Source organism: Anguilla rostrata, chromosome 9, assembly GCF_018555375.3.
Source record: "Anguilla rostrata isolate EN2019 chromosome 9, ASM1855537v3, whole genome shotgun sequence".
Classification (NCBI taxonomy): Eukaryota; Metazoa; Chordata; class Actinopteri; order Anguilliformes; family Anguillidae; genus Anguilla; species Anguilla rostrata.
In genome coordinates, this window is record NC_057941.1 from 9,992,274 (window position 1) to 10,045,998 (window position 53,725).

General features: G+C 47.2%; 1 protein-coding gene and 1 long non-coding RNA gene across 4 annotated transcripts; one reads left to right on the top strand and one right to left on the bottom strand.

Annotated features, from left to right (window-relative positions):
• Positions 1-22,957: 22,957 nt before the first annotated feature.
• brwd3 (bromodomain and WD repeat domain containing 3) lies at positions 22,958-49,637 on the bottom strand. Of its 3 annotated transcripts, none has more exons than XM_064350284.1 (40): positions 49,416-49,637; positions 49,222-49,280; positions 49,080-49,109; positions 48,838-48,897; positions 45,888-46,038; positions 44,353-44,451; positions 43,226-43,386; positions 42,894-43,115; positions 42,404-42,504; positions 41,002-41,072; positions 40,661-40,761; positions 40,061-40,101; positions 39,106-39,210; positions 38,721-38,871; positions 37,696-37,830; positions 37,021-37,149; positions 36,587-36,812; positions 35,938-36,075; positions 35,316-35,496; positions 35,046-35,139; positions 34,646-34,807; positions 34,099-34,178; positions 32,894-33,083; positions 32,126-32,242; positions 31,219-31,326; positions 30,444-30,568; positions 29,939-30,021; positions 29,724-29,835; positions 29,157-29,218; positions 28,667-28,822; positions 28,423-28,543; positions 27,512-27,637; positions 27,325-27,400; positions 27,091-27,150; positions 26,511-26,654; positions 25,935-26,087; positions 24,849-25,018; positions 24,289-24,386; positions 24,033-24,182; positions 22,958-23,756 (listed from the first exon to the last, which is right to left on the bottom strand). In XM_064350284.1, the coding sequence occupies exons 1-40, from the start codon at positions 49,447-49,449 to the stop codon at positions 22,996-22,998; spliced, it is 5,343 nt and encodes a 1,780-aa protein (XP_064206354.1). In that variant the 5' UTR covers positions 49,450-49,637; the 3' UTR covers positions 22,958-22,995. The 3 variants fall into 3 exon arrangements, with proteins under 3 accessions (XP_064206354.1, XP_064206353.1, XP_064206352.1); XM_064350283.1 differs by having other exon boundaries at positions 26,511-26,657; positions 34,099-34,175; positions 49,416-49,636; XM_064350282.1 differs by having other exon boundaries at positions 26,511-26,657; positions 49,416-49,636.
• Positions 48,971-53,048, top strand: LOC135262902 (uncharacterized). The gene is made up of 3 exons (XR_010332340.1): positions 48,971-49,269; positions 51,503-51,676; positions 52,728-53,048. It is a non-coding gene; the product is annotated as an uncharacterized LOC135262902 (long non-coding RNA).
• Positions 53,049-53,725: the final 677 nt, after the last annotated feature.

A 53,725-nucleotide genomic window follows, 5' to 3' on the forward strand; every position in this document is an offset into this window, starting at 1 on the left:
ACAAGAGCATCATGGTGCTGCAAAGCTGTGTTTTCCTGATAGAGCTTAGAGTCACGGGTTCCTACAGATCTGCCAAAAGCCAGCATCACGCTCTCATTAAACTGCGGATGTGGAAACAATTCACATCCAAGTTGCATATTAGAGTTCTGCAACACGGCAACATGAATGACGCAGGTCTTCTTTAAACTTAATTGGGAGAAATTGGCTGTGCTTGGCACAGCTCTTCCAAGGCCAAACACTCCCCTCAAATTACCTGAATACAGTCACTCAAGGCAGGAAAACTCAGGCATGTGATTGCTTAATCAAGAGGCAATTAACCAGCTTGAGGGTGGGGGATTGACACCTCTCTGGTGCAGGTTTCTCTTTTTCTGTAACATAAGGGCTTCTTAAGATGAACCCTTAATTGAAAAAAACCAGGTTAATCACTGCACAAATGTACATGTGTGAGTCTGATAGATGGTGGCATTTCACAGGCAAAAGAAGAGACGTAAATTCATCCTTGGACTCTGAGCTGGAGGGACTTTGCTGTGGTTCTCACTGCCAGAGCTAAGCCCTTGTTTATTGTGCACAGATCTTAACTGTCCGTCACAACCACCTACAGTCAGCTTCTGTAGATTTGTCACAGATTAAATGACTACATAAGACTACATTTCCATTTGTGAGTAATCTAAGCAATCCATACATTTTTTTTTAAATGTCCAGAGTTACATCGGTTAACTTGGAAAACACCCTGCTGCTGCCTCCTGATATCAAGACCCTGATGTCAACAGCCAATAAAAACAACCCTCATGCCGCTCTTAAAACTCTATAAACCTTTCACATCGCTTTTGCAAAAAGCACATAGAGTACGTGAAAAGCATATTTTCTATGTTTGAGTGTTTGTGTCTGAGAGAGAAGAATAAGGGAAAGAGAAGGAAAAGGCAGAAGATCTGCACGGTGAGGAAGAGGCAACAGGGCCTTAAATACCCAGGGAACCTTGACAAAGCCTGCTCATTTCCTGTTTCCATGGAGATGTTTTGGAGATGGACCGCTGAAAGAGGAGAAATGGACAGAGGGAGATAAAGAGACTGAGATGAGAGGTGGAAAAACTGAAAAAGTGTGAGATGAGGAAAATGGAAAGACGGAGAGTTGCAGACACTACAGACGGAATGGCGTGAAGCTGGCCTACTCCGCTGTTCTGCCGCAGGACCCTGAGTGACATTAGCTCTGACATCCGTTACAAAGGAAAACACGAGCCTGGGCTGTTATCATCAATTTCCTTAATGACCTCCCTGCCCTCCCACACATGCACACGTCCACACACAATGTACACACCAGTGCACACACACAAACACATGCACGAGGACACACACCATGTACACACATGTGCACGCACACACACGCATGCACGTGCACACACAAAATGCAGACACAGATGTACACACACGCAAACGCATGCACGTGGACACACAAAATGCAGACACACATGTGCAAACACACACACATGCACGTGGACACACATGCTGTGCTCATCACAATGAGCAGGAGGCTCCTTCATAGAGGAAAGACTGGTGGAGGCAGCGCATACACCACGCTGTTTGATACCTCCCTGTAAAAGTGGTTCTGGCCCCTGGAGTCCTGTGGGGCCCTGTGCTGCTGTGGATAGTGAAATCTGGGTTTTGAGTTGCTACAATTTCCAGTTCACTGTGACCTTTAGGCTCCAGATAGCATGCATACACCACTGGGGTCAAAATGAAACCATGATTTATGGATGGGAGAGGTGGAGCGCAAGAGTACTGGAAACTGAAACATGGAAATGATCAGAAAAGCCAAGCTAAGAAGCATGTTCGGCATGCTACTTCTGCACTGGACTTTCTGCTGGGGGCTAACAAAGTAACTGGCACATATATCACATGTCATGTGCAAAATACAACTAATAAACACACAATACTCTCATACCATGTGTTGTGCCTGTGTGAGAGGGGGGCTTGCAGGTGATTATAGTTAAATTAATGAGCTCATGTGAATATAGGTTATTTTAGGTCAGAGTAAAAGCAAGAAACTTAAATGTGACCAGGAGATTTTAATAAAAAACCCTCCATTAACCCAACCCTGTTCCCCAGCTGCTGAAAAGGCATTCAACCCTGGACATTTTTCTTGTATTTTGCTTTTTGTTTTTCTGTAATCAGAATAAATAAACGCTTAAGAAGAGATATTTATTAGACACTGAATGGGTGGCAGACCAATTTATCTTTTAATGGAGGCTAAATGCATTCATTGTGTCTGGCCTATTCCGTTTTATAATGAAGATGTTAGACTACAAAAGGATACTTATGTTTGTGCTTCTGTGCGGTGATGTTTTAATAAGGGAATTTGCATGCAAGTGGAAAGATGCTAATTTATTTATCATCCCCCAAGGGTAAGAGGCCACTCAAAGGAAATCATTCTTCAACAAGCTGACCTGCTGGTTCTGTGTCCTTTTCACACGGTTTAACCCTCCTGTTCTGTTCATTTTTTAGGTACAGCAAAAATGTTCCCGGGTCAATCCCCATACAGGGGTTTGCAAATACATGAATGACCATTTCATTAAATGTGATTCACTAATTAAGGCCAGTAGAAGAAGTTTCATACTGAAAAAATAATTAAGTATTTTTTCTAGATTTTCAAACTTTAAAAAGGGTCAATTTGACCCGCAACATAACAGGAGGGTTAAAACATATTACGTCAGGTCCAATATGATAAGAGGAATGTGGACTACATTTCCCAGTCAGAAGTGAAAAAAGAGACTGGCTCACGAGGCTAGAATGGTACAGACTGATTATAATTTGTTATGCTGGAGAAATCATTCATGATTCTCTTACCATCCCCTTAACATGTTTAAACAATGTGAATCTGGTAAAACATTTTCATGTTTTGGCTGCATGCTGTTTCACTTGAAATAATCGGCCTTGATTCACCATCTGTAGAGTCTTAAGGGGCAGCTTGTATAGGCTGGATTGGAAACAATAATGGCAGTGTAGTCTGGAGAGCATTTAAAATATAATCTTCAACGTATTACCTATAAAACTACATCAATATGGAAAAACTCCCTTAAAATGAATCCCTGCTAGGTTTAAACTTCACCTTTGAAACTAAGAAATGTTTTGGTTAAAAAGTTATATATAAACATTTTCTGGGCTGCTGGATGGCTCATTCTGTTAATACATTGCTCTGCTGAATGTGGATAGCACGCAATTGACTCTAGCATTACCCAGAGATGGGAGTACTCACATGTTGTTAAGCTCTTCCAAATTGAAAAAGAGGTTGCCATGAGTGTTGCAGCATGAGCATGATTGAGAAAAAGGGGGAAAAGCTTTTTTAAAAAAAAAAAAAAAATACAATTTCTGTGAATGTATAACCTTGCCTTTTTGGGTGAAGTATCAACTCTGTCACAGACTAGCTCTGGGGGCTGTGATTCGCCAGCCTTAGGGGCTGCAGGCAGTGTGCAGTTGTGATTCGCCAGCCTCAGGGGCAGCAGGCAGTGTGCAGCTGTGATTCGCCAGCCTCAGGGGCTGCAGGCAGTGTGCAGTTGTGATTCGCCAGCCTCAGGGGCTGCAGGCAGTGTGCAGCTGTGATTCGCCAGCCTCAGGGGTTGCAGGCAGTGTGCAGCTGTGACTCGCCAGCCTCAGTGGCTGCAGGCAGTGTGCAGCTGTGACTCGCCAACCTCAGTGGCTGCAGGCAGTGTGCAGCTCTGATTCGCCAGCTTCAGGGGCTGCAGGCAGTGTGCAGCTCTGATTCGCCAGCTTCAGGGGCTGCAGGCAGTGTGCAGTTGTGATTCGCCAGCTTCAGGGGCTACAGGCAGTGTAAACCTCATTGGCTGCAGGCAATGTGCAGCCGTGATTCACCAGTCTCAGTGGCTGCAGGCAGTGCACAGCTGTAATTCGCCCAGCCACAGAGGCTTCAGGCAGTGTACAGCATTGCCATCAGAGCGCTTTTGAAAGATTGGTGGAGCATTGGTGTTGAAGGAGGCTTCGATGAACAAGAGGCTTTTGATGGCACTGCCTGTGCTGGAGAGCGTGTTTCTGACTCACCGGGACTATCTGATTGATCAGCTGACAAAGTCGGCAGGCTCAGTTACCCGCCACGCTAGACGCATGAAATAGCTTCGAAAGGCCAGGTCAGGAGAGGAAGGGACCGGCCCACGCGAGTCGCCCTGTTGTCCGGGCGCGTAGCTGTAGCCCTGCAAGTGCTCCAGTACTTCCCAGCCTCGGCAGCCCACCATTAGCACACCACTGCTATTTCCCCGGGTCTCTTGTCAAGAGGAAAGCTTCTGGGGGGGACATAATACGATAATCTGAAAAGCAATTAGGCTAGCTGCAAATGGCAGCTGTTAAGCTACACCCCCTACACATCTCACTGTGCTGACTTGCACCCCATCACACGCTCCCAGCTGATACTTTTTATTTTTCTCATTTACTAGGAGCTTGTTAACACCGTTTCGAATAAGGGTTCTCATTTTTACTCCAGCTTATTGGCACGTAGCAAGTTCAGGAAAGGGTGTTACAAATTCACGTTGTAACACTGCAGAGTCAACTACTTAACTCGCAGCAGGAAAAGAAAATAGGGCCTCGTTAGCAGAGCTGCTCAATATGGCATGTAATTTGTGGCTAAGTGGAAGTCTTGCTGAGGATAATTTGATACAATGGTTTGCATCACTGCTGGTCTTAGCTAAGTTTCTCCCTGTGTTGTCACGGGGGCACCGACTGCACTGAAAAAAAATACTGTGCTGCATGTATCAGTCCTTGTTCATTTAAATATGCCTCACCTGATCCTGGATACTCATAATCAGAATCAGAATCATAATGCTGCTTTTTGCAGCATGTAACACATTATAATAATGTCCAGTGGGTTTTAATGTCAGTACTACAACGAAAAAGAAAAGTCAGATCATTGCTATGCTGACTGATTGACCCAAAAATTGCACAAAACGTTTCTTCACTTTCAGCTGCTGGGCACAGAAAATTGACAAATACAAGCCATTTATGACCACTGATTCTCAGTCTTAGTCCCGAGGCCTCATTTATAAAATGGAATAACAATAAGATTGTATCTTAAATAGTGGTTTACACAGAAAACCCACTTTGAAGTGAACGTGATCATATCTTTATGTAAAGTTCATGCTAGATGCAAGTTAATTACTTGTTGGTTATGTGGAGTTACTGCACGTGTAAGGGCTGCTCACAAATCCCAAAAGGGTGCTGTGTTTGCCTTTTAAGAATCAATTTAATTAAGAATCAATAGGCAAAAAAATGGAAGTTAATTTGAGATTTATATAAGGTACATAAAATGCAGATACGACATTAAGCCAATGTAAGAAACTGTTGTCAGGCTCAGTTATTGTTCTAAATGTATAAGCACAACTTGCCAAATGAACTTAAGATTACATTTAAGTTTAAATCCAAGAACATTTTTACAAATGAGGCCCCAGGAAATAACCTCTGACTTGGTCTTAAGTCAACCAGGCCCCAGAATGGATTAGGTTTGATTGATGTGATTGATTATAATCCTTCATATCTCCTTGCTGTGAAAAATCTGTTAGTCTAAAAACAAAAATAAAAGTGTTTCACCTGTATATATATAGACCCTGTTAAACAAAGTACAGTAGGGTGTCTAGACTGATTAAGATCAAATGAATGATTCAGTTGTTAACTGAACAAATAATGAAATGTAATTTAATTTGATTGTGTAGCAGGAGTACCATCTTAATTTAGTGGCACAAATGACCTAAATAATTTATTTGAAAAAAATCTTTTTCCCTGGGACAAGCTAACCTCTAATAACATGTTTTCTTCAAAAAAGAAAAACAAGTGATCTTTTAAATTCATATCAATATCCAGTGATGACTCAATAAAATCCAATTAAATGAGATGCGTTTTGCAAAATAGGACAACATTCTCTGCATCACTCACAAGGAAATCCGATTCAGTAATTTCCTTTAATAACAAAATACTGTGACTTATTCTTTCAGTAGGATATCAAATTAATTCACCATCCACAACAATTTTACTTCATAATGCCTCAGTGTGAGATCAATTTCAAGTTTGATTCATGATAATTTAACCTAAAGTCCATACCTTTGCTTGCTGGGTCATTTTTTCTTTGTTGCTGTGATGTTGGGATATCGATTTTAGCACCTCATTGTTGTGTGGAACCTTATGTTTATGCAACCACAGGCCACTGCCTACTCTGGTCACAACTCTTCCATACACCAAACACCCAGCCAGAGTCTCCGCTCCTGTGCTAATCATAGTGACAGTCCCACATTCATGATTAATTAGCATTGCTAAAAATAAAGACATTTCAGCAAGGGGCTGGTTTTTACTTAATAAATGTCTCTGAATGCGTAAATACATCCACCTGTGGGGATGCACCTACATATTAGATTCACAGACAGTTGCTGTGGTCAAATTCAGAGAAGAGAATCAAATGGGTACATGGCTCCTGTGGTGGTCATGACCCCTGGAGTTTAGAGAGAGACCAACAACCCTGTGATGAACAAGTGGTTTCAAAGAAAAGGCTATTCAGACAACATAAAAGTAGACCGATTCAGCCAGCAAACTGGTGTCATAAAATGAATCACACAGCTCAGGTGGCTACACTCCAAATGCCCTATAATTTTTACTCTTCCATGAACCGATTAAAGGCTTTCTGACTGGGTCTTGTGTAAAAAAAATACGATGCAGCCAGGGAAGCTGCGAGAAATGTCTTATGTTATAAAGCAAAGGACTAAAGCAAAAAAAAAAAAAAAAAAACAAATGGCTAAAGCAAGAAAAAATATATTTTTTTAAGATCATAAAAATGAATGTGAAAGTGTCCTCAGTATCAGCCAAAACAACAAACACAAAATCAAAATGAAGAGCTAAAGAGTAGAAGAGTAAAAAGTTTATATCTTCTCGGGTTTTATATAACTATGGAGCTTGAGGTCAAAATGACCCCAAACAACACCGATGTGTACAAAATGTGTACAGGACAAGCTGAACAAATTCTGTTAACCATGTTTTTAGAGTCACTAAACCTTGAATGGGGTCAAATTGACCCCAAACATAATAGGACGGTTAAGAGGACAGACAGCACAGGCAGTTAAAAGTCTGTAATAAGTTTGGTTACATCACTAACTGCAGCAACCACTGGAGCTAGACAACATATTAGGCAAGAGAGAGTCAAGGCATTTATCATGTAAAACAGAAACACGAACGGCTGTGCCATACCTGGCCCAAGGACGTGATTTCACTTTCATTAAAATGTAAAAGCCCAGCCTTTGAAACACAGAAGCACTCAAATCATACGGCCAAACTCCGCAGCTGTCAGTGTGTCTGCAGAAGATTCGAAAGTGGCAGTCTGCCAGGTTTCATTTTTCATAGAGAGTGACATCACTTACACTCGCCGTACAAGCAGTAGCAGGGAATGAGGAGCAGACCAATCATCTAGGTTGACACTATTCAGTCTCACCATTCCCTATGTAAGGTTCATGTGACACATTTAAGGACATCTATCACTATAAGAACTCACAGATTAAAGTAGACATGGATGATCAGATCATCTCTATTCAAGGCTATTGCAATTGGAGGTGAAGATAGATCAGAAGAATGATTCTGCCCTTAAGCACTGATGCTGGATCAGTTTCAGTTTTGTCATATAATGGTGGGGGAAGGGTCGTGTGAGATCAGGGACAGACTATGAACTCCTCAGACTAGTGTTGAGAAGTATGATTCTTTAAAATGAATCAGTATGTTTGAGTCACTACATTAAAATGAAGTCGTTCAAGTTACTTTCTTAAACTTAACTGTAAAAAACAAACACTCGTTTTGCTAAATATACCGTTTACTTTTTATTTCTGCCGGACAGTCGCAGTTCTTAGCAAAACCTAGGTACGACATACACTTTATTGTACCAGAGAGGCTGGATTTCTATTTTCCTGCTTAAGTACTGCATCTTTAAAAAGCATCTCTTTTAGCAGCGAAATACAGTAAGTGTCTTTATTCAGCACAATGCAACAGCGTCTTTCTCACTCACAGCTAACTTTCACATGGTGTGAATTCACCCTTAGTTTAATAACTATCAACACAGAAGCAACTGTTAAGCATATTTTACTACAATAACACTATAATGTTTAGCAGCTGCAACATTTATTCTGCAATATCAGTCTTAATTATGCTGTACCTCCTAGGACTCTGGGAATGTGGGCGGTGCCAATTTAATAACAGCAGTGCTCACTACATTATGAAACTTGAAAGGTTATTGGTGGTGATACGGTCTCGGCTGTGCATAGTTGCATAAAAAATGTATTTTAAAAAAAAGGAATATATATATATATTTTGTACTTATTTATATAAATATTTTATAATATTTATTTTAATCTACAGTCTATGTAACGGATACCACAGCAGACTTCCATAGGTTTTTTTTCCGGAACTTTAGACTGAAAGTAATAATTTGTCTAAAGCTGTCTTTATTAGGCTGGAAACATACAGGACATACCTCATTCACGAAAGATTTCTGTCATGCATATCCTGTGGTCATTCAGAATGTTCTTTGTGCACATCCTCAATTAATGCTATGGGTCAGCAAGGTGCAATACCCAAGTAAACCTTGAGGGCAGTATGCGTGTTATGCTTAGTGACATGACAAAATCCTACAAAGAAATACAGATTATGTGTCTTGAATTATGAGACAATTTAGTGATACCACCTTTTATGAAAAACTCTACTCTGATCCCACATGCGGGTTTACTACCCTGGCCTGATTCATGACTGACTCACACACTTGTAACAAATCTGAATTCATTAAAAATGGATTGAGTTCTTCAAGGTTGAGAATCCAGTGATCATAGTCATATACACCCTACCTAAGGTGCATAAGGGCCATACAAGACCCCTCACTTGCAGGTCTGTTTTAAGTGGTATAGGTAGCCTCACAGAGAATATCTTGTTGTATGTCGACCACTTTCTGAAGCCATATGTAATTACCTTGCCTTTATACACTAGGCACTCTATGGATTTTATTAACACTGAAAATTCCTTACTTGTCACTGTTGATGTCCAAAGCCTTTGCACTAATGTTCACCACAAGGGTGGATTGAGAGCATAGATTGAGGACTATTTGGCATTTTCTGAACCAACGCCCAGCTTCATCCAAAACTAGTACAGAGTGCATAGTGGATTTACGTCAGCAGGCACTCGTTTGTAACTACTTTTGTTTTCGAAATGATTTTTGGCTGGACCGCAACAGCGGTGTCTGTGACTGAGTGACTGAGTGACTGAATGAGTGATGAAGTTACACCATTGGTTGGCCGAATTATGAAGTTACAGCCATTGGTCGGCCGGATCACGTGTGTTAGGTCCAGCTATATACTAGGTTTTGACCTGGTCTTGCTTTTCTCCAGTCTAAAGGCACAACCATCAGCTGCAAGAGGGCCTCTAACTATGGGGCAATTTGAATATAAATGTGTTGAATCCAGAAGTAAATCTCTACTTTCTCATAATATTACTGTACAAAAGCTACATCAATGCTACTTTTGAATGTGGATTCCATTGTAGAAGAACTTGAAGACTTCCATCACCATCTTAATTCCTTGGATGAACACTTGCACTTTGCCATGGAACATGACAAAAAGCATATCAGTTTTCTGGATCTCCAAGTTTCAAAATTTGGAAATATGTTGCACACAGACCTGTTCCATGAACCAAAGGACTGCAACACTTGGCTTCAGGCCGACAGCTTCCACCTGCAGGCACTTATTAAAAGCCTACCAATTAGCCGGTTCTGCCGTGCTTTGAGAACCTGCAGCTTTGATAAAATGCACCAAACACAGGCTATTGACCTAAATTGGTTTTTGAAGGTTAACCCTTCCTAAACCCCCTGAGCTCTTTAACCCCTAACCCTAATCTAAGTGACTGCCTCGTTGCCTCTGATATGTGCTCTCCCCTGCTTGCTTCACTGTTGCCACCCATCTCTGATGGTAACTACAAAATATGGAAATTGCACTCAGTGTGTCTTTACCCACAGATGTAAATTATACCACCATCCTCAAACTGGTCAGGACATCACCATACAGGATGTAATTGCACGCAGCACTACGCATATTGTTTGTCTTGTCAGGTGTCCTTCTGGACTAGCCGATGTGGGTAAGACTTGCGGTGCCTTACGTCTGAGGACAAGCAAACATAGGAGCCATATCAGACGAGGTCACGAGAGAAACCCAAATTTTATGCCCACACTCTTAAATCATTCCTACATAGCATGCTAATACGCCATTTTCTCTGTTGTTAAAATTTATTTTTTCTTTGTAGGAAGACTTTTATTAGGACCTGAATGCTGTTGAGTTCACTGCACCTATGGTGTTAATGTATGCATGTGTGCCTCTCTATACTGGGTGGCACAGTGGTACAATGGGTTCGAATTCTGACCTGGGACTTTCTGTGTGGAGGTACATGTTCTCCCTGTGTCCGTGTAGATTTCCTCCGGGTACTCCGGTTTCCTCCTACAGTCCTAAAACATAAAACCAGCAAACAGTAAAGCAAATACATTTTTTGGTTAATTTATCCAATTCCTGATAGGCATCCTCAAGGCATTTTCCTATGGAATTTCCAATGAGCATTGGGAAGACTCTTGCTTTAGCTAGGGCAGTGGCTTAGACTGGAAGCCATGACACAAGGCTATATAGTTTCACAAATAAATTTGTAGATCTTTTCATTGAGAATGTCAGGGTTGTCACTTTCTTCAGCTGTCTGGCACTGTGAGTCATGCGTCCTCAAGTCAATCCTTTTTCTAAAAAGGTCTATTTTTTTCAGTCTAAATGAGCAGGTTTCTGACATCACACGGCATGTGCGTCATAGCATATGGGTGCAAGAGCGAAGGTTTTAGTCGTTGCGTCGTAAGTGAAGGCACATTTGCCCATCTTCTCAATCAATTTGGAATGAAAGCAGATATCTAGGCAACTCAACTGAGTGGCTGTAGCAGATTCAACCAGGGAGTAACCTTATTATCAATGATATATTTAATGTGCAGCAATGGCCACTATTTCTGATATATTTCTATCCTTTATGGTTACAAGCTGAGACCGTGCGGAGGTCACTGGGAAACAGCACTAGGAAAAGATCAAGGACCAGCATCGGGTGTTCTGCTGTGGTGCTCGTTCCTCAGACAGGAAGTAGAAAACCTGGGTCGCTCCTTTTCTGTCCTTGCCCTCTCCTTCTGAGCAGGCAGGTTACTTTTGTCATGTAACATTAATGCAAACATTGCAGCAACACTGCAACACTGAAAATGTTGTGCCTGAGAGTTCTGTCAAAACACAATGCTTTTTTTTTTTTTCTTTTTACCCCTGTGCTGTCCTGTCTTACTCCCTCCCCTCTAGTGGAGACTGTTGTAAATTCTTTAATCCCCAAAATTATAATTTTTCAGTCTGGGAATTTTTTTGAGCTGAAAAGAGCAGACGCAGTAGCATTACTCAGTTTATTGTTCTGACGGTGGATTGTGCAACTCTCGAGTGGTTTCCCATCAAGACCAATGAACAGGCGAACTCATCCAAGGCTGTAGATTCTGAGACACCCAAAGTAGAAAAGGGCACTCTCTGCACCCACAGAGGGGTACTACTTAAACTGCACTAAGCTGTAGTAGCGCACGAATCCTTCTATGAATCTAAATGAAATCTTCATTACACATAATTAGAACAGAAGATAATTTCACTAAAATAAGGTGTAAATAAGGAATAAATTATGTTAACAATGTCAAATACGACTTTTGCGTGTGTAATTTCATATGATAAAGCACATTTTCTACAAATACGTAACATTTAAATAATATATTTTAAGTACAGTACCAATCACCTGAACATGACTTTTCGTAGTATCTGTAGCATCAGGGCAGTTATAGAAAGCAAAACAAAGGACTCTGGGAATTGCCATACAAAAGTCAACTCTTGCTGGAAAGGCACACCACCCTGCAGGTGAGAAGGGGGAGATGCTTCCCCCTACTGGCACAAGAGAGCATTGTCTCTAAATACAACCGATTTAATACAGAATGAGCCACACAATGATAATCATAATGTGAAGAGCCATTCATGTACAGCAATAGTTTTGACAGTGGAATGCTCGCCATTTTTTAAAGTACTGTGTTCTGTGCTTAAAAACACACATACATACCCTGGAGCAGCTGTGTCAGATTGCATTCCTGGTCCGCTAGTTTTTGGTGCGTGTGTACATACACACACGCACGCATGCACACGCATGCACGAATGAACACACGCGTACACACACAACCTGTTTTCAAAAGCCAAAATTGGCTCCTGGTGGAAATGAAACCACAACAACCTGCAGACACTCACCCTTGGTTTCGATAGGAGCTGTTTTGCCCTGGGCTGCCTCGCCTGCAGTATTTAATGCAGGTGTTTCACAATGAAAGACCCCAGTTATTAGCATGTCAAAGGCAATATAAATATGCTGTGTGTGCTTATTGCTCACATGGAGTACTGTTTGTAAGAATGTGATGAATAATTTTTGTGGGGAAGAGGTTGTGAAAACACACAGCCAACCACCACCTTAGTCAAACAGACAAGGCGAAGTGCTGTGCATACAGGGGAAATAAAATTAACTACTTAGGTCCTGGACCTGGGTCTGTCCGGCTATACATAGCACATTTAAAATAAGCAGACTGCAGCCTTGGCTCAAAATGGTCAGACTTGGATATAGTTGACGAATGACAAATATAACAGTAATATGCTTTTGCAGGTGGGTCGTATTGAAAACACAATAGATGAAAGCCCATCAGTATATATCGCCACTTAAATTCCAGCATTAGAAAGTCTGAATAAAAGCTCAATGCCAATGATAAATACAAGCCTTGTACTCTGCAATGCATGCTGTTATCCACAATGACAGCAGCAATAAATAACCAGAGGGAGATGATCTATTGAACTGAGGGGGAAAAGTGCAACCTCGTCATTATTTGCCCATTGTTTTCTGCCCATAATTTACATGAGAGGCTTCAGGCATGAAGAGTCTGAATATAAAGTCTGTTTTGATACCTCAGGAACAGGGCCGTGAATGTTTCTTTGGACTGTCCAGTCGTTTGATTTGGAAGTAATTTTTTGCATATAATCAACCAAAAAGTGATCATAACAACAATAAATTTGAAAAAAGATGAGCGCATCCTTGTTTTGAGCCATGTTTATCACAGAGTGCTTTATTTTAAGGGGGTACAGTGTCCTGCTTTAAAAATACTAAAACTACAAAATATGACCAAAAACATAACAAGTGGCTCATTAATAGCACAATGCAACAGACAACACAATAAATCACATGACTCATCTCCCACAAGAGATCAGCCAAGCCATTAACCAGCGAACCAGAAAAACAAGCCAGCACAAAAAAAAAGAAGAAACATTTCAGTTCTACTAGTGGTGCAGGAACGGACAGAAAACTCCCAAGGAGAGACACACACACACAACACACAACTTTCATCTTATGGAGAGACTCGCACAAAACACAAATTTCATTTTATGGAGTGACTCACACACACGACTTTCATCTTATGGAGAGACTCACACACGACTGATCTTATGGAGAGACTCACACACACAACTTTCATCTTTTGGAGAGACACACACATGACTTTCATCTTATGGAGAGACTCACACACACGACTTTCATCTTATGGAGAGACTCACGCACACAACTTTCATCTTTTGGAGAGACACACACATGACTTTCATCTTATGGAGACTCACACAAAACACAACGTTCATCTTATGGAGAGACACACACACAAAACACAGCTTTCATCTTATGGAGAGACCTGCACAAAACACAACTTTCATCTTACAGAGAGACTCACACAACACACTGCTTTCAGCTTACTGAGAGTTGCGTTTACACATTGTGATATCGCACACTCACACCTGAGCACTTTTTCATGGGTCCTTTCAGAACATCTCACATTTCAGCACGAGGGCGAAGGCTGGTGACCAAACCATACCACACGGGTCCCGAGCCACAGGTGAGGTCACTTTCCAGCTGCCCAAGGAACAGCTGTAATGAAGCCTCCCTGATCTCTCTTTAGCCGTGTTTATCCATGATAATAAATTACAGGTAATAAAAGGTGCCATGCCACTCGATACCAATATACATTTCCTTTTCTCCTCCACTCTGCTGATCAGCTATTGACCCTTCTGGCTTGCACACCGAGTCCTGGTTTCTGACAATAACAATGTGTCACAGTGTCTCACTGTCTTGCGCTCAGGCCGTGAACAAACACAGGCAGGAGAAGGAATCCTTAAGATGGCTCCATCTTCTTTGTTGATGGAGAGAGCGGCTCGTAAAAGGAGCGCCTGATGCAGAGGTCGCAGCCCGGGTATGCTCGCTATTCTGCTGTTTGAGTGGAAGCGGCCTGTGGTCGGGTTCCTGGGACGGTTTGGTCACGGCAAAGCTCGGGACGCGCAGCAGAGGCACCCGCAGCCGGCACACAGCCCCAGGACGGCCCCGGCGGCGACGGCCAGCCGGGACCTCCGCTTGTACTGCAGAGCCTTCTTCACCTCCTGAGAAGACGCGTCCACGAAGTCCACGGTGCGCAGGACGTGGTACTCGATGCGGTCCACCTGCGCTTGCTGCTCGGACACCAGGACCCCCAGGGACAGGAAAAGGCCGTGGAGCTCCCCCACCTGCTCCTCCAGAGCCAGCAGCTGCCGGTGCCTCTCCTGGGCGAGGGCCAGGTGCCGGCGGGCCTCCAGGGCCTGAATGTCGGACCCCACGATCTGCGGCGCGCGGGGGCTCTCCGCCAGCCTCTGGATCTCCTCCTCGCCCAGCTGCAGCCCGGCCAGCTGCATCTGCCGCGCGATCTGCTCCCGCAGGCGCCCCGCGTACTCCGTCTCCCAGGAGTAGTGCCGCCCCACCACCTGCGTGTGGCGCCGCAGCAGGGCGTTGAACTGGCAGTGCCGCATGCGGCTCTCCAGGCCACATCCCACCGGGCCTCCCGCCGCCGCCGCCGCCTCCTGCTGCTGCTCCTTCATGTTGGCCAGGCTCTCCTGGACACCCTTCGCCAGCAGGGAGAACTCCTCCTTCAGCCGAGCCAGGATCTGCTTCTCACTAAAAACCTCTTCGCTGGAGGTGCTGCACAGGACCTTATCCTGCTTGCTGTGGATGTCCTCCGAGAGGTCCTGGAGCTTGTCCAGTTTTTTCGAGAGCCGGGACACCTCATCGAAGAACTCCTCCAGCCCGGCAGGGAGGTCCTCCCGATAGGCTGCGTTGGCATAGCCGGGGATCTGGAGCTCCAGGTCCAGGAAGGTCTCATCCCTGTCCTCATTGTAACCGCTGAGCTCATCCAGTCTATCCCTCATCTCCAGCTCCCAAATTCTGCGCCGCTCGCCGGCTCCCGCACTCCCGTCTTTCCAGACTCCTGCTTCCCGGATGCCAGAACGCAGGACTGCTGCGTGCGTCACAGGCACTCTCCAACCTGCAGTCTGTCCGCTTCCTGCTCCACTGCAAGTTTCAAGCAAATATTGACAGGCGTACACAACCTTTGCGTTCTGCGTCATAAAGTACAAATCAACGGTGTCGTTTTCTTCTCTCATGCCTTGTGCACACCACACGGCTTTCGAAAGCCTGTCAGAGAGCATCTCACATTTCATGCCCGTCCAGGGTTTTTCCTGCATTGAAATGTGCTAGGAGGGCCACCTAAACTGCCTATTAAGAGAGAGAGAGAAAAAAAATGGTCATGAATGACGCAGCATTTCAAATTTTTTAAGTTTTGACTGCGTTCAAGGTTACGTATAACCTTGCGTGCAAAAACACGCTAAATGAATTACAATAGAAACTGCTTAATTACGTAAAAGAATGAAACACGGGCGAATGACCTCTTAGGCTTCCGCTATCGACACGATTTTCAGCAGAAACTGCTTACCTTCGTACATTTTTTGCAGTTTTATGACCGCATCTGCCCATTATGATATGCAATTGGTCATAAATCCAAAAAAATATTCAAGATATGCGCTAATGGTTTATGCGAATATGCAATCTCTTTACAATGGGCTGAATGGGAAATGGTTTGAGATCAGGAATTCAATAAAATTACCCGAATCATGTGATAACCCGTTCTGCAATTAAGTGGATTCTACTGTATTAAGCTAGACCGTTTTCGCCTGTGCAGATTTAAAAAAAAAAAAAAAATTCTCACTTCAAAGCCTTTAATGTTGTGTAGGGTACAGGTAACACAAGTTACAAAAAGTGTCTCTGAGCGCCTGACATTAAACGACCATTGGGAAAAAAAATCTTGACTAAAAATCGTGTAGTCTACGCTAGGAATTTGGCGAAGTGCGGCAGAAGTCTGGAGGTCACGCATGTACCTGCTGCAGCTCAAGATCGATGTAAACCCTGAATCCACAAGTACTGATCCAGTTATACTGACCACGTTCCAATTTGACTGCTGAAAGGGTCATAGTTACTGTTCTAGGCAGCACAGTATGCAAAAACTATGACACCATGCAGTGGAGAACATTAACGAATTGCGCCTGGCGACGACTGTACTTCATGCAGTCAGTGTGACACAAGTCTCCTCAAAAGTTACATCTGCTCCCTGTTAATGAAATAACATTCAGTACAAAGAACAAATGAAGGAATAATGGGAATAATAACAGTAATTAACAGTAATTAACTTCGTGGAAATCATCTCAATGCCATCTTTTTCTTAGGTCTATAGAAAATTCTCTGTGCTAGCAGACCAGAAGGTTCAAATATTACGGTAAATATCTCCAGAAAAAAGATCATATAAAGTATTTCATTTCTATAAAACATAGATGCGTCATTTTCTACTGCAAGCAAGTCATAAATTCCAACAGCTGCCTAGAGAAGTCGTCTTAATTTCGATAAATAAAATCCCTGTATTTACAACATGCTCATATAAGTAAATAAAGACTCACGGTTGTTTCAGGCACCCTCTACAATATAAAAGGTAATACTGTGAAAAAAATGGCTTACTCTACGAAAATAGTGCAATTGAACCATTCATATTATAAATATGTATAAATATAAATATGAATAAAATGAAGCATAGAATACTGGAATAGGTAATGTTATGTCTTAGAAGTTGGGACTGATCCTTGTTTCTGGGGAGGGTATGCAGAGAGATAATACGAGATGAGTCATGTGGACTTCACTCAGAGATCTGTGAATCTCAAGGGTGACAGGTACACTGATGACGTACTTCGGTTCCAGAATACTGGGTTTAACCGAGTTTACTTTCAGAAACAACAAACAACAAATGTAAGGAACTACACACTAAAATTCCATTTCTCACAGGTCTCTGAATAGTGGCCATTGTAGTTCTTCTGAAATGATGCAAGCTTTATAAATGCAAAGCTAAATAAATTTGCCTTATAGGATCAAACTTTGCAATTTAAATAAATAAAAAAAAAATATTAAAAGTTTTAATATACAATACATTCTACACCTAAAGTAACTTTTCAAAAAGCTTGATAATAGTAGCACTGTATTACTGCAACGTTTTAAATGTGAGATCACAAAGCTTTTCAAAACCTCAAACCCCACCCTCGCGAATGAACAAATGCGCAGTTGTTACCATTAGAATTTGTCTTAACCCAAATCTGCCAGCGTTTATTAATAAAAAAACAACAAAAAAGGCAGGGGGACACCGTTCTTTGACAGAATCTACCAGTTTTATTAAGTCTACCAGTGAACATGGAAACCAGCTACAAAGTACATTATATACTCATTTAGAATCAGAACCTCTATCAAAATGAAAACTTTACAAAAATGTACAGGTTTTTTTGTCATTTGTCCTTTTTTGTTGCTTACATTAAGAAATAAAAAAAACAGAAAAAAAAAAACAACAAAAAAGCCACAACCCTCATTGCATATAAACTAACATTTGGTCTGCCACAGCGGCAATTCAACTAGATTCCCTGAACATTAGATTTCTCATAAAGGGTCCTGAGAGATGGGCAAAAGTTGAGATTTTGGCAGAGATTATGTCCCCTGGAACGCACCTCTCCTCATATGATGCTAAGGGGGAGACCCCCCCCCCCCCAGCGACCATAAAGCAGGACCAGGCGGGATTCCGGTTGATAAACGGAGACAGCAGCACCTGTACTTTCAGACAGGGAAAGGACTTATTGCTTCCGGTACTCACAGCCTGGACAGAGATTCCTTTGTAATGGTCGGAGGACAAATTCGAGAAGGCTGAGACGGTTGGTAGATGGAGTGGAATCTACTTGTTTGTGTGTGAGGGGGGAAAGCTGTACAGCCAGACCCACAGAGTCGAGATCAGGCTGAGGAAGTCAGGGGCGAAGGAAAAAAAAAAAAAAACTGGAGAGAAATGGAACTCAGGTTGACTGTAAATCAAGTAATAATCACATAATCAAGACTGAATGACTTTTAACAGCCTTCATGGTCAGTGTGTGTGTTTGAGTGTGTGTGTGAGTGTGTGTGTGTGTTCCAGGCTCCTGATTCTGTTGGGTTGCTGTGTAAGGCTGACTAGGTCTGCAGAGTTTAGCACCTTGAACACGCGGGCGAGGGTCCGTACTCAGGACAGAAGACTGCCCCACCGTGGTACGAGTCACGAGCTCCTGTCGGCTTGAGTTCAAACCGAGTATTGAGCCTTAATCGTCATCACAATAATCACCCCCCCCCTTACAAACAGTGCAATACACCTTGATATTTCTAAAAAGTGATGTCAGGGTAACAGAATGAGCAATTCCCCCAACGCAATACAAAATGGCGGCTTTGAAGCCGGAGAGAAAGGAGCGGTTTTAGAGCGCTTGAAGAGCTGCGATTAAGTCTTAATAGCTTAAGACCATGAGAGAACTGATCAGGTTTTTCTGATCCCCAACACTCTCCTACAAACTACAAACACCACAACTGTGACAGAGGACAAAGAACACTGATAGCAAAACACGGATCCAAATGTCTTCAGGACGAGGACCACTGATCCTCATTCTGGAATATGTCCAATAAGCCATCATATTATATGAACCGCCTCTGAATGTTTATGGATAGCTCTTAATAGGACTCTGATTATGGACTCAAGTATGCCACTCATGCAGTTATGAATACTTGTACAAAACTAATCAGTGGCAGGTTTTGTACACCTGGCAAACAATGTATCCATGGAAAATTCACCCTGCACCTCAACCAATCAGGCGAGAGAAGCCATGCAGCTTGTCATTTGGGCATATCAATCTGAATCCGTTCTAGTTCTCATTTGTGCAAGTTACAGAGGTCCACTTGGAGCCCTGCTCATGTTCAAGAGAGCATTTGACAACACCCTCAGAAGCATCAAATTACAACTTTCAGATCCTTCACCAAAAGCATGGCAACCTGATGTTTCCGGGCCAGTTATTAGGACCCTGGAGCATCTGCGTTTCTCAGATCCATACAGTAGCAATACTGAAGGAGACACCGAAGAAAATGACCTGACTGCAAGACCCCGTAACACAGGCATGAAATGAAATAAGTACTGGGAGAAAAGGACCGCTTTCCAAATAGATATTTATTTCTCCAATAACAGAGCACTGAGGCAATCACAAAAAACCCATCTGAAAAGGCCAAGGCAGGATTCGATTCAAACCGCAGATCGTGCCGGCCGGGGTCAGGAGCTTCCGAGAATCGGTTTCGGATTTGTTCCTGAATCAGCACATTATGAATCCGCGAAGGCCGGGCCGGAGCGAGAATGAACAAACGGCCGAACGCGCTCAGCGGCACCCAGGCCAGGCCGGAAGGAGAACGATTACAATCTGCGTTTCGTCCGTGATCATCATCAACTCTATCCCCTCCAAAGCGCCCCTCATCTGAATCCAAAGCCAGGAAAACTCCCTGAATAACAAAACATGATCACATATTCCTTTGAATAATATACACACACACACACACACACAATAGCTGGTGAAAAGGTAAAATTCCAAAATTAAAAAAAAGGGTACAAAAAATACAAATATTCACGGATCGGACGCACACAAAAAAAAGAAGTTATGTAAACAAAGTGACTCATAATGCTTGGATCCTAGAAAAAAAGATTGTTCGAGCAGCCTCGTCCATCACGATCCCGGCCTCCCACAATTCCCGTTCAGGAGGAACGACGGCACCCCCCCCCTCAACAGCCGCTCGTTCTCAGTGGTTGCGAGGCTACTCTACCGTCTAGTCAACAGCACCAACCTGGGATATCAGATCCCGGTTTGGGTCGAGTTCATTTAACAGTGCAGCAGCGTATCCCACGAAGTTCAAATCACAAGCGACACAACCCTAGTTCTAACTTCCCCTTAAGCAACACACCCTTAATACGGTGGTGCAGAGAACACAGGCCAACTGCATTGAGCCACACTCCCCCCAGATCAGAAGGTACAGCCCAGTCTTTGCTGGTGTCCCACACACCTACACTCCAACAAGCTTGAGAACACAGTGGCTCAGAGCTAGCACAAACGATTCTACAGCCCATGCTACCAGAAACCCCAAAAGCAAAAAAAAATTCAGAATAAAAGTTCTTTGCAATTCAGAGGACGTGCTGTAGTCGTCGCACTGAGCACCAGTCACATTAAAACAGCTTCCCCACTGAAAGCAGACACCTATGCACCTTTCCAACTCTGACCTGCATAGCCTTATGAAAGACAATATTGAGTTGAGCCTTTTTAATATAAAGTTTTTTTTTTCGTTTTTTTTTAAATCCTCAGGAAAATCATGATCAGAGACGCAAAATCTGGAAAATGTCGATGAGAGGCTCCAGGCATCAGTCTTGGGTGGCGGGCGACCTTCGGCCCCGAGGGTCACAGGGTGGCGCCTTTTCCAATTCGGTGAGCAGGCCGCCCCAAAGTTCCCGGCGCCTCGTCAGCTCCAGACGCGCGTCGGGGCGCTCGGGTGGTGGAGCGGCGTGGAAGCGACAGGGGAGCGCGCGTGGAGGACGCCGAGCCGGGATGAGAACAGAGACCAGGCCGACTGGAGAAACGTGTTCTTGCTCCTTTATTTTGATTTATATTTAAAAAAAATTAAAACACAAGAAAAATGTCTGTATTAAAAAAAATTAAAAGCAAACCAAAAAACACGCCGGTAACTTGCCGCACCCAGAATGACATCACTGCCGGACCCACGCTAGCCGGAAGTCCAGAGGCAGATCCACGCAGCGTCAGTTACAGGGAGAGCAAAGGACCCCAGAACACACGGAGTACCAACAGGCGAACGCACAGGCCCAACGCGCACGCCCTGCTGAGTTCCTGTGCCATTCGTATTGGGGCGTTTGCAGGTAATGCTGGTCCTGGATTGGGTGGTGGGGGGGGGCGACGCGTGCTGTAGTACAGTCTCTTGTGAATGAGGTCACAACTCGGAGGCCAGGCCCCGACGGGCCAAGATGGCCGCCGACCAAGCTCAAAAAGAACACCCGGGAGGGGTGGCGGGAGGGGCCTTCGCGGCTGGAGCAGGGGCGGCTCCAGGAGAGTAAAAAGCTGTCGAACCAGCACCGAGCTCGGGGTGTGCGGCAGGAAGGAGCGAGCGCCACAGGCTACGCCGCTAAAAAACGGCCGGCTCCCGCTAGCCAGCGGCGGGCGAAGGGCGGCTCGCCTTTGAGGCTGGATGCCGACACACGATGGGGTGGGGTGTGGGAGTTGGCACCGTTTTGTCAGAGGCGGTTCTGGGTCGCGCCGGGGCGGGTAACAGTCGCGGGCGTTCAGGCGGCTCGCGGCGTTCAGTTCGGCGGCGGCGGCGCCCCCCGGACGCGGCGGGCGGTAGCGCGCGGCACGACCGTCTCAGACGGGCCTCCCGATTCCAGCTGCCACAAACAGTTGATAGTATTGTGCAAACTTTTGTCTTTACATTTATTATGACGGTAGGAACCCGTCGCAAAGTGTATAATACAATAGTGTAAAAAATATAAATATTTTCTATAGTAAAAAGTGTTTCAGCACGTGGCGGAAGTGTGGCGGGGGGCCGCTTCCGGAAAATTCCATGATGAACCATGCTGCTGATTTATGGGAAGAAGAAAAAAAAAAAAATCGAGACTCGATGCTACAAATGAAACGAGTTGAGTTTCCAGCTACCGGAACGAACGACATCGATTCTCAGCGCCAAAAACACGTGGAACCGAAGTGTTAATTCCTTCTTAAAAACCTCCACCCTCAAAACACACTCTCTTCATGATTCATAGTTGTTCGTGGGGGGCAGAGGCAGGCCTCAGTGCGAGACACGCAGGTACAGGTGGACGTGCTGCAGAGGGGGATGGAAATTCGTTTTTCAGTTCTAGGAGAGACTCGTCTGATTCTTAAAAGGAAGAGTTAAAACGCTGCAGTCCTGCACAATCTCTCTAGGAGCGCAGCGGGGGGAAGAAAAGTAAAAAAGCCATAGATGTCAGGGGGTCAGCACCTCAGACGCCAGACGTCAAACACTGCGGCTGCGATGACACACCAGGCCTGTGGGCGGGGACAGGGCGGGGCACGGGCGGGGACTGGGGCAGCGGATGGACCGACATCCAAACACAGACTGACAGCTAAGGGAAGCACTGATACCCGAAGACGGAGAGAACGAGGCTCAAGTCTCTACACAGAGAAAATTGCTGCACCAAGAGTCAAAAAAATAAATATATGCGCATGTGTTTTTGGTATCCCTGGGCCTTGTACAGGAAATTGGGAAGGGGAGGGGGAGGTTGCTTTAAGGCCTTGGAGTGCAGTAAGGCGGGCGTGGGGAAGCTGGAGGGGAGGGCGGGGTGGTGGGGGGGTTCACTCTGATGAGGAACTCCAAAGGCCGGTGAGGGCTTTTTGTTGGTGAGAACGGGAGAGCACCACTGCTGGTGGAAGAGGCGTTTAACAGTCTCCTACACAAGCAAAATAGAACAAAAAACTTTACACGAAAAAAGGAAAAAAATAAAATAAAAATCCCTGCAGTATAAACGTAGTCAATCCATTTGGAGTAAAGTGTCTGGTGGTCAGAACAGGTTGGCAGGTAAAAACGGGGGGGTGGGGGGGAAGCTGGCGGGACGGGGGCGGGCGGGGCGGGGTCAGTGGTTCCAGCCCATCAGGTGGCTGACGCGGGCCTTTTCGGTCATGCGGCGCACCCGGCCGGAGCGGGACATGCCCAGGTTGAGCGGGTCCTCGCTGGGCGCCAGGCCGTCGTCGTCCGAGTCGTCGTTGTACAGCACGGTGCGCCGGCCCTGGTTGCGCGTGTTCACCCGCGCCGACTTACGCTGGCTGAGCCGCGCCTTCCTCTGCCTCAGCGCCGCGCTCTGGTCCTCAGCCTCCTCCTCCTCCTCTTCCTCCGCCTCTTCTTCGTTTTCCTCTTCCTCCTCCTCCTCCTCCTCCTCGGGCTCCTCCTCCTCCTCCGGCTCCTCCTCGTCCTCCTCCTCCTCTTCGTCCTCTTCCTCTGCCGCCTCCTGCGGGGGCTCCGGCTCCTCCACCCTGGCCCGCTTGGCTCCGCCCCCGGCGCCCTCGTCCTCTCTCCGCCTCTTCTTCCCGGCGTGGGGCTCCGCCCCCTTGCCGCCGTGGCGGGGGCGAAGGCGCGGGGCCTTGCTGTAGTCGTGATCGCCGCCGTCCACGAACTCGGCCACCTCCGACTCGGAGCTGCTGTCGCTGTCCGACGACGAGGAGGACGAGGACGAGGAGGAGGACGACGAAGAGGAGGACGAGGAGGAGGAGGAGGAGGAGCTGCTGCTGGACCCGCCCGACGGAGCCGCTCCCTCGGCCCGCAGGCCCAGCCGCCGCCGCGTGGCCGCGCTCAGGCCCCGCCCCGCGCCGTTGGTCAGGGGACCGTTGCCTAGCAACTCTGCAAAGCAAAGACCAAACAGGCGTGAGACCCCGATACTGTAACTGCACTCACACCCCTGTTAAGTTCTGCAAACACAAATCTTCAGAACGGGTAACAAACTAAAACCCATTTCCACTTAAAATGGTTCTGGGCCCAGTTTGTGTGTCCCAGGCAGACTGGAAATGAAAGCCAATCAAAGGCATCGACATTACACCGTATCTGAAAGTCTCATTCTGCTTTAAATGGACTGAAACTGAGATCACAGGAGGGTTTATTGCACGCGAGCAGTAGTACCTGAGCTCTTGACGGGCGTGGCTCGGCTTCGCGTCACCCTGTTGGGCCCCTGTCCCCGGCGTTGGGTGGCGGTCCCTGAACTGGACGAGGGCTGGCTGTCCCCGTCGTCCTCCTCGTCCTCCGCCGCCAGCGAGCCGCTGGCCTCCGACGCTGCGGGACAGCGATGTCATCGTCACCCCGCGCAACCGCTTTACAGCTCACTTAACAGGCTCCGCCCTCGGGAGGAAGAGGAGCGGAGGCGGACTGGGCGGCTTACCTTGAGATGACCTCCTGGACCTGCTCCTGGCCGCGGAAAGGGAGGATTTGGAGGACGATTTGGAATGAGTCTTCCCTGACTTGTGCTTCCCTTTAGGACTGGAGACAGGACAAAGAGGAAGGTATCAGAATCCTGGTACACACACTGCAGCACGCAGGGTACAAAGGGGTATATGAAGGTCATAAGGGGAAGGACTGCAGGAGAGTGGGCGGGGTATATGAAGGTCATCAGAGAGGGGACTGCATGAGAGTGGGTGGGGACTGCAGGAGAGTGGGAGGAGACTGCAGGAAAGTGGGAGGGGACTGCAGGAGAGTGGGAGGGACGCAGGAGAGTGGGGGGGACCCGAGGGCGGGGCGGACGGAGAGTGCTGACTGCGGAGGCGAGGGTATAGAGCGCTGGGGCGGGACTGCAGGAGGGCGGTGAAGTCAGATGATGGGCGGACTGGCGGGTATGAAGGTCATGTGAGAGGGGACTGCAGGAGAGTGGGAGGGGACTGCAGGAGAGTGGGCGGGGACTGCAGGAGAGTGGGCGGGGACTGCAGGAGAGTGGGCGGGGCGCACCTGGAGGGCCGGCTGGCGGACGGAGAGCTGCTGTTGCTGCGTAGGCGTTTGCGGTAGCTCAGACGCTGCCGGCTCCGCCTCTGGTTCCGGAGGGCGGACTTGAAGTCCGAGATGATGGGCAGGACCTGCGTCTCGAAGAAGGCCGACAGGCTGAGGGTCATGCTGTATATCTGAAAAAAAGAGAACGAAAAGCCCAGCCTAAACACACCCGCCTGGAAGAACAAAATCATGCAGTGCGATTCCCTGAGTCACAGTCCCGAGTCTAAGTTGGACGATATTTCTGGCTGCTGAACACAGACAAGACCGGTTTGTATTGGAAAACCAAATACCGGTATATTTCCAATAATATTACAAACATCATAGGATGTGATATTTTTGTCCATGTGGCCCAGCCCAACCCTGGCGTGCCAAACATCCGCCCCGAAGCTCTGCCCGGGTGGCCTCTGCCATTCACCGGAGAGAACCGGCGGCGGCTGACTCACACGCCGATGAGTGTGTGGGCTCTCCGAACAAAGCAAACAACCCCCACCCTCCATTTCAGGGCTTTGATCTGCGCACCGACTCACTCCAGAATCGGGGGGGGAAGGGGCCACAGGGTACGTCCAAATGAACGCTGGGGTCGGCCGACGATCGATCCCCCTCTCGAGAACAGGCTGAGAGGCCCAATGATACGTGACCAGGTGTGGGTACCGCTCTAAACCAGCGGTGTCTGATCTAATCTGGAAAGGTCCGGCGTGGGTGCAGGTTTTTGTTCAAGCCCAGCACCAAGACGCCCACACCGGCCCTTTCTCAGGATACGACCGATAAGGCTTACCGGTCTTTTTGGATAAGACACCCCTGCTCCAAATTGCTAAATGCAGAAGAATATAGTGTTGAAACTGTATATTACATCTGTCTGCACGCCCAACTGCCTGCCAGCCTGCCTGTCTATTTGTCAGTCAGTCAGTTTGTCAGCCAGTCAGTCAGTCAGTCAGTCATTGTGCTTGTCGGTCTGTCTTTCTGCTTGTCCGTCTGTCTTTCTGCTTGTCTGTCTGTCTTTCTGCTTGTCCGTCTGTCTGTCTGTCTGTCTGGCCCCCGAGGGCTCACCCGAGACTTCTTGTTGGGGGTGTAGGCCTTGGAGTTGCTGAAGATGAGCCGGACGTCTTTGGCGAACTCCACAGGATTCTCGTAATTCCCGACGGCCAGCGTCTCCGACACGGTGCCCAAGTCCATGGGCGTGTCGATGATGTCCCTGTAGTCCTGAGAGAGGGGAGAGGGGGCGGAGGCTCAGTGACGGACCGGCGTCGATCGCGGCAACGTCCGCACAACGAAACATCGACGGTCGGAATTTCGCCGACGTTAGCATCAGGCTAACATTTTACCGTAGCGCAGCGACGCGCTGTTAACGCGTAGAGAAATTAGCCTTCACACGCGGAGCGATAGCGGGGACTTATACAAGCTTCGCACGTAGGTAGTTACCAATAGGCAAAGAGGGCATTCATACGAAGCCTTCCACAGCGGGCGCGGCGAGGTTACCGGATAGGCGAAGAGGACATTCATACAAGCCTTCCGAGCGGTTGGTCGGCCGATGCAAGAGGTCATGGCCTTCGAGCGGTAGCGGTTACCGGATAGGCAAAGAGGGCATGCATATGAAGGCGTCCGCGGCGGGCGCGGCGAGGTTACCGGGTAGGCGAAGAGGTCGACGGGCTGGCGGAAGGGCTCCGAGTCGGCGCTCTCCAGCATGCGGCGGAGCAGCTCGCGGCACTGCCCGCGCCACGCGTTGACGTCCAGCGCCACCCCGCGCTTCTTCGACGACGACTGAGCCCGCTGCTGCGAGGAGAGAGAGAGGGAGAGAGACGACGTAAGAAAATACTCAGTCAGTGCCTCAGCAAAAACGCTGGAGGCCTCCCGCTGCTCTTACAACTCAGGAACTCTGTGCACACAGAACTACAACTCCCAGCGCTGTGTGTGTGTCAGCGTGGGCAACGGCCAGTCAGTTTCATCCATTCAGTTCCCTCAGGGGATTCTCAATATGCAGCAGCACATTCACGTGCACGCACACACACACACACACTTTCACACTCTAGATAAAAGCCACAGTAAGGAAGGATAAATCCACTGCTGTGCTTGGGTCCTGGGGGCAGCGGTGTGGGGGGGGGGGGGAAGAGATGGATTTCCTCTGTGAATTCGGGTCCTGTAAGAGGGCCTTTCCTAAGCCTGTCGAGAGAGCTGCTGGATTGGCCCGCGCTCTGGCTGTACCCACCCGGTGTCCAGTGGAGGTCCCAGGAGTGTCGGAGTCCACTTCTACATCTGTTCCCACATCCTGCAGAACCAGAGGACGTGGGCATTAAGGCTCACAGAAAGGGGACACGGGTACAGAGGGAATTTAACATTCACCTCTCACCAAACTGTCCCCTATTCAGTACGGATGTGGGATGCCCCCAGACACCCGGCACCACCAATCAGCTGTCTCCACGTGAGCAACCCCGCCCCTTACCTCCGCCTCAGCGTCGCTGCTGACCTCGGTCTTCACCTTGTGGTACAGCTCCAGTATGTCTGTGCAGCTCTGGTCCCTACGAGAGGGAGGGACACACAAACACACAAACACTCAGATTATTGAACTCTCAGTTTCCCACCATGACCACACGGACGGGCTGATCTGATTGGTGGAGGCGGCGTCGTACCCGATGAAACGCAGCAGCACGTCCGTCACTATCTTGGCGGAGGCGACGATGGGGCTCTGCGGCTCGTTGAAAGTGCGGGCGTTGTGCTCGATGTAGCGCACCTCCCACATGAGGGCCGAGATCCGCCTGTAGGGGCAGGGAACAGCTGAATATTGACTACTAAAAGCTCCTGAAGCTAGCTATGCTAGCGCACAAGGGACTGGGAAACAGCTTTATATTAACTACTAAAAGCCACTGACGCTAGCTATGCTAGCGCACAAGGGACTGGGAAACAGCTTTATATTAACTACTAAAAGCTCCTGATGCTAGCTATGCTAGCGCACAAGGCACATGGGACTGGGAAACAGCTTTATATTAACTACTAAAAGCTCCTGATGCTAGCTATGCTAGCGCACAAGGCACATGGGACTGGGAAAAGCTTAATATTACTACTGAGCTAGCTACATGCTAGCCAAGACATGGGACTGGGAAAAGCTTAATATTACCTACTGAAAGCTCCTGACGCTAGCTATGCTAGCGCACAAGGCACATGGGACTGGGAAACAGCTTTATATTAACTACTAAAAGCTCCGGATGCTAGCTATGCTAGCGCACAAGGCACATGGGACTGGGAAACAGCTTTATATTAACTACTAAAAGCTCCTGACGCTAGCTATGCTAGCGCACATGGGACTGGGAAACAGCTTTATATTAACTACTAAAAGCTCTTGATGCTAGCTATGCTAGCGCACATGGGACTGGGAAACAGCTTTATATTAACTACTAAAAGCTCTTGATGCTAGCTATGCTAGCGCACATGGGACTGGGAAACAGCTTTATATTAACTACTAAAAGCTCCTGATGCTAGCTATGCTAGCCACTCAGTGTAAATAAGCAGAAGAGTGGTTTTGAAAGTGACGGGGGGCACTTGCCTGTAGAAACGGTTCTGCAGCCTCTTGCGGACGGTGCCGAGATCAGTGGGGTAGGCCACCACAGTACAGTACAGGGGATAGTCCTTCAGGTCCACCGGAGACGAGAAGGCTTTGGCCACCTCTGGGAACAAGCAGCGACACAGAGAGGTGGTTACGAATGGTCAAATCTGGCAGAGCTGAGAAACCGATTCTTCTACCACCGCTCCGCGTGCCGATTGAAGCGGAGAGGAGGGGAGGGGCCTACCCAGCATCAGCAGGTCGTCGATGCCCTGGATCACGCGCTCGCAGTCCTCGTCCCGCGTGTGGAGGCCCCACTCGCCCTCCTGCGGCCTGTACAGCAGCGACTTCACCTCCTCCTCCGTCACGGGCACCCCGTCGCCGTCCTCCTCGGGGAACGAAGCTGGGGGGGGGGGGGGGGCAGGCGCGTCAGAGCGAGTGCAGACGCAATCGGCTCAGTGCCGCGGAGGTCGGGGCCAGAGGAAACGGCAGTGGAAAGCGCGCTCGTCTGCAGGAAGTAGATTCCCAGAGACAGACGCGCTTGCCTGGGGAGCGTTAACGCACTGAGCTCGTTCAGCAAACCTCAGCGCTGGGGGGGGGGGATACCAGCAGGGTAATTACAGCAGGCGTCAGCACTACTTCTGCCCCGCTAATTAGACGCGTGACAGAGACAGCAGCAGTTTGTGCTAAATAAAGAAGAGGGATGAATGCGGGGAAGGTGAGGTGTACTCTCTTACCCTCGTCTGGAATGGGCTCCATATCCCACGGGCTCATCTTCTCCCTCTCGCCGTTGTCCCACCTGTAGAGAGCATCTCATCGTTAGCCTCGGGCCGCCGTCGCCCCCGCCCGCCCGCCCGCCTTTCATCGCCCCGAGCGACGGGCTCTTTTCCCCGCGGCGGTAAAGAGATCTGGTCTGCGTCGGCGGGGAGGAGATAACGAGCTTCAGAGCGCCTTGTCGGCCTGTGTCACGGGTCAGCGGTCGCAGGAGAATCGGTAACCCCCCCCCCGCCCCCCCTGTGTAGGCGGGGGCACAGCCGCGGGGGAGCGACAGAGCGCTGACCGCGCTCGTTTGAAATGTCTCGCGAGCGCTTTTTTCTCAAGCCGCCTATGAGAGGCACTCTCAGTCGGCCTCTACTGAAGTTAGTTTCATGCCTAAAGGACTTCACGATCAACGCAGTACGTCATCTTTCATTTTCTGCGGTGCGATTCCTCCTCCCGAGTGTGTGTGTGTGTGTGTGTGAGAGACAGAGCATGTGCGCCGCGTATGCTACGTACGCTAGCGACAGACCGCGGCTCACACTCACCGCACGGCGTAGCACTGGAACAGGCTGTCCGGATACTCGGGCTGGAAGGGCTGCTGGCTCTCCACGGAGCCGAACCACCAGGCGTCGTCGATGATGCTGCGGAAACGGACCCCTGCGGGGGAAAAAAAGGGCGCACGCGTGCAGTGAGCACACCTGTCTGCCCGCACGTGCTCTCTCAGGGCAGCTACAAACCGGCGGCAGTAGGGGGCGCTCACCCGGCTGCCAGTTGCGCTCCTTGGCCTCGTTGTAGAACTGCTGAAGCACTAGGAAGTCGATGACGTCGGGCATGTCATGGTACCTGTGAACAGCGAGGGAAATGGCCCACGTTATTCTAAAGTGCCTACATACCTGTGTAAAAGCTCAGAAACATATCCTGCTCCCTTTACAATGCAAGACAGCTCTACAGCGTGGAGCTGTAGGTATGAGTGTAACAGGGCTCTGCTGTCTGATTGGCTCTAGCCAGCTTTCACCAGCATAGATACATTGTCAATGGTTGAGTTGCTGGTACTGCAGTGTCCAATTGGAGGCCTGCTCACAGAGGATCCCGATTAATCAAAAGTAACTGGTCACCAGCATGTAAACAGTAACTTCTCACATCAGTGTATTAGTGTAAAGTTATGGGAGTAGCCAACCCACTTTCACCAGCAAGCCCAACCGAAAGGTCAAAGTGCTGCAGAGGTGGCCCAGGCAGGTCTGGGGTGAGGTAGAGGTGGGACTCACTTGAGCGAGAAGGATTCTCCGGTCATTTTGCCTGAGATTCGGTCCAGGAAGGCCAGCTTGAGACAGCAGAGGGTGGGCGGTCCCACCTCGTACTTAATCCCCACCACCTTCACCGACTCCTGGTCCTGAGGATCGAACAAACACACACTGAGTCGGGCTCAGAATGCAAGTTGGGCAAAAGCCTCTGACCGGCAACTCCCTACCTGGAGGCCTGGGGCTGACTGCTGTAGTGGGGCTTTTCAGGACTCACTGATTATAACAGCTGTCTTCCATCAAGTTCAATCACTGACTAAATAACACCTGTTTTCATCAAGTTCAGTCACTGACTAAATAACACCTGTTTTCATCAAGTTCAGTCACTGACTAAATAACACCTGTTTTCATCAAGTTCAGTCACTGACTAAATAATGCCTGTTTTCACCAAGTTCAGTCACTGACTAAATAACGCCTGTTTTCATCAAGTTCAGTCACTGACTAAATAACACCCGTTTTCATCAAGTTCAGTCACTGACTAAATAACACCTGTTTTCATCAAGTTCAATCACTGACTAAATAACACCCGTTTTCATCAAGTTCAGTCACTGACTAAATAACGCTTGTTCTCCATTAAGTAAAGTCACTACCTGTCCACATGACACCACGACCCCCCACCCCTCACCCAAAACCTACACTGCCTGCGTTTTTAAAGGGAACAACAAACATTTCCCAGGTACCCCTGGTACAGGAAACAGCTCAAGAAGGACAGGCGATCGCTCCATAGCTCTCTCTCTCTCACCCTGAGGTCCAGCTTGTTCCACGGCTGTTTCTGCGGGTTGATGCTGTAGGACCGGGCCTTCCGCACCGCCCTGACGTAAGCCTGGTGACCCTGACGGAAGTAGATGAGCTGGGGAGAGAAGGGGAGAGAGAGGGGGATTTGAGACCGACCGCTGGACCACTGCCAGCTGTGAGAAAGTTAATGCTGTAAGAGTCCTGGGGAATCTTTTAGACTTCAGGTGGCAGCTGAGTAGCCCTGGTCTGGGCTAGGCCCATAAGCCCCGGTGATAACACTGTCCTACAATCTTGTGTGCAGACACCGTGACTGCTTTCCCTTTCCCTCAGTTCCCTTAAAAAAACAGCTCTCGGCTTGCATGGAACTCCTACATGAACACGTCTGGGAATCCAGACAACTGCCCTGCAGTATGAGAGGTTTTTGTGTGTGTGTGTGTGTGTGAGAGAGAGAACGAAACTGAGAAGCTGCTTAATATTCAACGCAATTAATTAAACATGAGGTAAGCTAATTAAGTGATTCATCTTTAAGGTAAATTGCTCAAATAGCTGACTGGTACAGGGCCTAGGAGAAATTCATTAAACCTCTAATTTATCAGACAACCACAACTGTGTGCGACCTCAGTGTGTCAATATTGATTTTTCTTCTGGATAAAACCTGCACAGCCAGATCCTCTGCAAAAGTAAAGAAGTAAAAAGAGAAGGGCAATGGAAGAGGGAGGGATAATGTCTTTCTCTCTCCAGGGGGGAGGATCCTGAAGAAGGTCCCAGCTGGACCACTGCTTTCAGAAGTGAGGGCCTCCCCTATTGGTTCAGTTCCAGCGTCACTCGCGTCCCTCCGCCTGGCGGTGCCACCCATTGGCTAACCCGGCCCTCATCCGACCTGGCTGCGTTGCGTTCGGCTTTGCCGCCCTCACCTCATCCCCCATCTGCGGTACGAAGGGCGACCGGCGCGGGACGGTCTCCATGATCCAGGACGGGGGCTGCCACTCCTGCGCGTCGCGTCCGCCCAGCGACAGAGAAGAGCCGGGTTTCTGTGTGGGGAGGGGGGGGGGAGCACGGTCAGAACACGGCTGGCACACGCGTGGGTATCCGGGGTGGGGGGGGGGCGGGGTGGTAGCGAATGTGAGCGAATGATCACCACTGAAAGGCAGGGTGATGTCGATCACTGTAGGCCCTGGAAATCCAACACACTCATTGGACCTGTTGAATATGGAGTGAGGCCTTTTAATTTGGCTGCGTGCATACGTGGAGGTTTGAGCTCTTGGTTTACTCGTACTCAGTCAGAAATGGGTGCGAGTCGATGTGTGGGTGGACTGGCTCTTTTTGGTGTGCTCGGTCATGCATGCGATGAGGCACGCCCTAGAATAACTAACCCTCTGTTACTTTCCTTCTGGTGTTTTCTAATAAGAGAACTGTATTTCCTGTAATACTGTCGCTATTATTTACCACTTATTGTCAGTGCTTCTTGGATTGTATATATCTTCGATTTGCTTTTTATTGAAAACAATAATGGCATCTTATAGGCCCATGAGGGCAGGGCATTTTTATGATGCATTACATCGAATGAAAAATAAAAATCAATCAATCAATCATTCCCTTTGCCTTTTGATACCCAAGCTTTGCATTTTGTGACAAACGGACACGTACGGCTGCTGTACAGACAGACGGACAGACGCGTTCACCTTCTGCTTGGACTTCTTCCTCTTCTCTGGCTGCTGCCTCCGGGCCTCCTCCCCTGCCCCCGTCCCCTCCCCCTCCTCCTCTGAGCTACTGCTGCCAGGCCGCCGTGTCGGCCTTCTGGTTGGCCGCTTCGGGGGCTGGAGGTTGATCCCCGCGTCCGCCGTCCAATCGGAGTACTCGCTGGACGAGTCGCTGTGAAAGGTGATGAGTAAGGTTATTTGGGGTCGCGTGTGCATTTTTCGGATGGAATGTTCCGGTCTGCTGGACCCCATGCTGTGACAGGGCCTGGTCTGTACTGTGCTGGGGGGAGTGAGGATGGGGGTTCAGTGCATTTCCTGAAACTAGCAGCTTTAGGCACAGGCTATATAGGTAACGGCCGAAAAAGCATTTAAAAAAAATAATAATATATTTCTAGGCAATTGCCTAGGGTGGCAGCTTAAACCAAAATGGTCTATTGTTATATTAAAAAGCTTACTGTATGAAAAACAAATATCAAATGGCCTGTGCGTGGGGATTTAACATAATATTTTTATTAAAGACTTGAGAGTAGCGAATGTCGCTGATATTTTCCGTTGGGTGACAACAGTTCCCTGTGACGTATTAGGAACATCCCATACAAGGCCAAATGAATGCTGGGTAGGGTAGTGTGGTACACATTACAAAATTGGATCTTAAATTCTATTCAAGTTTATGAAGTTCTCTACTTCAGTGTCACAGTTTTAAAACCAACACAATCCACAATGTCCAATGAAGTTTGTAGAGCCCCATTTGAAAGATTATGTAAACTGAGAGCACTAAAAAATCCAAACGGCCAAGAAAGTAGACTATTGTGTTTATATTAGCTCAGTATCTACAATAATTATGGTTATTTCATAAATTATCCATTTGGTAAAACATTCAATACAAGAAAACTACTCTCTCAGACAGTGTAGTAGGTGTAGTCTAGCTACACTGTGTAACACTGGCGTAGGCTAGCCCAGAATATTTCTTCAGAATTCTCAACAATGTCTGTCGCTGCCTTAACAGAGCACACTAAAGATTTCATTTGTGTTGGAAAGCTTGGAGTTGAGAATGCAGCAGCGCAGCTCAAATCAGCCCGTCAATGACATCAACCGCGAGTCAGAATAAAGCGCACTACAGTTTCCTGTGAGGGTCAGGTGGGTATCGAGTAGCGGTGAACGTGTGAAACTCTGAGTCACACACTGACCTGGAGCTGCTGTCGCTCTGCCACTGGTCCTCACCGTCCGACGACCCGTCGGTAACCTCCGCCTGCTCCTCTTCAGCCTGCTTGGAGCACGCACGCGCACACACACACACACACACACACACACACACATGCACACACACGCACACACACGCACACACACGCACACACACGCGCACACACACACACAGACGCAGGTCAAGGATATGACTCACCAGTCAGTTGAACAGGGTACTAACAGTGTCAAAATTTTCAAATATCAGAATTTTCACTCTCCTTACTATAGAATACAAATGATCAGTGTCCAGGAGAGGACAGTACATTTCTGGAAACAGGCAGTGCAGCTGTTTAATACATGCAGGTTGGTCGCCCCCTGGTGGAGGACTGCAAACACAACAACAGCTGTCTGGCAGACTGTAGTCACTGACCTGACTGTAACACAGTAACTGACCTGGCTCTAACCCAGCCGTGTAAAAGAAACCTGAGCGTGTGTTGAGGTCACTGAGTGGAGCCTCCGGCCTGAACGCGGCGGCTGAGCCTGGGCACGCACCTCGTCGTCGCTGTCCGTCTCTCCCGCGCTGTGGCCGCTGCCCGCCCGGCGGCCCCTGTCTGGCGGGCGGCGCTCGATGGCCGAGCGGGTGTGGTAGGTGTGGCGCTGCTGCTTGTGCCTCGTCCGCCGGAGGGAGCGCATGGTCGGGGCCTGCTGCTCATTCTGGGGGAGGGGTGAGGAGACAGTGTTACTCTGGGAAACGGGGAAAGCCTGAGACGCACCTCTTGCCTCTGAACAGGAGGCTGGGTGGGTGGGCAGATGGGGTATATGGACAACCTCACTGGGAAGGAAGGGGGAGTCCTGAATCATGTGTGTGTGTCTCTGACTGTGTGTGTCTGTCTACGGGGCTGGGGGGAGAGTCCAGGCAGACATATGGGGGCGGGGTGGGGGGGCAGCTCACCCTGGGGGTGCTGTGCGCAGGCTTCTTCCTCCTCTCCATGTTGTAGAGCGCACACTCATTCTCTCCCTTCACCAGCCGGCATTCCTCCATCACCCTGAAACACGGGTCAGAACAGCGCTCACTTCACGCTGTGAACGGCACACGCTAAGCTCAGAGGACGCTTCGAGACGCCAGACGAACCGCCGCGAGGCGCGGCTTCGTCTGGCCTGGGCGTCTCCCGCGCTCCTGCACCGCGGGCGAGTGAGCGAGCGCCGGTCCCCCCCCACTCACCTGCTGACGCCGGGCTGCAGCTCGTTCACCACCACCCTCCGGCTCCAGGCCAGCAGGTCGCGCTCGGTGGCCATCTGGCTCCGCGGCGCGTTGAGGTGCATCTGCCGCACGCCCTCCACCTGCCCGCTGCGCCGGAGCCCCACGTTCGGGGGCGAGGCCAGGCCCCCCGGTGACCCGGGCGCTGAGGGACAGAGAGGGGGCGTCACGCACCGCCGAAAACGTACCCCAAACGTAAAGCCTGCTAGCAACCCGAGAAACGCTGTATACCTCAGGAACACGACACACTGGAGGCACTGGCCGGCAACTAAAGAGCTCACTTTCCCCCCATTTCAAATGTAGTGGCGCAAAATGGTTGTGGGGATTTCCTGTGCGTTAACGCACTTCACACATATATTAATGAATAAAACAACGTTATACACAAACGTTTGGAAGGAAGAAGCAACTGTGCAGAAATTTCAGGGTAGGAATCACTTATGAGTAAGTTTTCAAATGTATTTAAATTGACAACGTGGTACTAAACCTGAGAAATTATATTTACACTTGGAAACTACCTTCAAAACTGAATGACACAAGAGATTTCCATCAATGTTTCTGCGCACTCCATCACCCATAATGCACTGACCTTCAGGCTCCGCCTGCGAGTCCTGGGCCTCGTCCTGCCGGTTCTGCAGCTGTCTAATCAGCCCATCCAGAGGACTCTCCTCCGGCTCCTCCCCCGCTGTCTGCTGGCCAATCACCTGCTCAACCACCTCACCTTCACCTAAGCAATTACAAAGCGGTACTGCTTTTGGCGAATGTTTCGTTGGTTCGTTGGACGAGTAAATACATTTGGCCGTTACTTAAAAGTGAACAAATGGTTATACCAATTTTTATGTGAACATGACTATAAAAAAGTATCAAAGTTTTTTCAAATGAACTATTCCTACCAAATACTCACTCTCTAATATAGGATTATGGCATTCAAAACATTTTATACAGATTAATCAAATTTACCTCAGCTGGTAAGAGGCTATTTGTTCAATATCCCAACTTCTACTACTAGTTATGCGTTCTAATGCTAATAGTGCTTATAATGTTAACTTATTACTAATAACGCTAGTTATGTTGATAATGCTAACATATGACTAATAACACAGGTTATAATGCTTATTTTGTTTATAATACTAGTATATGACTTAAGATGCTATAATATTAGCAAAGTGACTCAAAGGCTAGCATGGCGTGCCACTGCACGGAACAGCCTCTGCGGTGACGCTGCTCTCTCGTCGTACCATTGGCCATGTAGCCCAGCTGGGGCACCAGCTGCTCCTCCTTGCAGCTCTCTCTACCGGGCACCAGGCGCTGATAGTGGGTCGGGTGGGGGTTTCCGTCCACGTCCACCAGGAAGGGCGGGGGCATGAGGTGCGGGGCCTGCTGCGTCTGCTCGTCCAGCACAAAGTTGTTGGAGTCGCGGATGAGCGGCCGGAAGTCCGTGTGGAAGAACATCTGGTCTGGGATCTGGAGAGGGAGGGGGTGAGCCAAATAAATAAACTGACTTGACTTGAAGGGGGGGGGGGCATCAGATCAGCCAACCGGCCAATCAGCCGCTGCGCTCTGGGGAGGGAGGTGGAGCAACGGTCGGGTGCCCAGAGAGGCGGGCGAACGGAGTCGTGCGAAGTCCCGCTGCGCTTTAGGGGTGGGGCCTGCGGGAGGAGGCGGGACTCGCCTTCTCGTAGGGCCTGCTGCAGCCGAAGCCGAAGATGAGCAGGTGGCCGTGGGAGTCGGTGCAGGCGAAGTGCTGCCCGTCCGCCGAGAACTTGCAGTCGAAGACGGCCCCGTGACCCTGGCCCTCGATCTGGGGAGGAAAAAAAACACAGGAAACGTGGTTAAAGGCTGACCTCGCCGCGTCGCCCCGGGAAACCTCGCTGCGGCATCTCCCGGGCAACCTCGCTGCGCGCAGCGCGGCCAAAAGGCCCTGACTGCAGAAGGCTGCTGAGAACTGGCCTCAGCATGATACCGACCGACAGCATGACACTGGATGAGAAGCTAAACACGGCTAAACACAGGAGAGACCGCGGTCTTCCTCACAGTGTCCGCATGTGGAACTCATTCAGCCAGCAGCACGGGAGGGGTGGGGTCACGGTCTGGATGGGAGGGGGGTTGCAGCCTGGATGGGGGGGGGTTGCCAGATCAAATGCACGGGGGTGGCACCGCTCAACACTCGCTTAACGCTTGGCAAGGCCTTCGCGGACGGAACGCAACACGACGAGGGCGCATTCCGGCCGGTGGCTGGCAGACAGAGGCCGCCAACCGGGCGGAGGCCCAAACGCAAGCCGCCCCTCCCCCCTGCGGGGTCTTCAGTTTCGGTTCCAGAGCTCCGCTGGCTCGCCGGCCCGCTCACCATATTGAAGTAGTTGCGGATCTTGGCTCCCTTGGACAGGTCCCACACGTAGATGTTGCCGTCGTGCCCGGCGGACAGCATGATGCGCGCGTCGAAGGGGTGAGCCTCCAAAACGAACACCTCGTCATCGTGGCCCTGGGGGGGGGGAGGGAGGGAGGGGTGAGGCTCTGGTTTAAATCTGAAGCGCCTCCGGTCGTCCCTCCTGGTCTGGACATGCACCACGTGATTCTGATATGATTTATGAACCCGCGCCCTATTTTTGGATGATCTTGGATGATCGCGTGTAGTAGAGACCAAGATTTCGCTGGTCGCTCGAAACTTTATCTTTGTGTTGCATCCTCAGGCACAGCACCCGTAAGAAAACGCTGGACTTGCAGACTTCAAAAACTGAAAGTATTTTTCAAAAACGGGAAGCCCACAGTATATTCATAGCAGTCTAAACTTATTTGTCAGAAATTCATGAATCGTTTCGAACAGTTTCGCAACGTTTCCCAGCCAGCTGTAAAATCATGTATCGTTTGTGGATGTAGCTGTTTGTGAACACTTTGTCAGCAGAATATGGTAAGACATGTATGAATAAGGCCGTGAGCATTCAGCTTTCAAAAGACACGTTTCTCATGGTTTTTGAAGGTTGCAAAGCTGTAAAGTTTTCCCTTTTTTAAAGGTATTCCTAGGGGAGCCATGTCTGAGGATGCAACAAAAAGGCATCAAACTCAATTTAAGCGATCAGTGAAATTTTTGGTCTCTACTACACAGGATAAAATCCAGATTATAGGAATATGGGGCGTGGGTTCAAAAATGCTGAACACCTTAAATACCTTTCTTCTGCCTAATTAAAACTATGAAGATATAAACAAAACCAATTTGGTTTGAATGCTGGTTAACACTGGTGCTAGGCAGACTCACGTTTGAAGTGACAGATAGTGGCATGGTAAACTTAGAGTGACACAGGGACACAGAGCGACACAGGGAAAGAAATGGAGGGAGACTGTATTAGAGCGGCACAGCCCTCTTGCTCTGCTCACCGACAGGACGTGCAGCAGCTGGCCTGTTGTGGAGCTCCACACTTTGAGCAGGTAGTTGGACACAGCGGTGATGACCGAGCTGTCCCCACGGTCCCAAGCCACCATGGTCACCACCAGCTTGGTCTTATCGTCCCCAGAGGCAACACCGCTCCTGTAACACACACACACACACAGGAACACACACACACACACACACACACACACACACACACACACACACACACACACACACACACACACACACACACACACACACACACACAGCACTGGCATTAAAGCACTGACAACTCTATGCTCAGTTACAGAGCCCACGTTCACTAAAAGCTGTTGGGGCACATGGTCAAGCCCCCACCCGCAACTCCCTCCCAGGCTGGGGCCCACTTACCCAGGTAACCTGGTAGCCATGTCCAGGGTGATGGCCTTCCACTCCTGCTGCTGGTACTGCCAGACCCTGGCGGTTCCGTCTCGACTGCCACTCACAAACCGCAGGCTGGGGACCCACACACAGCCCAATCAGTACAGGACACACTGACAAGCTCCACATTCAGTCCAATCAGTACAGGACACACTGACAAGCTCCACATGCAGTCCAATCAGTACAGGACAAACAAACTTTGCCCACAGTCCAATGAGGACAACACTTAAGCTAGTACGTACAAGCTAAATGACGTAAAATGGCACGTTTGTACCGAAAATAAAAATCTACATCGAATTCGACCACCGCAGTGCGCACGTCCCTGTTGGTCAATCAAGCCAAGATGGTCGCACATCAACATCAATGAGGAGACTGCCAGCAATTGGTCAAAGAGATCACGGGGCTGGCTGCGTACTCTCGGTCCTGTTACCTCGCCTGAGCCTGCACAGTGTGTAATTGCGATGGCATTTTTTGGAGCCAACGCTCGATTCGATATGGAACGTAGCTGCCCATTTTGCTTCAATAACACGGTCATGTTTTGGAAGAGCAGCCACCTACGAAAGCCTACGCGCCGTTAGAACAAAACATAATGCCACACAACAGCTAAAGTATCATTGTGAAGCTGGTCATGCTGTACAACCTGCTGGAATGCATTACCAATGGGAGAGACTGCCTTTATCAGCACATACAAATGGGAGGAGCTACCAGCTGTCCACTGCAATCCCCCAAGGAACAAGCTAAAGCATTTTGCTTATCAGAGGAAAACCCTGTGACTGGTTTGAGCGCAGGAGTCACTGATAGCTCCACATATTTTAGGGATGACAACGGCCTCTCTCCCATCACACACACACATCGCTAGGGGGGCGTCCGTCCGCAGGCAAAAACCAAGACAGACATTCATTCGCAGAAATGAGTCTCCGCTCACCTGTCACTGTTATTACAGAACTGAACGGCAACCACTTTGTCCTGAAAGAGGAAGAGAGATTACAAGAAGTTACAATGGTGACTGGGATAGAAACACAACGTGCACTGGCAGTTACAGTTACTTTACAGTGCACTGCAAAGATACTGTAATGTCAGAATGTGTGGTTGTGGAAACTGTACGGTAAAATTACAGTAACGTTAGAATGGGCAGTTATGTAATGTCACATTAAAGTTAAAATGTGCAGTTACAGGAAGCTCGCAGTATGTCACAGAATGTAATTTGCAGGTGCAGGGCTGTTAGTCTCTCTCACCACAGATTCTTTAGATTAACAAGATCAAGAACTTTAGTACTTTCTGCTTCCTAACTACAGGAGGTGGCATTCAGCAATGGGAAAGGCCAGGTTACAGTACAATTTTCTAACTTTCTTACAAAGACGTTCCCACGGACAATTGCCACAGTATTTCTTTGGCTACTCCCACTCATGCATATTCACAGGTACATCAAATTGGAATGTTTTGGCTTTAATGGTGGAGGCAGAACTTCCATGGTTATGGGGACAGAGCTGAATATCTGGTGTGTGTATAGAATCTGTGCTCTTACCGTGTGAGCATCCAGTTCAGACAGCTTCATAGGTGCCTCAGAGCCCAGGTAATAAACCCTGATCACATGATCAGTGCTCCCAGTGGCCAGGAACATCCCACCTGACAACAGAGCGGGACCAAGGTCAGGAGGTAAGTGTATTCATAGAAGTGCATGCATGCAATCAACAGATCAACAGACTACAACAGAATTAGCAGAAATCAGGGCAGAGCTCCTGACTGCTATTCGAATAAACCATAGAGGGGGGAACGAGGACAAGATACTAAACTGTAACTAGATGTTCAGCTACATAATAGTGAACCTTCTTCACAACAAGGAACCAGGATTTTGGAAGAGCTTACCACAGCTGAAGGAAGAGCAAGATATCTGGACACCCGGTCGAGAACGTTCAGTGAATTTGACAGGACGTTCGCTGCAGGGAGATACAATTGTCAGGATTCAAAACTTAAGAGCCGTAGGAAAAGAACCTTGATGTGATTTCAAAAGCAAGTTCTGCACAGGACAGAACCTGAACAAAGCTTTAACTTCACATCAAAGCTATGCACAGGACATAACCTGAACACAACTGTAAATGAAAACGGAGTTTCCATGACGCTTATTCATATTTGAAAAACCAACAGATGTGAACGGTTTTGATATGAACATCTGGGATTAAGTTTGGAATAAGACAAGACAAGCCAAGATTTTTTTTTTTGCCTGAAATTTAGTCAAAGGCTTTATTCTGCTGATGCTGGATGATTCTTCACTGAATATAAATCACACAAAGAATCTTTCTTGCAGATACTACCACTTGCAAAGAAGACCATACCTTCCCTCACGTAAATCCCTAATAACCTATAGTGCTGTGTGGTGTAGTGTAGTGTAGTGGTGCAGACTAAAGACTCATCTCTTCAGGCTGCACCTCTCACCATCCCTCTCCCCATCCCTCCCTAGCCTATAGTTTAGCTCAATGTACCTAGTTAGGATAATACGATTGTTAGTTTATTTGGCAGGATTGTTGTTGTTGTTGTTGTTTTTGTCTGATTAGGCAAATGTAATTCCAGTACTAGTTTGTACTTGGTAGGATTGTTTGCTGAACAGGTTGCTCTACAGGGTTGGAGTCCTGATCGATGTGGTCACTTCTGGCACTACGATCCTTACTTCACTCTAGTGTGTTTCTTTTGCACCTCTACACCGTGAACCAATGCACTTGTTGTACGTCGCTCTGGATAAGAGCGTCTGCTAAATGCCTGTAATGTAATGGATAGAACAGAAAGAAAGAACTACAGGCAGACTCAACAGATCAAGGCAACCCTTAGGGCCTGGGAGACAGCAGCTGGGCTGGCATTGTCTTTACTGTAAAGATAACAGGAATCCTGTCTTGTCACCAGCTTGTAGGTTCTTATTTGTGGCTTTCTTTTAGTGGATTGCTTGTCTACACGAGGTGTTGGAACTACCTGTCTGCCGCTTTTGCTTTCCCCCAATCCATGCAAGTAATTCACAATAATAATTTTAAAAAATCATTCACGAATAAAAAGTCCTTCATACCGAACGACGGTAAGAGCCATTGAAATAATGTACAAAACCACGGCCACGTTTTGCCAAAATGAACCAAACCGTATGCTTTAGAGCAGGCACTAGTCAGAGGCTGGCTCTTACCGGCAATTCGGCCAAATGTCCCGTTAAGACTGAGAGAGGTCTTACAGTGACCTCACAGACCGGGCCGGGTTAGAGATTCGGAGAAGGCGCGCCTCGCACACTTACTTGAACTTCATGCTGAGGGCGTTCCACTGCCAGAAGCACACGGTCCCATCGGCCCCCGTGGAGGCCAGGTAACGGGCCGCTCCCCGGACCGACGGGCTGAACTGCAGGAGCGCGGGCGACAGAGAGAGAGAGCCGGTCATCACATGACAAAACCCACAGCACAGGCTACAGGAGGTCATAGGTTATCTACTCTACTCCACTTCACTGAATGAAAACCTGGCGACCACAAGGCCTTTGGAGTACACCCTGGGCCCCTTCGGTCAAAAACATGCCCTAACGGCAGACAGGCCACGAGACCCCATTATGCAGGTTGTGAATGAGACTGACAAGGAGAAAGATCAAGTGGGATTAGTGATCCGCGTCTGAATTTGCATTTGCAGAAAACAGGCTTGGTTGTTCGACAGCGTTAACAGGAAATAACCTGGGTAGCCAGGTTGTTCCCCGTCCCCTGCACACCCTGTCTAAACCGGGGCGGTGTCGCGCTCCTCACCTGTATGGAGGTGATGGACGCGGCGTGGCCCTGCAGCACGGTGATGGGGGCGCAGGTGCGGAGGCACCACACCCGGATCACCTTGTCGCAGCTGGCCGAGGCGATGAGCGTGTTCTCGTAGTTGACGGCCATGTCGGAGATCTCGGCCGCGTGGCCGCGCAGCGTGGAGAGGAGCCGCCCGTCGTCCGTCGCCCAGATCTTCACCAGGCAGTCGTCGGAGCCCTGGAGACCGAGGTCGGAGGGACAGGTCAGAGGGGACGCGGCTAGCCCTGTTCGGCCACGTTCGGTGTCGGTTGCCGGACTCCGTTTCCCAGGATGCACTGGGCGCTTACCGTGATGATGCGGCGCCCCGTGCGGTCGAAGGCCACGCAGTACACGGATGACAGGTGGCCCAGGATGCGCCGGTGCATTTTCATGTGCTGGTAGGTGGAGGACGGGAGGGCGTGGCCAAAGCGGGCCACACCTGTGGCCTGCCGGGACCCCACGATGGCAGCTGGAGGGGAGAGAGAGCATCAGGTAAGTAGCTGCCACTCTTGAATGCCTCAGTGATAAGAATAATGAGGAGCAAAGGGCTTTACATTTCACTTTATTTTTAACTTTATCTTAATATCAGCAACCAATTCAGACCCAAGAAACCATGTGAGATAAGTTAACAATGTGATCAACTGCATTAACTGTTAAATGAAGTACTAAGTAATGACAAAAACCAGCACACCCAGTAGCCCTTCAGGATAAGGCCTGCTCTAGACCATACATCAAATGCATTACAGTAAGCTAACATACCACCCAGAGCTCTTCTGTCCTGCCCAAATAACATTTCAGCATCAGGACATCTTCAAACCTTCAGAGATCCGCATCCAAATTTCACATCGTACATTTCCAGAGCACAAGCACCCGGGAGTTCCTGTGCATGCGATACGGGTCCGAATGCTCAGTTAAACATTTAAGTAACTAAATAATGTCTGCGCTCCAGAGAGATGGGAAGCTTGTGTCTGCACGTACAAGTAATCAGTGCGACCACAGCTGGCTCAAACTCAGGAGATTCACTCTTTCCATGCAAAACAGCAATCATGTTCAGCATTACAGGCTCCCCCGAGTCACTGGCAGAGCTGTGTGTGCCCCAGGTGCTTGCTCACTCCCTCAAGTGACTGGAAGGCACATTATAATTTCAGATTCTTCCCAATTGGTTCTAGTTAGTTTTAGTGTTACCTTGCAGGTCAGTAGTTGACCCGGTCTCGTACTACTGCCTTCAACTGGAACCTCACTCACCCATGATACTGATTTGTCAGAAGTCATGACCTGTCCACTGGATTATTAGTAAGGTACATCCCTGGAATTTGGGGTGGATTAGGCTCTCATAAATCTCTAGTCTGGTCAGGCTCAAAGTACAGCCGGTACAATCGGCGCTGACGGAGGGCGACAGACTTTGAAGACAACGAGACGGGAGAAGAGCGCTCACCGACGTTGGGCGGGCCTCCGTACACGAGCGGCGGTTCCGGAGGCCGTCCCCGATGCAGAGCGGCGAAGGCGGTGCCGCTCCATACTGTGTAGCTACACCCTGTGAGGGAGAGAGAGAGAGAGAGAGAGAGCGGAGAACAATCACATTACAGCAGCGCCCAGCCGGGGCAATAGCAGCCCCCTCGACACAGACTCCACACGGACCAGGACAACCAAGGAGCCTTTGTGTGGCTTCGCATTCCTGCACAAGCGATGAGCGCATTCACACATGGGTAAAATGCAGACAGAACAATATCGTCCTCTTGCTGGGCTAAGAAGCAAGCTGAGTTTCAAGCACCCAATGCCAGGTGGGCAAAGTTTCCAACGCTTATCATTGTTACAACCTACTTTACCCCCACCGGGAGACACCTGTGACCGCATGTGTCAGAGATTATTGGAGATTACACAGCATTCATTGCCTAGACGCTCTTATCCAGAGGCCACTTACAATGTAAAGTCAAGAGTGCCTGTGAAATGACTTTGAATGCAGTGGTCTCCTTAGTTACAGACCCTCAGCTGGGTGCTTTAACAGGGGAAATAACATTTTAACCTCAGCTTCACACACTGTTAAGGTCAGAAGTGTGTGCGGCCATGCAAGTGAGAAAGCCTGCCATACATCACTCAACATAAAGTCCTTATTCTCAATACCAGGGCTCAAATACAGATATATTAACCTTTGAGTTGTACTCAGGTCAAACATGACCCTTTTCTGAGAAAAACAAAGAAAAACCCCTAAATTTTTCAGGATGAAATTTCATGACTTTCCCTGGAATGACCATACCATTAAAAAGATAAACATTGGTCTTTTTTATATTTTTATTAAAAACAGTACAGCAGCGAACATAACTCTTTTTTAACCCTGCAGTTACGAAATCAGAAGTCATAATCAAAGTTAAGCGACACACATCTATAACAGATTAAAGTGATGCCGCATCTTTACAGAAAGCATGGGGCAATGTAGAGTATAATTCTGCCCAACATTAAAATTTTCCAGGCATTTCCAATTCCATCATTCTCAGCTGACAAATAACCATCATCATTGCTCAACTACAACTGAGAAGTCACGCAATGTCCAATTAGATCCATGCATTAAAAAATGTTTACGCAAATTTATGAAAAGAGCAGTTAGCTTTCTGATCCTTCCTGAGGTCTGAAGATAGCGTTAATGCTAGCTACCAAGCGAACAGCCGTCTATAAAAACATACCCTTAAAATCTGTAATAAATGTACTGAAGCAGGTCATGTATACCTGCACATACAAGAATGATATACGTTTCTTTTACGAAAGTTAATTCACTGGTTAATTTTACAAATATATCAAAAATAATCATCAGACTCATAGATCGCTAGCTAGTATAGAGCGTATATTGTCGATACAGTTCAGTGCTAGGGAACCAAAAATGCCCGGGAAAGATTATACATTGGGAAGAATTATACACTACTCCGCCTATTACCCACACAGACTACCCAGAAAGGTCCGGTCAGAGGTGGGGCTTACCCTTGGCACTGCGCAGAAGGGACTGCTTCCCAAGACCCAGGAGAGTCTGGACACCAGGGACGCTGGGGGGAAACTCCCTGTCCAGCAGTGGGCCGATCCTCTGGCACAACCGCAGCAGGTAATCTGCAGGGATATGCTGGTTGAGCTTCACCTGCATAGAGATAGAGTGAGAGAGGGGGAGAGAGGGGGGAGCGAGAGAGAGAGGGAGATAGAGACATTTGAACACAGTGTATTCTCTGCAAGTCCTCAAACACATACATGTTAAAGAATACAGAAAAGATCATTTTGAACACAGAAAAGATCATTTCAAATACAGACCGATCATCACTAACTGTCTGGAAAAAAAATCTACAGTAAAACAAGGTACAGACAAATATACACGTGCAGATATACAAATATTTACTCATGCAGGAGCGGGAAACCTGGCATTTCCATTTTATAATCGAATGCTCTCAGCCATCTCAACATACCGTAAAAGTCTCAAAATTCAACAAATAAAGTTGACCCCATGGGATTAAACCACAATGCAGTACTGATAAGCAGATAAAGTAAACGGTTTGAAATTGGTTCTGAAAATGTTTTTGGAGATGTAAAGTTTTGTGCAATACCTGCAATGCACTATACTCATTTAGCAGATGTTTTTATTAAGAGCTATGTACAATACGAGAAACAAAAACATAGTCCCGATTAATATGAGCGATAGCGCCACAGCTGGCTAACAGCATTCTCAGACTAGCGAGTAAAGACGCTACATCACTAAAGCACTGCAGCAAGTTCACTATGCAAACCAAGAACCAAAGTACAAAATTATGATCACATATGGACTACACCGATAACAAGCCCTAAGAGAAGCATAAAACCATAAAACGGCTTAAAACGTAAAAGCAAGGAGTCAGGACAGGAGGCGATCCAAGAATCAGTCTCCCCTCTCTGTGTTAGCTGGGATAAGTGGCCACACAGGGAGGGGAGAACCAGTTTCCTCGAGGTTATGGAATGACGAGACCTGGCCGGCCGACGTGTAGAGTTTTAAGATTGGAGGTAAAGTGGATCTGCTCCACTCACTGCCCCTTAGGCTACTGCAGGGGGTTTTAAACTTGAGGCGAAACCGTAACAGCGAGGTGAAATGAGGACGGTCATGACACGACTTGAGAAAACTCAGGAAGTTGCCTGGCGGCATTCTGCACAGGTACAGGGGTGCTGTGGCCAGGAGACCAGTGAGGAGGAACTGTTGTCATCCAGACACAAGACTGCTGTGTAGAGTAGGCAAGGAAGGGGTGGAGGAAGAATCTACACACCCGTCTCACTGCCATACATAAGGCAAGGTCACACAGCCATGATCTTTTTGAGCTTGGTTTACAGTCTATTACTAATATTATCCAAAAGAAACTTCCTGTTCAAATACTATCAAAATCCACATGGATAAAATCGTAATTGACACAATCACTGCTCTGCCCAGGGCTAATGAATGAATCTTTAATCCAAATTAGCTCCTAATAAACCAGGTTATTTCAAGCATTTAATTGAGCATATCTGGAGTTAACTTTCCTTAACTCTGATATTTAGGCAGACATATTAACCAATGCACTTCAGCAGCCAGAATACAATGGGCAACGGCATTTCATTCTGTTTGTGCTCTTTTAGCACATTGGTTATAAAGACCACACTTATGACACAGACTAGCAAGCAACTAAATCAGCTATGATAAAATAAAAAATGTAATAGAGCTAACGACAATTTACTGAAATAAGCTTTAAGAAACCGTTGCCCTGCCTTTATTTAAAGGGACAACATTGAGAGAAACTGGTTAAGCACTGCCGTTGTACTCTAAAGAACCGTACTTTACCCGAGTCATTTAAGTAACTATCTAGCCGTATAAACGGATTATCTAAATGTGTAAATGTAGATTATCCAAGTCATCCATCTGTGAAGCTGTACAAAATGTTACGACAGAAAACCTTCACTTTCATGTTTTCCTGACACACAACCGACTTCTATCAAAGAGGATTAAGTACTCATTTCACATAGTTACCAATCCAAAACGGAAACTAAATTTAACATAGTTGTAACAAAATGAAACGTCGTGCACAGCGGGCTAAACAATGGCCCATGAATACAAACCACCACAAAACAATGGCCCGTGTTTGCGAATAACTTGTACTACAGCGCAGTCAGTAAAAACGATTAGTTTGCTAAATGAACTTAGACTGAAACAATATTGCTGGAGATTATGTCTGGGCTCGTAAAAATCTACAATCATCAAACGACATAAAGTATTATACTAAAATAGTTAAATCCGGTGTTGAAAGGAACCGAATTTCGGCCGTAATTATATTTAAATGTAATTCAAGGGTATACAAATGGATTTACACGTGGGAAATGCAGCAAACGCTAGTTTTCTGGACCCATTTCCCGTAAACAATAGCTGACTGTAGACACTACAGCAGCGTCTCCTTTTGTGCACTCTTCACCATACACACAGCCACCATTAGCCTGCTTGTTGCGTTTAATGAATATTCACACACGTACTGCAGTTAGGCGTCTAGGCGTTATGGGCCAATCAGAATCGGCCTTCGTTGTTTTCTCCAACTACTCAAATAGTAACTGGCTTTTTATTGGCTACCGGTAGAGACTGACGCTTCTTTCCCCCATTCTCGCCCATGTTCCAGCCTCGTTCTAGATGCCCTCGGATAACCCCCTCCCCCTTTGCGATACACAATAAGGCGTTCATTTCCACACAAAATACCGATTTCAATCCGAAACGTAAATATTATTATTTTCTAAATATGGCGACAAAACAAGTTAAGACACCAACCCCCCATCCTATAAAACATCTCAAATATTTTCACCTGACCGGATTTCGTTAAAAATATAATTTCAGGTTTTATATCAAAAGTTTATTATAGTTGAAAATGCACTTGACAGTGAGGGTAAACTTTTAACAAATACTCACCCAGTCTTCGAAGTTTCGTTTATATTGTTTGCCATCCCAACTCCATCGTTTGGGGATAAGCTAAAAAGGAAACACGCGGTTAGCTAAATACACGAAAGCTCAATGTACATAACCATGTGTTTTTTCCCGTCCTCAAAGCCGTCCCCATCTAGAACTAAATTATATAATATTAAACTAGAAAAGCGATATCGCGGAAACGAGACGTGAGAATTAGCTAATAGACGAGAGCGAGCGCAACCTACCTCATACTCCTCCAGTTCCTCTACTAGGATCTGCAAAGCAACACAGTACTTTTCGTTAGCCAACTAGCAAGCCGCTCTGTATATACCTTCTTTAGAAAAGTAATCGAAACAACAATTCGACTTGACTTATCTTTCCGCTTACCTGTGCCGATTTTTTGCACGGTCCCGACTGGAGAAATCTAGCAATGAGGTAATACAGTTCTGAAAATAGAGGACAGCATTATAAAAGCCGGACAGACCTAGCTAGCTAGTACGCTAACTATACATGCCTTAAACTGTAGCTAGCATCTCCATTTTAATAAAAACAACACAAGTCGCAAAGGCTACGACACCCACCAGCTTCGATTTGTGAACACGGGTCTTCTGCCATTACTCGATCCAGACGGCGGATTTTGATATACAGAAATTTCTATTCGCAAAATAGCCTCTTGGATTGTTCCCCCGGCGTTCGGCCTTTTTCCTTTCTCAGGCTTTCACGACATCGCGTTGTGCTTTGTTAGCGCCCTCCCTCGACCATCAGCGCACCTGCAGTTACATCGCCGGCCGCTGGGAGTTATTCCCAGTGTCACCGGCGTGGGGGAGGTCATGGTAGTGGAGGGACGATTTCTTTTGAAGAGGCATCTTGAAGGATTTCAAAGTTTTTCTTAGATCATAGCTATCGCATGCAAATGTTTTGATATTTTCTGTATTTTTGTGTCTAAAAGCACACCACCCTTCATCAATTGCATAATGTGATATGGAGTATTGCGAAATTAAATTAATTTCTTGGAATTCCTGTAAATTCTAAACAAGTCTTAGACTAATCACGCATGGTTCCAGGTAAAACAAATACACATTGAATCCCGTGATATGGTACTAGTTTTTAAAGTGGAAACATTACATATACATTACATTACAAGCATTTGGTAGACGCTCTTATCCAGAGCGACGTACAACAAAGTGTATAACCATAATTATTTGTTACTAAGATTACTAATGTAAGACACAAATTATTTGTTTTGTGGTCAGAAATGAACGTTATTATATTGGTGTGAGCTATTTGTTTTTTTTTTCAAATTGAGCTGTTTAATGTATTTCTGACGTTTTTCTCGTAAAGCGAGAGGAGCAGCCCTCAACTAAATTAAAATAGGATCAAGTATTTTCTTGCAGGGGGCGCTCGTGCTCAGTGATTCCACGATGACTCCTTTGTCAAGATATTAGATCCCCATGTTTGGGTGTGGATATTAGATAAATGTCTGGGGAGTACTACATGAGTGGGTAGTCCCCGTATTTCATTTTAACTGTGAGAACTGAATATTTGACAAAGTTTGCCTGTTGTATTTCTATTTTATTTATATATATATTTTTTAAATGAAGGTAAGGCAGAAGTGCCTTATTAATAAGCCAAGTCAGCCACACAGAATAGTGAGTTCCCAGCAGAGGGTAGTACCCCCAAAACTTTTAAGGGGTCACAAACTCGAACAAAATATTCATGGATTATGTCCACAATACAATTACATTTTTCTTCAATAATTTGTTTCCCCTATTTTACTGCTAATTATTGCTATTTATAGTGATGGTATTACACTTCCAACAGTAACACCACACCCTAAAACACACAGAATATTTCAACAACATATTGTATTAAATGGTGCTGCTATAAATATATCAGGACAACAATGATAATATTTAGTTCACATTTTGAAATAAGTAGAGTACTGTACTCCATAACTCAATTCTATACTTTCTTTCAAGCAAACAAAGAGCTGCATGGGTCAGCACAGAAATATTATGTCTTAAATTTACACTGCATGGCAAAAAGTATGTGGACACCTGACATCCAATATCTCAAAAATTATGAGCATTCGTTTGGAGTTGGTACACCATTTGCTGACGTAACACCCTCCACTCTTCTGGGAAGGCTTTATACTAGATGTTGGAGCATTGCTTCATGGATTTGCTTCCATTCAGCCAGAAGAGCATCAGTGAGGTCAGGCACCGATTGGGGGTTAGGCTCACAGTTGGCTTTCCAATTGATCCCAAAGGTGTTGGTTGATGTCAGGGCTCTGTGCAGGCCAGTCAAGTTCTTCCACACCGTTCTTGACAAGCCATTTCTATATGTACCTTGCTGTGTGTCCAGGGGTGTTGTTTTGCTGAAACAGGAAAGGGCCTTTCGCAAACTGTTGGGGAAGCGCAAAATCATCATGCCTTCACTGGAATTAAGGGGCCAAGCCCAAATGATGAAAAACAGCCCCAGACTAAGGGGTGTCCAGATACTTTTGGTCATATAGTGTATAGTATGGTGTGTGTTAAAAAGAGAGACAGAGAGCAACCAAAAGTGATTCTTAGGTACCAACCTTAACGTCTGTCTGCATGCCTCCAGAACACATCTGCCTGTCTCTCTCGGTTCACTAACTCGGTCCTCTTTGTCTGTGACCCCTCAGTTTGAATGGGCACAGCGCCACTGGTTCCCACTACCCCCTTAGAGACCCAACCTGGTTCGCTCAGTCTGGCTCCCAGAAAATCACTCCTCCCCACCCATGGGGATGTATGCAAAATGGTGGCAGTATGTCCTTCAGATGAGGGCTACACAGGTGCACCGCCAGGCGACGATTGAGGTGTGTTTCACCTCTTCATCACCTCTTTCCAAGGCTGAGCGGTCAGGCCTGGTTTTCCACTCCACACTGCAGTAACATTACCTCCATGCTAAAATGCCTGGCCTAGAGCAAGTAACGTAAATTTTCCTAGCAGTTGTGATCACAACACTGTTCTCACCAATAGGTGAGTGCACCCCATGCTTAACTTTGATGGGAATACAATGAATCCTAAATATAATTATTCAATAAAACTTCAGCAAAAAACAACTACTTTTTGAGGAAAATTAATTATTTGATTGTGTGTACTGTTCTGATGACTGTTTTATGATTTTTTAAAAATCAAATGTGTTTCTATCCCTTTCAATTGTTGTCTGGTTTGAAAATCTGACTTGGGCCGATAAGAAAAGACCTGGGAGCCTTTAAGCTCACCTCTCTGACATTTACAACAGGCAGGTGGATAAGGAAGGCCCATGCCGTACTGTAAGAATGTCTGACCACCCCCTATTTAGGTAGTTTGAGCTCCTACCATTTGGCCAATGGTACAGAGTCCCATCTCATAGGAGTTTCAGAGTCTTCTTTGTTTGCACAGCAATTAATATGTAGAATTTGCACATAAAACGTAGGCCTAGCTTGAACATTATTTATTTATGTTTTTTTTTTCTTCTTATGTGATATTTTGTGCAGCTTTTTAATCCATTTTAATTGAACCCTGGTACATGTAGATGTAGTGACCTATTGTGTTTTTATGTGATTTTGTTGGTGTGTTTCTTGGCAATGTCTTAAAATCCTGACTGCAATCAAATTTGCTCTTGGGAAATTAAAGACTTGTATTGAATTGATGGAGAGACACCCAGGTCTGCAACTTGAAGTGCAGGACTCCACTGTAACTGCAGTAGTCTTACTATTAATATATTTGTAACAGAAATTCTTCACCAATTCATTTATTTAGAGAGGAATAGCATTTGGCTTGTGATGAATTCTGCTGTGGTTCTTGCATTATGAGTTCAAACATAAGGGAACTATAAATCTTTTATGTGACGGTGTAAGTGTATGAGGAACACTCTCTTTGTAGGATTCTGCCTGCCCAAGCAGCTGATCCACACAGGATTCCCCAGCAGTCCACAAGCCTCCAGACTTCTGTGGCAAGTCATTCAGCATTGTGACTGGCAGACCTCAAACAGACATATTCTCCAGGAAACGACCCGTTTCCCATGAGCCAGGGAAGAGCGGGATGCAAGTGTTATAGCAGAGATCAAGCCCAATGGAAACAACTTAAGGAGGCGTGCAACAGTATATTCCTTTTGAAATCATTTGAATAATTACTTCACAAGGATGCTTTGCATGTGGTTTGGCACAAAATGTACAATTGCTTACATCCATTGGCTATGATCTGTTGTATTTTATGTATTCTATTAAGAGGGGAGAGCAGGTAGTATATGGAAAGCCTGTTCTCAGTACAAAGAGCTTCTTTGGAGGAGGTGGTGGTATTGGACGGCAGCTGTTGCCCCAAATTCCATCATGTCATGAGATAAAATCCTGTAATGCCTGTAAGACGCATGCAATGGTCCTGTTTCGTGTCATATATGTAAAGTGAAGAGCTGGGTAGTTTGCATGTTAAACATGTACTGTTCTTTGTCAAGAGGTTTCTTCGTTTTCTGTCCAAATTGTGAACACTTTCTAGTCATATTCATGCAGCATTGAGTTTGGATCTTTTCAGGGTTTCCCACATGAAAGGCAGCTTGCTTTTCTTGGACACCCCTGGAATTGGTTCAATTAATCCATTCTGTCACAGTTGTACTAGCAACAGACTGGGATAGCCCCAAATCCTCACAGTGCTACAGCTGCATCTTGCCCATTGCAAGTTTTAATGACTTTAATTTCTTGCAATGGAAGCAAAATATAATAGATGTATTAACTCCACATCATACAATAACAAAATCATATCACTTTTCATGTGTACATAGTAAATTTATGATAACTTTCAAAGTTTTAGAATAAAATAAATATACCTAACTTTACAGTGTCTTTTTTCTAATTTGTTATCACTGGTGTCATTCAAATAATTGTATA

Coding starts and splice junctions, on each gene's coding strand:
- brwd3 (XM_064350282.1), bottom strand. CDS start 49,449: ATGGCAGAAGACCCGTGTTCACAAATCGAAGCTG. Junction 31,327..32,125: donor TACCGCAGATGGGGGATGAG/GTGAGGGCGGCA, acceptor TTCTCTCCCCAG/CTCATCTACTTCCGTCAGGG. Junction 24,387..24,848: donor TCCGCCAGCCGGCCCTCCAG/GTGCGCCCCGCC, acceptor TCCTGTCTCCAG/TCCTAAAGGGAAGCACAAGT.